The 72,089-nt window shown below is 44.2% G+C and overlaps 1 long non-coding RNA gene across 1 annotated transcript; it reads right to left on the reverse strand.

Annotated features, from left to right (window-relative positions):
- Positions 1 to 21,074: 21,074 nt before the first annotated feature.
- LOC309369654 lies at positions 21,075 to 24,864 on the reverse strand. The gene is made up of 3 exons (XR_014168228.1): positions 24,758 to 24,864; positions 23,383 to 23,523; positions 21,075 to 21,408 (listed from the first exon to the last, which is right to left on the reverse strand). It is a non-coding gene; the product is annotated as an uncharacterized lncRNA (long non-coding RNA).
- Positions 24,865 to 72,089: the final 47,225 nt, after the last annotated feature.

Raw genomic sequence — 72,089 nt, forward strand, 5'->3', positions numbered from 1 at the left:
TTTATCTAGTGCTAGGGCTGGCTTTCCCCCTCTCTTGGCAAATGCTTCCACCAGGTCAGATTGGCAAGTGTTTCTGGAACACACACACACACACCCCACCCCACACTTTTGGTATACCGGCTACGGCTGACCTGTGCACATTTATTTCAGAGAGGTTCCTACTGAACTCAACATGACTGAGCTATTTGGTTGTGTATCATCTGGAGCTATTCCAGTCCCCAGTTATATCTATGTGTATTACTACTACTACTACTATTACTATTACTATTACTATATCTCTTTGGGCTGGGATAGCTCAGTTGGTAGAGCATAAGACTGTGAATCTCAGGGTTGTGGATTCAAGCTCCATGTTGGACAAAGGATTCCTGCATTGCAGTGGGTTGGACTAGAGCAGTGTTTCCCAACCTTGTGCCTCCAGCTGTTTTTGAACTACAATTCCCATCATCCCTGACCACTGGTCTTGCTAGCTAGGGATGATGGGAGTTGTAGGCCAAAAACATCTGGAGGCACAAGGTTGGGAAACACTGGACTAGAGGACCCTGGTGGTCCCTTCCAACTCTTACAATTTTTTTATTCCATGAATCCATCTGTGCTGGGTTTCCATCGACATATAAAGTGGAAATGTTGGACACTGGATATACCCACATTTAAAAACTAGGTGGCACTGCAAGACTATATGTTATCCTCAATATGCTACCTCTCCTACATTTCTAGAAAATAATTTTAAATGTAAATGGAATGAAAATGCTTTTGAGTCCTAAAAACTGAGTAGTGTGTGTGTGTTTGTGTGTGTGTGCATGCGTATAACTACCTCTCAACTATACACTGCTGGACATGGGATACAATACATTTTCTAAGGAAGCACAGCATAGTTACATTTTGTATACACTCATGCACAATTTATCTGGCAAATCATATATAAAATGCTGTGGGGAACTATTCCCGGGAAGTTCTCTGATAAAAAGCCCATTGAAACCGGGGCTGCTTCAAACTTACATAGCACTTAGGTGGAAATAATCAGTTTGTAGAAAAAAGAATATGTACTGAAGTGCCGTGGACACATTCATTTTGCCACAAGTACAGATGCTTTAAGGTCGGGGAGGAAGAAAATGGTATAGATTCAAAATAATGCTGCACTTCAAGGATCCTCATTCAGTCAACACACCTTCTTTGTATATTTCTTATTTACTAAGAAATAAGAATGGTATCTGAAGAAGTGTGCAGGCACACAAAAGCTTATACCCAGAACAAACTTAGTTGGTCTCTAAAGGTGCTACTGGACAATTTTTTAATTTATTTCAACTGCATCAGACCAACATGGCTACCTACTTGAATCTAATTTCTTATTTACTGTTTTCCTTTCACCTCCTGTTTTTTTTGCTCATCATAAATCTGTTAAAACATCACCGCACCTTGATTTTTCTAATATAGTGCATGGTATAAACTAGCCTGTATTGAGTGCAAATGTATAGTTGTAGATCTGTCAGGGGTTCAGAAAGAGAGACACAGGAGGGGGAGCAAATGGAGAGTGAGGAGGAGGAGTACGAAGGGGGAGCAGGCAGTGACAGCGGCCAGAGTCACTCCACAAGTCTCTCTAGCGAATCGGAGGACTCACAGAAGGGAGCGCCCATGGCCAGAGCGAGGGGGGTTCCAGGGGGGAAGCCCCAGGAGGGAGGGGCCAGCGGGGAGTCCCTGAGCAGCAGTTGGAGATCAGGACCAGCTTCCCCACCAGAGCGCAGTGGGGAGGGGGAGTCCCAGGAGTTGGGACCAATGCTCTCACCACCAGCGGGAGGAGAGGAGTCAGGTTTGGCAACGCCCACATCAGGAAGCGGGGAAACGGTCAGAAGGAAGGTTACCGGCTGGGCGCGCGCGCCAAGTTCAAATGTAGAGGCGAGCGGCACAGCAGGGAGTCCTGACAAGGAGCCAGGTCCTAAAGCCCGCCGGAAGGAAGGGCGAGATTCAGGGGGGTCAGCGTCAGAGGAATCCAGGAAGGAAGTAACACCAGAGGGCAGAAGGACCCAGCGAAGGAAAGAGCAGCGCAGGAGGTGGAGCCGGGCTAGAATCTTAAACTGGTGTGGGGTCAGCAGTGAGTCAGAGGGGACTTAGCCGATCTAGCGTCAAGACGTGGGTCTGCGCGCCCAAAGCTTGGAAATGGAAACTAAACTTCAATAAAGACTTTTGTATATAACATCCAATGGGCGTCGGTCCTCTGTGAGCTGGGACCGAGAGGCAGTCCTGACAAGATCAATTAAGGTTATGGTTATTATAGTTGAATTTATATACCGCTTAATCCCAAAATAGTCTTCTAAGCAGTTTGCAATCTATAAAAGCCAGTTCCTCAAACATTAGACTGAACATCATCATTAAAATACACAATAAGGAAAACTTATTAAAACATTGAACTAAAAGCATCCAGAATGACACAAGAAAACAATCGCATTGAAACAGCATAGTAATTAAAACAGGAGTCAAGTTGAGAGATGAAGGGATTGCCTTGATTGAAGATTTGCATCTCATCAGGAAAGCATTCTGCAAGTCAGGTGCCACCAGGGAAAAAGCCCTGCTCTGCACCACCTATTTGTGGAGAAGGAAGATAAGAGATTAAAAAAGAAAATATTGGTATTTCTTACTCACTGTGCCACACAATTAAGGCGGAATTAGGAAATATCCACACTATTCTACCACTTCAAAAGTCATGGCTTCCCTAAAGAATACCAGGAAGTGTAGATGCTAAGCAGGTTTGTTTATGATACTGCCTGCTTGCCATTTTTGTGTGTGTGATATACATACATTTGACAGAGTTCAACTGCCTTGTGCACCAAAGTTTATACTCAGTGCAGTTTGACTGTAGGGGAAAGAGAAATAAATTGGTGTCATTTAAACTTTTTCAGCAGGATGGCTTATGATACAGATTAAAGTGCATTCAGTTTTTTAAATAAATAAAAAAATGATAAGGGATTGGAATGCCAATTCACTAGAGCACACTGAATTTCTCTCTAAATGTTAATACTAAGTAGTTATTGCTTTTTTGTAGCACTGTAAACATTTTCTTAGTGCAATCATTATTTTGCTATTAACATAGAAATATTTCATTGTACAGAGTCTTGCACATCTGTGATTTTGTATTTCTTATTAACAAGGTGTAAAATATAAAAGCCATAACTTGTGGAGTAAGTTTTTGTACATATAATATACTCTAAGGGGGGGGGGGAGAATACCCAGATTAGCATCAAAGCAGTGTGCTTTTATCATAATCTTTTGAAATAGTGGCTGGTGGGGTGGAAGAATCGAGGCATCTTTGCTCTCTCAGCCTCCAGACTGGTGTGTCATTGGAGTTACTGGAGGGAGAGCAGCAGAGGCAAGGTAGGGGGAGCAAGGCTCTGAGCAATGCAGCATGGTGGAGTCAATCTACTTCTCTTGCCATTGGGCATCTGAACACCTTGCCCCTCTGCCTCCTGTAGATGCCAGTCATACAGCCTGTGTGCAAGCTGGTTGAGCAGTGGTGCCTCACCTCCACCAGCCACTACTAAGTTCAAGAATATTATCGCAAGTCACATTTATATCATACATTTTAAAAGTACAGTGGTACCTTGGTTCTCAAATTTAATCCATTCCTGGATTCTGACTCCCGAAACCATTGGAAAATCAAGGTGCGGCTTCTAATTGGCTACTGGAGCTTCCTGCACTCAATCGGAAGCCGCGTGGGACGTTCGGCTTTCGAAAACTCGAAAACTGTTCGCAAACCAGAGCACTTACTTCCATGTTTGCGGCGTTTGGGAGCCGATTTGTTTGGGAGCCAAGCCATTCGGGAACCAAGGTACCACTGTACTAGGATACCATTTTTATAAAGGCATGTCTCCCCCTGCTCCAAAAACACCCCTGGGAATTGTGGTTTGTTAAGGGTGCTGAGATTTATTAGGGTACCCTTCACAGGGTACCCTGTGTTCCTATATCGCATTGCCTGCACTGCTTCCTTCAGCTCTGGGTTCCCTGCAGTGTAGCTTCCTTTGTTACCTGGGCGCTCCACCCACTTACCTGCCCATCCTACTATCTATTCTTCTAAGTTAATCCCAGCAAAACTGATAACTTCTCCTTCTCTCATAGCAGCTGGACTTCAAGCATCCTGGCAGCTCAGTTCCCTGAGCAATTGGAATGTTTGTGAATTGCTTCAGCCACTCATAGAGTTCATGACTGCCCCATACACATACAAGATAAATACGACATATAAAGGCTTTGCCTCGTGCTGGCAGTCACAGTCAGATGGAATTCCTACCCATGTTGCTGGGTGTGAATAGATCTTGGTTTGTATGTTTCAGCATTAATACAAAGGCTTAGCTTTTGTGTATTTTAAATGATTTCATAGGATTTATCCGTATATATAAAAAAAACACCCCTGGAAAGCAGTTATACATTTTAATGAGATGGGACTATCCTAGGCTTCAGTTATGGTCCTCTGAATAATACAGAGTCATAGAATTCCCATAGCAGTTCATGTAATACAGAAAATTATCAGGCTCCATTATGTAAGGAGAAAGTCATCCGTGCAATTTCACTCCCTTGGTCCCAATCATTAACTTGATATTGGATTAGAATTTGAAAATCTGTAAGATTTATTATTATTATTATTGCAATGTATGCTAATGTGAATTAGTCAATGGGGCTTAGAGACTGGGAATCAATGAAAGCAAATGGAGTATTCTTTAGTAGTTTACTATATATTTTCTATTGAAGAATCCAGATGAGGTCACCTTTGCAGCTGGAATACTGAGCTTGGGTGAAATATTGGTCTAATGATGGGCTACTGACTAGGGGGGAAAGGCAACTGTGTCTCAGAAGATGCTGTCAGGGACTGGACTGAGGAGGAATGGTGAACCTTTCTGAGAATAGGAGGACAGTATAGATTTAGATTAGTGGTTTGCAGAAGGCCATAGTTCAGAGGCTGCAGAGAGGAGAAGCTGGGAAATTTTGGAAGAGGAACAGCAGGAAGAAGAAGAAGCACTAGGGGAGAGACAGCTGACACTCAGGGTCTTTGGAAAGTAATCCTGACCCCCACTCTCCAGGTGTGCATTGAGAGTAGTAGAACAGAGAGTTCAGCAGCAGAAAGCTGCATTCCTCCGTCAGTTCCTGTGGATATTAATAAATTACATGGTAAGAACTTTTAATTGTTTCTTCTTCTTGCCTGCTAACATGGAAGGAATCTGACAGATGTGGACACAGAACCAACCCTACCAGACAGATGCAGCTGCCTTAGGAAGCTGACTTTGGGTGTCACACAGAGCAGCAAATTAGTTATTTATTTCTTCTTCTTTTTCTCCCTCCTCCTCCTCCTCCTCCTCCTCCTCCTCCTCCTCCTCCTCCTCCTCCTCCTGTAAGAGACTTGTTTTAAGTTCCAGAAATAATTCAATTAGTCCTGGGTATGGGCAGTATTCAGTTTGACTTAGGGAAGAAACCACTGGATGGTAGTCAACCAAGTTTTATACAGAGTAGACCCATTGAAAGGAATAGACCTAAATTAGTCATGTTCGTGAATTTCATTGGATCTATCTAGTCCAAATTAAACTTAGTAGCATACCACCCATTATTTACTGTTGTGCCTTAGGCAGCAAAACATCTGTGGCCAGGCAGGGCTGGCCTCACCATTAGGCAGAGTGAGGCAAGCAGACGCAGGTGGGTGAAGAGCAGTGGAGACAAGTCAGGAGACAGAGCTGTGTGTGCTGTGAGGCTTGCCCTGTTTTCTCAAAGCTTGCTTGCCTAAGGTGTGTGTGTGTGTGTGTGTGTGTGTAAAACACTGCTCCTTTGTCAGTGTTGAAGTAAATTCCAAATACCAGCCCAGTCTGCTATCTCTGTTTGGAACAAACTGCTCCTCTGCTGCAGTCCTGATAAAAATTGCCCCGCTACCCAAGCTGCTGTTTGCCCCAGAAGGCAAGTTGCTACTGGGGAAAACAACTTTGGATGGGGGATTTTTCATCATGATTCCATGAAAGGTTGAAACCCACTCCATCCCCCCTGTTGTCCCAATTCTCTCCCTTCTCCTCACATCCCTTAAAAACAAAACAAAATGCATGCACAAAGCATATTTAATGCAAAGTGCGTTTCAGCCCGGGCAAGTTCTATTCAGTTATAGTTTGGATTTCTCAGGGAAACTTACTATGAAAGCTCAAGGCACTTTATGAAAGTTGACTCTCAATATGCTTAAAAGGAAAAAAGAGAGAGAGAGAGCGCATTAAAAGCCAGGGTAAAACAGCTGAAACAAAAGCTGCAGCTAGCAAGATTATCATACACTTAAAATCTAGAAGAATAAAAATGATCCACCTGCCTCCAGCCGGTTTCAGGTGATTTCCGGGGAAGGGCTGTAGGCCACAGGTGGAAGGATTGTAGCTCAGCAGCCTGCTTTTCAGACAGATAGTGGCAGGCTGGATGTAGACACATAAAAAAGTGTTACAGGAAAACGCATTCTAAAGCACATAATGGAAAATCACATTGCTGAAGGATCAAACTCTATAGCTTCACCTGGTGTCGCATGTTTATAACACAGTTATAACAATATACCGTATTTTTCCGCGTATAAGACTATATTTTTTCCTAAATTTTTGAAGTTTAAAATAAGAGGTTGTCTTATAAACAGATAGTGCATAGTGCATTTTCTTAATTTTGAGTCCCAAAAAATAAGGGGTGTCTTATACACAGGGTATCAAAAGCTTTAGAGAGATTAGGGGGGAGATGAAGTGAGGCAGCACTCCTCTCTCTCTTTCTCTTGGTCATCCATCAGGAAGACCAAGGCCAAGTTTGTCCCAAAACCAGGCCTGGACCAAGACAGGAATGTGTCTAGATAATTGGTATCCCTCAAGAACCTATGCAGTTTCTCCAGCACCATCTTCCCAATTGCCTTTCCTCAGCATGGGACATTTGCTATCATAAATTACTGGGTCCAAGGTGGTCTTATTTAGGATTAGCTTTACCACTGTCTTTCTAAGGGCAGTGGGGACCACCCCCTTGTGTAAAGTAGAGCCAATCACACCCAAGTAGAGCCAATCACACCTAATCAGTCATAGGTTGCCACCCAGACTCGCTGGATCATCACCTTGTCATGGTGAGTGAGCTTGCATGTTCTTATGACCCTTGTGAGCAAAGCCGTTGGGAATCTTGTACTCCTAGCAGGGTCACCCAAGGCAGTAAGGTCAAAGGGAAGGAGCTAGACAAAGAATGATCCAAGAAGTCCTCAACAGCAGAACAGGTGGATGATAACAAGCGGTATGTTACAACAGCTGTGAAGGCGGCTGAAGGCTGCAGCAGATAGGAATCTACTGGTTTGTTGTGACTACTTCATGGCATCAGAACAGAGCCCTACTGCGAAGACTGTGTGTTGGTCAGCGTGCACTGATCTACACACATAAAACAAATTCACACACAGGCCTCTTCCAAAAACTCAACCTCGTGTTTGTGGAAGACTATCTTACTTGGCTACGAGTGATCGCCAAAGAAGAAGAAGGAGGAGGAGAAGAAGGAGAAGGAGAAGGAGAAGGAGAAGGAGAAGGAGAAGAGAAGGCACAAGGGACAAGGATTGAGAGAGTACATAGTCAAGGTGCACTACAGCCAGCATCTTGAAATAAACTGTCAGAAGGAGGTATCTCTCCCCCAGATGAACAGAATTTCTTTACTCTGTAGCCAGGATGGGAGGCTAGGAGATTCTTATTTTGGTAGTCTGCTAACTTGCGTGGGTTTATTTGCAAGATTGGGCTAGAGTCATTCTGATGGCTACAACTATTGTCCTTGGTCATTGGTTATGCTGTCTGAGGCTGATGGACATGGTATTGCAAAACACCTAGAGAGTCTCAGATTTGGGAATGTAAAAAAAATGAAAGGTTTCTGGGAAATGATTTATAATGAATTGAAAAAAATGTTGAAATATACCTTTGTTAAAAAACCAGAAACTTTTCTGTTAGGAATACTAAGAAATGACATAAAAAAGAAGGATGAGAAGTTGTTTTTATATGCAGTAACAGTGGCAAGAATTTTGGTGGCACAAAAATGGAAACAGGAAGAAATCCCGACGAAAGAAGAATGGAGAATGAAGTTGATGGAATACGCAGAATTAGACAAGCTAACGGGCAGAATTCGGAACCGGCGAGACCAGAGATTTACCGAGGACTGGAATAAATTTACAGAGTATATTAAGAATATTTGTGAAGGTCAATTAACGTTTGTAGGTTTTCAAGAAGCTCTGTGATAATAATGGAAAGAAATATTGTTTTATAATAATTGTTAAGATTAATTTGGTTAAAAACACACACACAAAACAATATAGATGCAAGAAATGTGAATAACTGTGAAAACATGAAAATTTCCAGATAGACTGAAGGAAGTCTGAAAGTGGAAAGTTTAGAATTGGATGTATAATTCAAATGGAATTTTTTATTATTATTATTGTTAAATTTGAAAATTTTATAAATATTTTTTTTAAAAATAGAGAGTCTCAGATTGGTAGAGGCTAGAAGTGTGATGAAATGTCAGGAAATGGAGTTCAGAGAAACCTAGATAGCTTACACACACACACACACACACACACACACACACACAAGTTCTACGAGTGCACTGTTAAGTGTGATGGTATGAACCATGATAATATTTCAAATTATTTTGAGAGGTTTGTGGGTTGCTCCCCCCCCTTCTCCTTTCCTATTCAATGTCCTGTTATTAAAATGGGAGAAAAACTAGACCATAAATGAAAGATCAGCCAGCCAGGCTTGTGACATCCTTAACTTGATACCGCATCAATGCACCTGCTATGATTTAGCTGTGTCTTGTTTACGATTCGTATTTCGTGTTCACGGCATCCAGCCTTGCAGGTCTGAGAGTAATATATAAGTTGCAGCTAAAGACAGCCTGTGTTCTGGATTCAATTTTCAGAGCATCTTTTCATGGCCTGGTTATAAGCCCCTGAAATATGGCACTGTAATAGAAATGCTGACAGTCTCTTTGCTGTAGCTGTGATAGTGGGTGTTATGAGCAAATAACATTATTACTTTTTTTTTTGCTTTTGCCCTTCCAGGGATGGTTTTATCTTATATTTGCAATGAAACTGTAATCCTTTTTTTTCTGGTGGCAGCAGCAGTAGGGTTTTACCTTCACAAGGTTTTGTTTCATCGGAGGATGAGGCAGAATGAAGCATCTTTCCCATCCTTTGTTTAGCTTAGAAAGAATGTTTCTCTGCTGTCTTTTCTGTTTTGTAGTTTAGCCAGCAACTGTGTGGTGCAAACTTTCAGCTGCCCCAATGTTGTCGGACCCCTTTTGCTGCTCCTTTTCTGACCATGCCTTCATAATTTCTGCCATGCTCATGGCTGTACCTAGAACAACTGCTTCTCCCACCTCCTTTGTTCATCAAACTGCTTTCCCACATTTTCTTTGCATTTTAAGATTCACATCTTAGCAAAGTGTTTGCAGAACCCAGGGCTGATCTACCTATTTTGCAAATCGCTCAAAAAATTGGGGCTTCAGTTACACAGAGGTAATGCTTTATCTATAGGAGCTACCTACATACACCACACTAAGCTATGCGACTCAGCTCTGACACTGTATTGTAAAGTGAAAAGCAGCACAAAGAGGGAGGAATCTAGAGCAGAGAGTTGGTCTTGGTGGTGGGAGACAGCCGTGCTTCACCCTTTCCCCTTCTGCTATTAACATACTCTAAATTTCTCACCACCTCTGCCACTGCCAGCATTTTCCTTTGTTCAAGGCTCTAAATGTGTGTTTGGTTTTGACTGGAACAGAATGGCTGTTCCCTCACCACAAAAGGAAGCGGCTGTGTTCCCAGCTGGGGATTTTTAAATTTTTTTTAAATCTGGCTAGTTTATATGTAGAGCACTGTCTGTACTACAAATAATTCTAGAGATAGAATAGGAAAGATGAAAAGTGTGTGTGTGTGTTTGCATGCATGCATGTGTGTGTGTGTTCATGTTCGCATATGCACATGCCCTCATTGGCAGGTAAGCAAAAATTGTTCCCAGAAAACAAGGACCCTCATCAGGAAGAAATCTGACACTTTCTGCATCAGCCAAAGTTGCCAGACAGCATTAATCCTATTGCAGTGGAATAGCCATGAGGTTTACCTGCAACAGACATGGTTCGTTTCTTTCTTAAATTTGTATCCTGCCTATTCACCAAATAGTGCTCAAGGTGACTAACAGCTGTAATGCCAGGACAATAAAATGTAACAAAATACAATAAAGCAGCAATACAATAAAAGCCAGGCACGTGAAACATGAATAAAACCAGCTTGTGGGCTGGAGGTTCACCACTCCTGTTTTAAGAGTTTGTCCCCAGGTGATCACATTGTTTAATATTTGTGGGATTAGACGGATCCCTTGAACCCTGACTATATCTCCTTCTCTGCCTCCTTTACACCATAACCTGGCATCTTCCCAGTGTTTGCTATTTCCCTCTTATATTTAGCCATCAGGGCTACCTTGTGTGTGTGTGTATTGTGGTAGAATTGCTCATGCTTACCTTTGCATGGTCTGAATTCTGATGAATAGTTATGAGTTATGTAATGTTTCCCATTCAAAGCCTTCAGTACAGGGCAAACATATTATCATCATCATTATTATAATTAAGAGAAATATATTAAACCATATTATGTGTTGCTAGTTCTCTGCATAAAATAAATCGGTGGCATATTAATCAAGACAAATTAACCCAAGATAAAAGGAGTATACTTTGAGCTAGGTGGGTCACTTGCAACTTCCTCAGTCCCTTATATCCTATGTCTCTGCTGATAAGATGAAATATTAGTGGGATAAAGGGGGAACGTTGAAAATACTGGTGCTATTGTGCAAGTGAGTGCATACTGTTATGATTTTGGGCTGTTACGCTGTATGCCGAGACCCTTCTGATCCCTTCTAAGTGTTGAAAGTTAATCAAAGTTTCTAATTCTTGGAATAGATAGACTGGCCTCCCGGTGAGGTGACAGCCTAGGTGATGGGCCATTAAGGAGAACAAAGGAAGGGGCTCTTTGGGAGATAGCAAATGTATGAGAGCCCTCCCTCATCGAGTGGATAGTTACAAAGACAGAGCAAGTGTTTAGTGTTGATAGTTGCAGCTATGTGGGCCAGAAGCAAGCTGGGAGAAGGCAGAGAGACAGATCAATGCTTGATGTTCGTTTTAATCCAAGGATGTAGCTCTGGGAGAAACAAGACCCTTTTGGGGTGTTGGTGCTGTGAGCTATCCATCATAGGCTCAGGTTGTATACATGTGTAAATAAGCCATATATCATAAAGACACCACAATCTTTGCTGTGCCTCATTTTCAAAGGAAACGTGAACCTCGGGTAAGCGTCTGGAATCTCTGGAATCATGCACCGCTCAGACTGAGTGGTGTGCAACAATACCATTTAATTGCTTAAAATAAAAGTGCAGTAGGTGTTTTGCCCTTACATAGCATTCTTCTGAGACCTTTGAAAGATAAGACCTATCTACATGTCTTTCATGGGGAAATCTGCCTATTTTGGCCTCTCTCCATTTCTTGGTTTTTCCAGTCTCCATTTCAGTTCTCCATATTTCCACATCAGTTTGCAATATTTTCCAGCAGCATTCTAGTGTCAATTCTCCTTAAAACAGTGGAAAACGGGGATACAAACACTTCGGGTTACAAACTGGCGACACAGCAGCAGCAGAAGGCCACATTGGCGAAAGCACGCCTCAGGTTAAGAACGGTTTCGGGTTAAGAATGGACCTCTAGAATGAATTAAGTTCATAACCCGAGATACCACTGTATACACATTTTTGCATGCAGCTGTCTCTAATATATACATTTTCTTTGGCAATAGTTGCATTTTTATGCACACTCTACCCCAGTACATGCATTTTTGTGTATGTTACTTGGTTTAAGAACAGCCCTGAAAAATTGGAAGAATTTCAAATTTTGAAGGATGCTTGCATTTCGGTCTGCATCCCCATGAAGTGCAAATTAGGTAGGTTTGCCTTTAAATGAAACGAATTCCTCCCTCATTCCTAAATGCAAAAGCTCTCCTTCTGGACTATTTACAGCTTGCTGTGTGTAGGTATTTTCTTAAAAATGCTAATTCTGTTGAAAAAGTGATTTTGCTGCTTATGCTGTGATAATCTTTAAGCTCTAAACTGATGATCAGATCCTTCCCTTTCTGCTAATTTCTGCACTACCCTGAAGGGTTAATGTAACAATAGCTTTAATGCAAGAAAAGGCAAGCGCTCCTGCGATTCCGCTCCCATGCAGCGAAATGTCACAGTCCATTGGCCTTCCCTATGAACACTGCACAAAATTACACCTATTTTCATTACTGTGTTTCAACTACAATATTGTTAAGTAAATATTTGCACAAAACTGTGACCGTTTTAAGGTTTCCTGAGGTGTGAGCTATCCCACCCGGTAAATAATTAAAGGATGCGCTTTCTCTCGTAGCACAAACCAGTGCTTGATATAGGTTTGATCATTTCACATCTCTTTGATAATCCATAACTGTCGCCTGCAATCATTTTCATCGTTCAGCCAAGCAAAGATAAAAGGTAGAACATGCTTCTTTCACCTACTCCCAAGGAAACTCCATTATCCTTGAAAGGCCATGTGACTGCATGAGAGCCAATCGGGGCAGAGAATAGCCTCCCACAAGGACAAGCTCTGTGTGAGCAGAAAATGAAGTTGTTACCAGACAGCAAACTGCAGCCCTCGGTTCTTATGAATATTTGAATGAGTAACTAAAAACAGCCCAGTGAACTCTAAGCAACTGTGACAGCTGAAACTGCCTGGGAAACTAGCAGTCTACAAGGACCATGATGAAAAGATCACCAGTCAGGCTCCTTGCAACACCGTTTCCTACCTCGCAATATTGTAAAACATTATTGTTCTCAAAATATTAGTTAGAGGAGAGAGGGGGCGGGAGGAAAGCCTGCTTGCCTCCTATAAATTTTCATAAGGAACCTTTCCAGAAATGTTCATTCCATTAAAATTCAATGGTTTCTAAGCATCGACTCAAGGCAGGAGAATCGTCACATTTTTTGAGACATTGAAATATTGATGTGGCTTTTGCTTATACTCCTAGAAAAATTGGCCCTGGTGAATCTTTCATGAATATCTCTCAGCTAGCTCCACTTGGAAAGAAAGACGATGAGAACACTTTCCCCTGAAGCAACAATGTTCTGAATAATTTGCACAAGCACTGAAATCCCCCCAAATAAGCCAAGTAACTGGGAATTCAGCTTTTATATTTATCATAATGATATGATGTACTGCATTCTTGTCGAAACACACCAGTCATCTTCCCCCTCCCAGTTTCCCTTCCTTTAAATGTCTATGATGTCATTTCTTACTGAATTTCTTCTCCCCTGCCTATTGCGTGCAATTTCCACTGCTGCAGGACCATATATATACACTGCAAACTTTGTCCATAAGCTGAAAATATATCAGCCTCCTTGCATATGTGCCTATAAGCATTTCCATCATCAGCCGCTTGTTTTCACATGGGACCCAGGGACTTTGAAGATGTGCCCAGGTGGCATCTCCACCCAGTTCTATTTGCATCCTATAGTGTGGAACTGAGAACACAGGAAGTCTTCTTTTCCCAGGCAATCTCCTTATGTTTTGTTATAGTTCAGAACTTAACTGGTTAAATTCCCTGGTGTGTGTCACCTGCTGACGTCAGCTTACAGCTGGGCGGAGACAGAAGCTTTAGAAGCTGGGCGGGACTATTCCCTGTTTGTTCAGTTCCCCCTGTGACTCTGAGGGGAGAAGAATGTTCCCTCTGTGTATCTGAGAGGGAGACATGTTTGCAGCAATGGCTGCCAGCAGTGACGGACTTTGATGCTGAAATGTTTTAATAAAGAGCTGTAAATAGACGAACCTGTCTATGTGTGCTTACAAGGAGCAAGACTGCTTTACACGCTGTGTTCTACTCTGCTAAAAGCCGTGACTGAGAAGAGACAGCAGGAGTTATTGCGCAGCTTGGGAGGAAGCGTGCCGGACCGCTGTAAGTGATTGATTGGGATCGTAAAGCTGTCTGAAGTCGCGGCTCTATCGATCAAGGGCCAGATCGATATATTCGCACAGGTTATGGGAGGTCAGACAACGCTCGTAAAGCAGTCGGTGTGAGCCTCAGGAATGCTTTGAAGTTAGCGTTCTGAGGCTGAGGGGCCGTCGGAGGCCAACGGGAGCTGACTGGATGCCGGAGAGCAAGAATGATTAATTGCCTGCTTCCGAGAGGCAGTGAGAGCTTCTGATACAGAGAGCTGGAGCTGAAAAGCAGCTAAGAGCTGGAAGCTGAGACGCAGCTCAAGACGTTTCTCCACGCAAAGGAAGGCCGGAGTCAGCTGGTACTGAGTAAGTACAGCTTGGGCCCCCTTGGGAGAACGGGAGAACGGGAGAAGATGGCTGAAAGCCAGGATATACCATTGGAGCCTCTAACTCTAAAGAGTTGGGCAACGTGGTCCAGAACAATAAGGGGATTGTTCTTGGTCGAAGGGCTTTGGGAAGCAAACCAGTGGGAGCCAAAAGAAATACCCCTTAGCCGGCCAGCAGCTGGAGCAGGTGAAGCAAGCTGTGGGGCTGTGTTGGCTGAAGATAGCCAGAGGCTGCAACAAGAGCTGAATATGCTCAAAGCATGCGTTGATGCGTCACTGAGGCCTCATTTGGAGGGCATAACGACAGCGTGGGCTGCCTGGAATTTGCTGAAGGGCTTGTGTGAGGCGTCAGCGAAAGGCCAGAGCCCTGGAAGAAGCCCAGGAGAGGCAGAAGGATGCCCAGAAAGCCCAATGGGGGCTGGGACAGTGTTGGGGAGCTGTTGTAGTGCTTCTACACGTCTGTGTGATGGACTGAGTCCTGGAGAAGCTGGACTGGCAGGCCCTGTTCCCGATGTCTTGGCCGCTAGGAGCGCTAGTGAGCAGATCGGGGGGGCGAAGAGTTCCAAAGGCGAGTTTAAAGAACTTTCCCTTTGTGCTGAAGCGGAGAGCAGCTTCAGGGGGGGCCAGGCTGGTGGGAGGCGCCGTTCCAGAAGGAGGAAGGCCAGGCCAGCTGGGAGGAGCCCCGGGCAGTGTTTTTCCACTGGAGTTCAACGTCTGCGTGGCAGTAGCCCCCACCGGAGCAGAGAGCCGAGGCAGGATGTTTGCAAGGACACTTCTCATGGGAACCAGGCGGGTTTCCATGGCAACAGGCCTGGGAAGACAGGCAGGCGTGGAGCTGAGCCAGGTGGTCGTGGTAAACAACAGGAAGAGTCTTATCAAGTTTCTGCGAGTATGGCAGTGTTCGAAGACGGCCGAGTGGAAAATTCCGAGATGGCCTTTGTTATTGACTCTGCAGCTAACCGCAACATGGTTCCAGAGACCCCTGCAGTCGAGAGGTGGAATTGCACGGCAGTTCCGAAAGGACAGACTATTAAGTTTGCAAATGGACAGAAAACTAGAGTTTCCAAGTGCACTAATGCCTATCTTTCTGTTTTACAGGAGACGGTGGATTTTTGTATTGTTCCGGAGGTTCATCACTGTTTGTTATCTGTGCCTTATTTGTTAAGTAAGGGGTTCAAAGTTTGTTTTGAAAATGATGTCTGCACAATCTCCAGAGGGGGGAGGTTACTGGCCAAAGTCCGGAAGGGACAGAATGATCTTTTCATTCTTAAAACGTCTCTTGGAGGTGAGGGGAAGGTTGAGAAAGCACAAGCGTTGCGTGCTACAGTTCCCAACCAGCGTGCTACAATTCCCGCTCATCATGTCATGTGTGCATGCGTATGGCATCAGAGAACGATTCACAATCCTTTAGAGGATTTGCAGGTGTTACCTGAGGTTGCCACAGGTTGTAAGATTAGAAATTGTCAAAGTGCCATTAATTGTGACACTTGCAAGCAGGCAAAGGTGAGAGGGTGCAGTTACCCAAAGGTGGAACGGGTTACCACTAAGCCTTTTGAGCTGGTTCACATAGATTTGTCCGGTCCTGTCAAGGAACCAAGTCTAGGGGGGGCCAGGTTTCTGCTAACTTTTCTTGATGATTATTCGCAGAATTCCTGGGCTCACGGTCTCAAATCCAGGGAGGATGCAGCACAGCTGATCAAGAGCTGGATTGAGGGGGTGGAACAGAGGTTTTCCACCAGGGTTCAAGCGATCATCAGTGACAGAAATGCTAAGTACACTGGTTCTGCTTTGCAGAAGTTCTTTCAAAAGAAAGGGATACGACACACAGTTATTTCACCCCAGCAAGGGGGGGTGGCAGAGCTGAGAAGTGGAGCTCTGGTAAAGGCTGCACAGGTGATGCTGAAAGAAGCCAGGTTGCCTCCTGAGTTTTGGCTGGAGGCTACGAGGGCTGTGTCATTCACCTGGAATCGTGTCTACAACTCACTGGTAGGTGACACACCGTTCTCTTTGTTAAATGGCCGAAAACCCCAGGTTCACTTTCTGCGCACGTTTGGGACTCCTGCGCTTGTCTCTGTGCCTAAGGCTTTGCAAGGGCCAGATGGAGCCAAAGTCCAGAAAATGATCTTCTGTGGGTATGAGCCAGAAGCCCGTGCATGGCGTTTTGCTTACCCGTCAGGTGATCAGAGTAAGGTGCTGATCAGTAAACACGCTGAGTTCTTAGAGGAGGAGGTGAAGTCAAAGACTCCTGTTAGGCGTGATGTTCTCTCAGATTGTCTCTCTGATCCAGAAGACAGTTCTGATGAGGCAGAGGAAGAAGAGGCTGAGGCTGCTGATGACGACCAGGTCACTGACCAGGGTCAGGAGCAGGATGTGGCATCTCCACAAGTTGTTAAGAGACAGCCCAAGAGTGCGCCTAGTTCTCCTGTGAGTGTGATGGAGAGGATTCGAAGACGCTTTAAGTCAGAAGGAGAATCCCATGATGCAGAGGACACACCTGCTGATCAAAGTGAGTCAGAGGGAACACCTGAGTTTGTGCCTAGGAGGTCCAGTCGCACAACTAAAGGTATCCCACCAGAGAGGTACCAGGCCACAGGTGCGTGGGTAAGTTTCGCACAGTGCGATTCTGAGAGTTGTGAGGTGGTTCCACAAATGCCAAACAGGTTTGCCAAGGGAAGGCGCAAGGCATTGGGGAAGGGATTGATCTCACAAGGTGTTACTGAAGATGTTGCACAGGTATCACGCAGGGACACAAGGGGGGGTGTTATAGTTCAGAACTTAACTGGTTAAATTCCCTGGTGTGTGTCACCTGCTGACGTCAGCTTACAGCTGGGCGGAGACAGAAGCTTTAGAAGCTGGGCGGGACTATTCCCTGTTTGTTCAGTTCCCCCTGTGACTCTGAGGGGAGAAGAATGTTCCCTCTGTGTATCTGAGAGGGAGACATGTTTGCAGCAATGGCTGCCAGCAGTGATGGACTTTGATGCTGAAATGTTTTAATAAAGAGCTGTAAATAGACGAACCTGTCTATGTGTGCTTACAAGGAGCAAGACTGCTTTACACGCTGTGTTCTACTCTGCTAAAAGCCGTGACTGAGAAGAGACAGCAGGAGTTATTGCGCAGCTTGGGAGGAAGCGTGCCGGACCGCTGTAAGTGATTGATTGGGATCGTAAAGCTGTCTGAAGTCGCGGCTCTATCGATCAAGGGCCAGATCGATATATTCGCACATGTTTCCCATGGGAAGCTAACTGTGTGATGGATATGTTTGCTGGTCCTCACTAGATCCAGCCAAAGGAACCCAGATGCACCCAGAAAGGGAAAACTGTTCAGCAGTTATGCACAGCTTTTGCTATTTCATGTTGTCAGCTGTTTGCTTACACCCTTAGGATTCCTGAGTGGTTAACAACAATCATAATGACCAATAATTTCACCAGCTGTAATGCTTCTTTGTGGCATCTAGCAGTTGTCAAGTGAAAATGGACAGGCTCGTCCTGCATTACATGTGAGAGCGCACCAAAGTGATAAGCAAGGGCTACAATCAGGCAGCTTCCATGGAAGCCACAGACTGCCACATCTTGCTAGATAAGTTTGGAAGTCGTCACTATTTCTCTAAGATTCAGCCCCAAACTGAGGCAGTGGAGCCACCACATATACAAGGTGTGACCGGAAAGTTCAGTGAATGGTCACAGAAATCGGACAGCAAGAAATATTCGAACATAAATACCTTGCAGGCCTTCAAAGTAGGCTCCCTCTGATACAATGCACTGTTGACAACGTTCATAGAACTGTTGGAAACCTCTGGAGAAGTCCTCTTTCTGTACTGCTTTCAGTTCCCTCATCACAGCAGCTTGGATGTGTGAAATGTTGGGAAATCTGTGCCCTTTCAGGGCAGTTTTCAGTTTTGGAAAAAGAAAGAAGGCCGGTGGGGCCAGATCGGGAGAATATGGAGGCTGGGACAACTCAGTAAGCTCAGTAACGATTTCATGCAGAATATGCAATTCTTCTGCCATCATTCGGACGGATAAATGATGATCCCACATCAATAACTCACAAACTCTGTCAACATTTGCCACTGTTTGGTTCGTCGACGGTCTGCCGGACCGAGGGTCATCTTTGATGGTTTGCTGCCCTTCACATAAATGCTTAAACCACTCATACACTGCCTTTCGAGTTACAGCTTCATCTTGTGAGCATTTCATGGGTTTCCAATGCCAATTGTATGTTCAAATACTTCTCACTGATTTCTGTGACCATTCACCACGCTTTCTGTTCACACCTTGTATTTTACATTTTAGCACACAGATCTTCTTTTTGAATGTCTTGACAACTCATATCATCATAGTCTAGATTTTTTTGCAAAGTGGAATGAGACCATGTTAAACTTTGGGTCAGCCAGTGTGCAAGCTGTCATGCAGGCACAGGGATGTGGGGCATTCGTGTAAAAAAACCCCAACAACAATGTGTTGCAGTTTCTGTCTCACAGCTGTTCATTGGAATCCACCCTGCATGATGTAGTGGGCTTGGGACCTCAGCCAAGTAGCTTTTGACAGCTGACTTTATGAGGCCCCATGACTCATGTCAGGGCCTGGGTAAAGAAACTCATCACCGTTGTCATCATTTAATAGTTGCCCAAGAACAAAAACAAAAAAAACCCTCTAGATGCTCTGCAACATGTAAAAAGCAACAAGGTTCCTGTACTTAAGCTAAACGTACAGAAAAGACATAATAAAAGGGAAACTAGAGAGAGGTATTTATTTCAAATATTTTCATACTCCTCAGAATTTCTAAGTTGTTTGTTTTACATACTATTTATTTTAAGAAGCTTTATTTTTGTATAACAATGCAGAATAATATAATGTCCCATTATGAATAAGGCCTTCTCTATGGCAGCACCTAAGCTCTAGTATTCCCTCCCTACAGCATATGTCTGGTACATTCGTTATGCAGTTTTCACTTATGCGGGAGACAAACCTCTTTACCCTGGCCTTTGGCAGTTGAGGTGTATGCTTTAGGAACCATCCTATTATCTTGACTGTTATTGGCAAGGCTTAAAGTCAAAGCATCAGAGAGTTAAAGCTAGAGACCAATATAAGAGATACATGTTTTATTGCAGGTAGGGCAGATGAAGGTGTCTGGTTTTGCTGCTACAGGTAAACTGTGGCATTTCCTCTCTCTGTACTCCTTGTCTGGTCACTGCTTTGTATACTACTACTACTACTACTACTACTACTACTACTACAGCATATTCATGTCATAAGTAAATGACAGCACAAACCAAACCTGCCTGGATGAAAGAGTTTGCATCTGGCAGATTTTCTGCTTTCCCAGCTAAACCTGGGCTCAGTGAGGACTACAGGGACGTGGGTGGTGCTGTGGTCTAACAGAGCCTCTTGGGCTTGTTGATCAGAAGGTTGGCAGTTCAAATCCCTGTGACAGGGTGAGCACCCGTTGCTCTGTCCCAGCTCCTGCCAACCTAGCAGTTCAAAAGCACGACAGTGCAAGTAGATAGATAGGTACCACTGCGGCAGGAAGGTAAACGGCGTTTCCATGCACTGCTCTGGTTTCTGTCATGGCGTTTTGTTGTGCCAGAAGCAGTTTAGTCATGCTGGCCACATGACCTGGAAAGCTGTCTGTGGACAAATGCCGGCTCCTTCGGCCTGAAGCAAGATGAGCGCTGCAACTTCATAGTTACCTTTGACTGGACTTAACCATCCAGGGGGCCTTTACATTTACCTTTTTTTTACACTAGCATAAGTGGGTTAAACTACAGAGCCTAGGACTTACCAATCAGAAGGTCGGTGGTTCGAATCCCCATGACAGGGTGAGCTCCCGTTGTTCGGTCCCTGTTCCTGCCAACCTAGCAGTTAGAAAGCACATCAAAAGTGCAAGTAGATAAATAGGTACCGCTCCAGCAGGAAGGTAAACGGCATTTCTATGCGCTGCTCTGGTTCACCAGAAGTGGCTTAGTCATGCTGGCCACATGACCCGGAAGCTGTACGCCGGCTCCCTCGGCCAATAAAGCGAGATGAGTGCCGCAACCCCAGAATCGGCCACGACTGGACCTAATGGTCAGGGGTCCCTTTACCTTTACCTTTTTAAGTCCCTCATCTCATGGCATAAGTCCCTTGCCCCAGCTCATCCTGGGCTCTGCTGGGCCTCTGCTAGTGGAACTTTAGCTCAGTGTTTCCCAACCTTGGGCCTCCAGATGTTTTTGGCCTACAACTCCCATCATCCCTAGCTAGCAAGACCAGTGGTCAGGGATGATGGGAATTGTAGTTCAAAAACAGCTGGAGGCCCAAGGTTGGGAAACACTGCTTTATCTGATGTAATTGATGCTGACATTAAGTCACAAAGTAGGATGTTCTGAGGCACAGTGGAGCAAGGAAAGACTCAGTCTTTCCAAACTCAGTCATGTAACCTAGAGCCAAATCCTCAACATCAGACCCACACTCACCTGCTGCCTTAGCTGGCAACAGCCCCTCCCAGAGGCTCCTGAACAGAATTTGAAATACAGCAGCTTCTTATAGTTAGGATTGCTCTCTTAATGACTAAAATCAAACAAAAGGTGAAGAAAAGCTTGGATGATAAAGAGCTAGATGCACACCGAAGGACTGAGTATGGAAGCAATTATTTTTAATCTGCTTTTAATATACAGAAAACAAGCCTAAACATTGCATCAACAAAGTAGGCTTGACAACAATCTATCCAGACATCTGTTTGTTTGTTAATTAACATATTTATAATCTGCACTTTCATAGACATATATATCAAGATGGCATACAACATATAAGAATAAAACCACCAAAAAGCATTCACAAAATCATAATTTAAAGCACCCATAGACCACTAATAAATACTGATTAGTCAAAAACAGAAAATTCATATTGCAAAGGCCCTTCTAAACTATAGTTTTCCAAAGATGTCTGAAAGAAGGAAGGGATGTTTCCTGCTGAACTTCTGCTGGTCTGGAGTTCCACAGGCTCGGTCCATAGTAATAGCCAACTAAACCTCAGAGGCACAAGGAACCACCAGAAGTACCCCATCAGATCATCTGTGATTGAGGTGGAGCAAAAGGAATTAAATGCTGCAACAGAACTTAGCTGAATACCACTTATCATTCGTTATTGGGACAAGGCTAAAGAAAGATATATGTCTTCTGCCATCACTTGGAGTTTAGACCAACTGCATATATTGCATACAATGCAGCACTAAGTTAAAGTCACTTAGCAGTAGACTTGTTCCACTGGTGAAATATTTTGCTCTAGCACAAGGTTGTTGCACAAGAGAATACACAAGCAGGTTGCTGGTAATTTTGTTGCACAATAGATTCTACAATCTGTTGTGCAACTTGTTTCTGCTAGTGCAACTGTTACACTGAATTCTTTTATTGTGCAAGAGTCTTGTTCTAGTGGACAGAGAACATTGGATACAGTCTTCTCCCTTTTCTGTTTCCATTGAAAACCTAAGTTTTATGGTTGGCCTTCAAATTTTCCCAAAGAATTTAAGATAAATCAAGAAGGAGACTATCAGGAAGCCTGTTTAGGAATCACTGTTAATAGTTATGCCAGCTCATTCTTTCACCTGTATTTGCTGATGTTTTATTATACTTTCTTTTGACTGGGCTTGAGGGATGTTTACCAGCTTGCAATTAAATTAAATTGTTTAGTTCTGCTCATTTTAAAGAAATTGGCTGTTGAAGGGGATGTTATTTCAAAGTCATCTCTCTGACTCAAAAGTTCACGAAACTTTCCACTTGCACTGTTAGGGAGTCTTGCAGGTGGAATATTTCATTTGTCAGAACCTGTCAGAATACGCTGAGCATGACCAAGGGTGATTTACCCATGGAAGGGAAAACAAAAGTTAACAAAAGATATCATATCTGTTATACAGATTAACAGATCTCTGCTAGCTAGCTTCCGTGGTCCTGCTGGAACTATTTCAACTTTCTGTTATGCTTTTCTATTGGAAGAATGATGGACTAGGCATTAACACAATTAACCAAAGCTGAAACCAATATTTGAGGAAATGCACCCCTATTCATCTGGATTTGTTGGTGTCACTGGCCCAAATCAAGACAAGAGATTACCCCCCACTCCCTGATTTTTCCTGGGCAGACTGTTCTCAAAGTGTGAGAAGAGACCCAGATATTATTTAGGAATCATGCAACCTTCTCTCCAATTTCTGTCCCTTGGTTAGAGTAGGGTGCACAAGGCCTCTTCAGGTGATCACATCAAGAATTACATAAACATATGTTGATGTAGAGATGAGTGGACTAGCTCTACACCCTTCTGTACTAATGGAGGTTCCCTGAATCATATGAAGTCTTTAGTCTTGCAAATTTCAGTGGCGCCAATGTAAGACCCCATTCCATGGGAGGGGCAGAAATTGCCTGTAAGGGTGGCATAGAAATATTGTTTTGAATCCCATGTTACGCCAGCAGGGTTCCTCTGGTGCAATGGGGCTTCTGTCTCCTCTCCTTCCTCTGTGTGACCCCATATCTGGTCCGGAGGGTGCACCAAGCCTCCGGAACTTATTTTGACTGTGTGCAATAGGCTGAAAGGAATGGGAGAGGAAGCAGAAGTTCTGTTGCCTGCATGAAACTCCCTTGTGCCAGCGGAACTGTAGCATTAGCTTTAACCCACAGGAAATTAATACATACATAGAACAATATTTGGGCTTTGCAACCCTCAAATATTATTAATGCTGTTTCAGTAAATCCTTCCCAAGGCGTATGTTCGAAGTTACATACAGCACTTGTTTTAATCTCAGAAACCTGATTCTCTGTGCATCCCCATTGTCAACTTTCCATTATTGCTATTCAGCTTCACACTGGGAGGCTGCAAGGGATAATGATTAAGACTTCATGATACCACATATTGCAGCAGCAGCAACAGGAAACCATCTCTAAAAATAGCCTTTAGTGCTCGCATTCCCTTCCCCCCCATAACATGTGCTCTGAGTTGCACTTAATAAATGCACCAGACCAGAAGAATCGGCTGTAATCCACAGATTTCCAATTCTGTACCTGACAAGCCGTTTGCTTCCATAGTTGACTTCAATTTATCTGTGGGCAGGGGGAAAGTTCACTTTATTGAAACTATTCATGATTTTCTCCCCTAGTAGACTGAGGAGTGTCTGTTTGGGCTCACAGTTGCAACCTCTTCACCTACAAAGAAATAGAATAATGGTTTGTATCCAGCTCTGCCGAAGAGAAAATGCTTTTGCACTTTCCGCTGATTCTGGAAGTTATTTCCTTGGAGATTCAGTTGACATAAAAACATGGTTTGAAAACTGGCTCAATACGACATTTCCCCTCACATGAGAAAATACTAAGCTTCCTAGGAAATAACATCAAGCTCACTTTTTTGAGGGGCGGGGGATTTGTTCTGATATACTTTCAGTCTGATCTTTCAACCGCTGCTCCAATAAGAAAAAAAAAATGTTTAGCATTAGAGGCAAAGGGGTACTGTGCCGTTTATTTGTTGAAAATGGCAAAGCAGTCTCAGTGCTGTGAGGTTACATCAGATGTTGTGCCAATATGTGGGAAACCTCTATTGTGTCTGCACAAAAAAGAAAAAGAAATCACCCAGTAAGGATATAAGAAGTGTGTGCTGGATCAGATCAATGGCCCATCTAGTCCAGCATCCTGTTCTCACAGTTGCCAATCAGATGCCCCACAAGAAGGACCCAAACAGCAGAACTTCCTCCTCTCTTGTGTTTTCCAGCAACTGGAATTCAGAAGCATTACTGCCTCTGACCATGGAGACAGAGCATAGCCTTCATGGCTAGTAGCCATTGCTAGATTTCTGCTCCATGAATTTCTCTAATCCACTTTTAAAGCCATCCAAATTGGTGGCTATCACTGCCTCCTGTGGGAGATCGTGTCCTCCCTAAAAGATGGCACGTGTTGTGGTGAGACCTGGAGACTGACCTCCTGTGTTGTGGGTGGGTTGGATTGGTTTGCCACAACACCTGATTGGTAGGTCCCTCGATGTGGGGTTCAATCTGAACAATGGGGCACAGTCCAAACAGATTGCGGGACCTATTTATACCCATGCGACCCAGAGCTTCCTCTTTCGGCACATGCATTTGGAACACCCGCCCACCTCTCCCTATATTTAGGGATTTGTGCAATTGACCTTACTATGCCTTCATGTGTCATCTGTCATTAGGACAGGGGCACAGCAGGAATTTTCCCCACTTGGCTGATTGGCTGTTGCCATTTGGATTTCGCCTGCCACATAGCAAATTGTCACAACTTGTAAGGTTGCGGATAGGCTCTGGTTCAGGTGATAGGGATGGGAGAATGCTCTCGCCATCCCTATGTGAACGGTATACCATTAAAGGAATCCAGGGACTCAATGGTTTGGTCAACCCCTGAGAGGGGGTTGCGCCCATACCTGAGTCCAGGGGGGCATCTGGGTGGTGAACAGAGTCTGTTTCCAGCTTTTCACCTTCCCAGGTGTTCACCCTTGGCTGACCTATGCTGGTGCCCTGGGTCAGCGCTGCCTGCAAGATTGCAGGGAGCTCGTCGAACCAGAGCCTATGCAACCAGTCACCTACTGTAATCAATAAAGTTGTGGCCTAAATTCTGCCAAAAACCAAAAGTAAAATTTGAGTCATGTGTGAATTTATTTAGGGGGGAGATCTCTGGTTCTGAACACGCAACCAGTTCCATAGTTCAACTATGCGTTTAATGCTTTCTTTTATCTGTCCTGGATCTTCAGTTTCATTGGATGCCCATGAGTTCTACTGTTATGAGAGAGGGGGGGAAACATTTCTCCATCCACTTTCTCCATGCCCTGTATAATTTTATAAATTTCATAGATCATAGAATTATAGAGCTGGAAGGGACCACGAGGATCATCTTGTTCAACTCCCTGCAATGCAGGAATCTTTCACCAAATGTGGGGCTCAAACCCATGATTAAGAGTCTCATGCTCTACCATATGAGCTAATTTCTATCATGTCGTCTCTTACCTGTCTTTTCTCTGGAGCAAAAAGTCCCAAACAGAGCTACATTTCCTTGATGATTTTGATTGCTTTTTTGCAACTCTATGATACCCTTGTTGAAGAAGAAGAAGAAGAAGAAGAAGAGTAGTAGTAGTAGTAGTAGTAGTAGTAGTTTGGATTTGATATCCCACTTTATCAGTACCCGAAGGAGTCTCAAAGCGGCTAACATTCTCCTTTCCCTTCCTCCCCCACAACAAACACTCTGTGAGGTGAGTGGGGCTGAGAAACCTCAGAGAAGTGTGACTAGCCCAAGGTCACCCAGCAGCTGCATGTGGAGGAGCGGAGATCCGGTTCCCCAGATTACGAGTCCACCGCTCTTAACCACTACACCACACTGGCTCTCCAGTGTTGTTGAGGTGAGGTAACCATTACATCAACACTTGTATCTCACAGAGTACAATGAACATGCAAGTATTCAAATCATAAATGCCATGTACAAGTCCACTAAGATGGGGAGACCAATGTGGTACCTTCAAGATGCTATTGGGCTCCATCTCCCATATTTTCCAGGCAGCACAACCAATGATCAGGGAAGACAGAACTTGCAATTCAGGTGCAGGGAACCTTTGGCCCTCCATATGTTGTTGAACTACAACTCCCATCAGCTCCAGCTAGCAAGGGCAATGGCCAAGGATGATGGGAGTTGTAGTTCAGCAACATATGGAGGACCAAAGGTTCCTGACACTTGTTGTAATGCTACAAACATCTGGACTATTGGTTATGCTTGCTGGTGCAATGGGAGTTGTAGCCCACAAAACCCAGAGAGCACCATGTTGGCTTTCCCTACTCTACATTATACATCTTTCATAAAGCTTTGCTCTTTTCAATACACTCGTGTCATTAAAATGTCCATAGCTGCTGTTTCAATGGGTTTCACTAAGACTGAACATTTTCAGGAGGAGGAAATAAATGCAACAAATATGAAAAGTAAATGACAAATTGATTTATAGGAAGCCTTGATGAACTTATTAAGCATGCCACAAAAAATTATTACAGATTATTAATGTCTAGTTTTTCTTCTAAAAAAACTTTATGCCATATGACTAATATCTGCTTAGAATACCAAAATAGTGTGACTGATTTTTTTTTTAAGACTTGTATCTCATGAAATATATCTGCTTAATTTCCCCCCACTTCCCAGTTTCTTTGTTTGGGATTACTGCATTAGTATTTATCACACAGAGAGCAAATTCCATTCCATGCAAAGCTTTCCTCTGTAACAGAAGAAAATAAAGTAACATGTGGCAAAAAATAAAGTAAAAAAGGAATGATGAAAATCAAAATAGGTTTATCTCTAGGGGTTGTTACTTGGGAATCAAGCAAGGAAAAAACAGGCTATTTGTTTTGATTTATATTGTTGTGAATTTGCTGTCTGATTACTGTGAATGGGTGTATCATTATGGTTTTGCCTAAAGTGATTCTGGGTGGAAGGCAGAGATCTGATACAAAATAAACTCCATGTTCTTTAATAGCCATGGCCTCAACAGGCAATTTGTCTGCAGGGCTGTGGGGTGGGGTCTGAGACTAGTGCTTGGCAGATCATGCAAGAAAAACAGCTGGAAAAGACTAGAAGTTGCTCCCATACTGTCCACTTAGTCTGTTAGTGACATCCTTCATTCCCTCAGTTTTTGCAGAGAATCCAGATGAGGTCATTGCCAACCCATTATATTTCACTGTTGTCTATGTGTGTTTTCATTTGTGATTTGTTGCAATTTCCCCCAATTTGAAACACAATTGCAGTGCCAGCCAGCCCACTACAGAATGACAAAATATAAGTGAGGCTTTCAGGGCTATTGTGTCTTCATAAGTTTTCTCTTTGTGACTTTTGCCCCTGTTGTTGCTTCCTGTTCAGTGGGGACACAACATTACTGAATTGCCCCTTAATTAATTAGTTCCTGTTCCCCCAAATATTACCGTATTTTTTTTGGGGGGGGTTAATTACTGTTTCCTCTTTAATGTCTACTCTTTATTTTATTTCTAATTCAAATAAAACTATTTTGCACTAAGCAGAAAATAATAGAATAGGAAATTATCTTCCTCCTCCACTGGCCCAATCTAGACTACAAGGAACTGATGGATTTAGGGGCAATTCATATTAACATTGTGGGCATGCTCAGCAGAAAGCAAGAAGAGACAAAAACCCAGTAAAAATTATGGAAATATATTTTTTCACTGAGATGGGTAGTGCTGAGCAACATGTAACATTATAAGAAGTGCCTTGTGGAAATATCATTCTAATTTCATTTCCAGCTGGCTGTAGAAGACCAATGTTTCAACCACACAAAAGGAACTTTTTGTGGAAGCAGCTAGAAGGAGGAACAGCGAAAGATGAATCAGCTTATGGCACAGGTTCACTTTTAGGGGTCATGTCAACCTCTGCTTATGCTCGCTGGTGAGATTTTCACCTTTCTTTTATTACATTAACATACTGCATTTCCTCCCCCTTCCCCGCCAAGGAGCTCAAGTTGGCATACATGGTTCTCCTCATTTTTACCCTCACAACAGCCCTGTGAGGTAGGTTAGGATGAGAGATAGTGGCTGGTCACATTGAGCTCATACCCTGGTCTCCCAGGTCAGAGTCCAATGCTCCAACCAATGGCCCCTTCCTCAATTTGGCATATGGCAGGGAGAAGGTCATTGGGCAGGAGTCAAATAACAGTTTACAGGGGGTTGTCTAAAAGCCTCAGCTCTGGGTTACAGGCAGGACTTACTAGAGTGCTACGCATCATGAGGGACCAGGTACCTGGATCTTTGCCTTATGACAAACCAACATCTGATAGGGCTGTGATCAATAAAAAGTTGTGGCCTTGTTAAGTGTATTCCTTCAGTTAGTATGCTCAGTGGTCCTGGACTGCTTGCTCACTTGCACAAGGGGCACAAATAAAATATTTACAAAGACACCATAAGTCTCTCCTGTTCTCTTACCCACAGCAAACAAAGCCAATCAACACTGCAAAACTCCTCACAATATTTCTACCTAAACCTAATATTCAGAGAAGTAGAAGATTGTTTTTGTATCAAAGTCTGCTAACTTAAATTAGACATACAATAAGAGAAACTGGGAGGTAAAGAACAACAGTGGCAAATCATCTCTTCCCTAAAAGAGGGCACGTGCTGCAGTGAGACCTGGAGACTGACCTCCTGTGTTGTGGGTGGGTAAGATTGGACAGCCACAACACCCAATTGGTAGATCCCTCGATGCTGGGTTCAATCTGGCTAATGGGGCACAGTGCAAATGGACCGAGGGACCTTTATATGCATGGGACCCAGAGCTTCCTCTTTTGGCTCATGCATTCGGAACACCCGGCCACCTCTCCCTACTTTTAGGGCAATTTTGCAATTGATCTTGCTATGCCGTCATGTGTCGTCTGTCATTGGGACAGGGGCACGGCAGAAATTTTCCCCACTTGGCTGATTGGCTGTTGCCATTTGGGTTTTCACCTGCCGCGTAGCAAATCATCACAACTTGTAAGGTTGAAGATAGGCATTGCTTCATGTGACAGGGATGGGAGAATGGTCTCACCATCCCTATGTGAAGGGTTTTCTGTTAAAGGAATCCAGGGACTTAACAGGTTTGGTCAACCCCTGAGAGGGGGTTGTGACCGTACCTGAGTCCAGGGGGCATCTGGGTGGTGAACTTAGTCTGTTCCTGGCTGTTTGGCTACCCAGGTGTTCACCCTTGGCTGACCTATGCTGGTGCCCTGGGTCAGCGCTGCCTGCAAGGGTGTAGGGAGCTAGTGGAACCAGAGCCTATGCAACCACTCACCTTCTGTAAAGTAGTGGCCTAAATTCTGTCAAAAACCAAAACTAAAATTTGAGTCAAGTGTGTCTTTATTTAGGGGGAGGTCTCTGGGTCTGAACACGCAATAACAGCCCAGGAATAACCACCTCCTTAGCAGATTTTCTGCTAAGTAAAGCAGGGAGCCATTTAGCTCACATCAGACTGGCAACTTCTTTCTGGCACAGATCATTCCTAGCCCTGCATCCTGATCATTTTTAATGGAAGGTACTAGGTTTCACATGCAGCTCCTATGCTACAGCTTGTTAAAAGCGAGCAAGCCCTTTTTGAAAATAATAGTGTTCCATTATAAATACAGCGATACATTTAACTTCAGCATGTGATGTTGTGATCAAAGCTTTCTTAACCTGTGTTATCTGAAATATCCCAAATTTTCAGGCCTGGGTTATATCCTATGTGGAGTGGCATGGTTGCCATTGCCCTGTGCTTGTTTCCATTGCACTCCTGCTGCCCATACAAATAAAAAAGAGCAACAAAATGTTTTGTATGCTATGGCACCATCCTGTTGCATATCGACTGCACATTGCCCAGTCCTCACCATTACTTATTTGTTGCTGTTAACTGGATAGTCTCTTGGTTGTTTTGTGCAGTGAGGACATGCTTTTGCAAAGCAGGCTTCCATTTTGTTTAATTTTTATTCTTCCCCATCAGAGGTGACAAAAATAATAACTGTGCATATGTGTGTGCACGCACACGCACCTGCAAACCAGGTAAGTCAACAGCTCTAATCAGTCCACACCTGAAAGCTTCACAAAGAAACTGCAAAGAAACACTTTTAGGAATAAAGCAGGGAAAACATCAGAGTATACAGTGCTCTGGGAGGAATGGTGTCAGCTTCTCCGGAATAAATGAGAGTACAAATGGCATTCCTAGTGGAGAGTGTTTCTAATGTTGAAGCCGCCATGATTAAGACGGATTGTGTGGTTATGTACCACAGTAGTACTGATAAGCCCCTGATACAGTAAGCAGGGAGGAATGAGGGGATGCTGGCAAATGCATGTAAATGAGGCTTAATAGTATCACCAGGCTCAGAACTGGAAAAACTTCATCTGAAGCACAGTAAACAGCATTTCAGAGCCGGGTTTCAAGATGTTCTGGGAAGTATTTACAGGATTACTATATAGGAGCAATAAGTTTCTGGAAGTATTTGGAGGAGAGCCATAAGAATAATAAAAGATCCAGAAAGCATCTCATATATGTAAATTCTGCATGGAAATATTTGGAGAGAAAAACATCAAGAGAGAATGTACTGCTCCTTATAAATATTTAAAGGGTGTTGAAAAGAGAGAAGAGAACCATTGTTCAAAATATCTCCTGGGGACAGGCAAATAACAGTGGGTTTTAAATATGTGAAGGTCAGTTTAGGAAAATTGCATAACTATAGTACTATTGTAATAGTGGAAGGAGACGGCTGAACTTTCTTCCTTGGAAGTTTTCAATAGAGCAATGTGAACAGGTATCTTGAGGATGCTTTTGATCAGGGTTAAGCAACATGATTTCCTCCTGATGCTGTTGAGCTACTGCTTTCATCATCCCCAGCAATCAGGCATGATCAGAAGTTGTAGCTGAACTAGGATCTCGTAGACCAGTGCCAGAGGAACCCCCACTTCCTGGGTGCTGAAGATTCTTTCTACCACTAAGCCACTGACAGGCTGAGATACGGCAATCTTACTGCTCTTGTTACTTAACTCTGCTATTTCAAATAATGCTCTTCTCCACCCCACCCCACCCTTTTTTTTCTGCAGGGAGAGTATCCAGTGGGAAACTGTTCAGAATTGTTTCATACATTCCAATAAGCATTAAAACCTGCTCGTGCAAATGGCAAGCTCACATGAGCAAAGTTATCATGGATTTCTTTTGATGGTTTTGACTCTGTGGCGAATCAACAAAAGATAACCAGGATAATTAGATTGCTACAGTATGTTGTATTTAGAACTGCCTAGAAACGTACTTCGTAAGTTGAATTGACTCAAAATGCAGCTGCCAGCCATATGTTAACTGGAGCCCACAGGCCTGATCGGGTATTATGCCACCTTTATTGGCTACGTAAAAGTTTCATTTATTTGTTCATTTTTTAAAAGAAAAGAAAAACACCTTGCAATTCTAGACATAGTTACTAGTCAATAAGCTCAATTGAACCCATTAGGACTTACTTTTGAGTTAAAATACATAGGATCAAGCTGTAATACAGGATCATGCTGTTAACTTGATTGCACTATTGTGAGGTTGATTTATATTCTGACAGTCATTTTGGGGCATTCCCTTCCCCCCCCAATGGAAAATGTAGGATACAAATACTTTGAAATAAATGAACTGCAGAAAGTAGCATTGGGAGATTTTTGTTTGCTAGAACATGCTTGAAACCTCTTATAATAAGGATCTGTTTTAAGTGTATTTTAAGCACAAAATCTGTTTATTTTATTTTATAATAGTAATAGTAATTAAAGAAAGAAACACCAATGTAATGAAAATGACTAGAATGCAATCATAGAACGTCTTTTGGGATTAGAAAATAAAGCCACAAGTTGCTTTTTTCTCACTACAGAAGTCAAGCTGCACTACGTCACACAAATACCGTATTTTTCGCTCTATAAGATGCACCAAACCATAAGACACACCTAGTTTTTGGAGGAGGAAAACAAGAAAAAAAATATTCTGAATCCCAGAAGCCAGAACAGCAAGATGGATCACTGCGCAGCGAAAGCAGCGATCCCTCTTGCTGTTCTGGCTTCTGGGATAGCTGCGCAGCCTGCATTCGCTTCATAAGACGCACACACATTTCCCCTTACTTTTTAGGAAGGAAAAAGTGAGACTTATAGAGCAAAGAATACGGTACTTCCTCTGACTTTGCACAGCCTACCTGAGTGGACCATTTGCATGAGAAGACTTGAACAGTGCAGTCATGGGCACTGTTGTGTTCAATGGAAGCTGCTCCCAAATAAATGTGTTTAGGATTGCAGCCCCACGCTCATTAGGATGCAGGTACTAGCAGCCAATTACAATCCCTTCATGCACACATTCTGCTAAGTTTGCAAAGATAATAGATTGTTTCTGTTGCCACATTGATTAATTCAGGGTTTTCCTCACACCTACACAAATACTGGATCTAGTGACTAACAGCCTGATTGTCATCTTAATTTTATTAACTCTCTCCTATCTAGCAGAATATCACCTTTGACAGATTTGTTTAGCAGAGTATTACCTTTGCCCTGCTTTCCTTTTAGACCAGCTATTTAATTCTTTTTTAGCAAGGCCACAAATGGCAGGCTGACGTGCCAGCCAGTATGCCACAAATTGATCCATAACTCTGCATCTGGCCTCTGCTAGTTCCACATCTTCATTCCACAGATTCCTAACCTTTGTGAAGACGAACAAGATCGATTCCTTGATACTTTCATGCACAGCTGGAGATGGTAGCATTTCTTACTGCTTGTCTGTAGGCTGCAGAATAAGTTAGTTGGCTGTAGAGACATTGGGCTTTTATTTATCATTTATTTCAAATATTTATATCCTGCTTTTTCAATTCATGAGATACTCAAAGCACCTTACCACGAAATGTTGAAAAAAATAATCAGGTCAGATAACTAAAAAGCAATTCATAGAAATGGCACAGCAGATTCAAGGAGCTAGATCAGGTGGTTATTCTTCAAAGCACTCTTGTGCAAAGAATATAATGACAGCAAAGCCTAATAATTTTCATTTGTTAAATGACCCGCTATATGACACTGACGTTTGTGATGGATTTTAATGTTCCTTGCTTGTCGTTTGCAGACTTGGATCAATAAAAAGGTTTCTAGCCTTTTGATAGCAGCAGATGTAATCTTGAACAACCATAAACAATGCCTGGTCAAAGAAGTGGTGACATCAGGGGGTGGGGAATACTTGGAAGACAAAGAGAAAATAAAGCAGGTTCTACCGTATTTTTCACTCTATAAGACGCACCCGGCCATAAGATGCACCTAGTTTTAGAGGAGGAGAACAAGAAAAAAAATTCTCTCCCTCTCTGCGCAGCGCCCCTTCAGCGAAGTGGCAGGAGAAACAGAGCCCCTTCCATTTCTCCTCCTGCTTGGCTGAAGGGGCGCTGTGCAGAGAGGGAAAGCTGTTCATTGCCTCCCCCGCGAAGCGAAGCCAGGACAGCAAGAGGGGTCTGTGTGCACCGATCCCTCTTGCTCTCCTGGCTTCAGCAAAAGCAACATGAAGCCTCCGGAGAGTTGCTTTCGCTGAAGCCATGGAGCCTGAATTCGCTCCATAAGACGCACACACATCTCCCCTTACATTTTAGGAGGGGAAAAGTGCGTCTTATAGAGCGAAAAATACAGTATATCAGTATTCTCTAAGCTGGTGCGCTCCAAATGTGTTAGACTCCAACTCTTATCTTCCTTACCTAACGTGGGCAATGACCAGGGAAGATGAGAGCTGAAGTTCAACAATATCTGGAGAGCAACAGTTATCTACCTCTTGTATAAACTGTAAAGATTGACAGATGATATTCTAGCTATATCTACTGATGAGTGTATGCTAGTTGCAAGATATTATTTGTATCCAGCTCTGGGAAGTGGCCCATTTCAGAGCCACTCCGAGTCTTTCCAATATGACTCATTATTTGGGACTAAATTATATCTGTTAAGAATGAACACCCCATTCACTATAATAGAGTCTAAAATTGCTGTATTCCCACCCCCACCCCCTTTTGCTGAAGTGGATAATATTTGCATGCATCAATTAAGCTTGTCAGTTTGTAGGCAGATACATCATGGGGCATACAGGGCATCTTCAAACCTTTGCCTTGTTTTTCTACAAAATAAAAAGTCTGTTATAGTTTATACCATAATTGGATGCAATTTGCAGGGGATGAAGCCTGCCAAATTTCAGAATAATAGTTGAAAAGCTCATCCACCTCTCCAACCCCTCTCTGCATATTCCCTTTGTCAGTTTGGTCTCACTTTTCTATAGAAGACTAAGGAGCAACCTTGATCTTACTTGAGATTCTTTGTTAATGGCGCAATCCAACTCAGGCATGCCAAAAACTGTCCCCAAAGCACCCCTATCCCCCTTGAAACCTGGGAGATACACAGAGCTGATGCACACCCCTACCGAATACCCCTTGGTTTCCTTCAAAACCATTTGGTTGGGTTTTTTTAAAGTTTTTTAAAGTGTTGGGATACTGCCAGGGAGACAAAGGCCATCACTGCCTCCACGTCGTCTCCGGACGATCTGTTGATGTCCCGTAGTCACACAGTATCAGCAGTTAGCGGCACCAAGCCTCAGAAATAGAATGCCACATTCCTGGGCTGGTGCACACTCTTTCAGCAGAATTCACACAGCAAAAGTTGCACTCAGGAGAGTATCATTTAGAATGTTTATTCAGCGTTGATCAGAACAAAGAAAAACATGACCGACTGCTAGCGTGTTCTGGCGCAGAGAGAGAAAACGAAAGCAATAGCAAACATAAAACATCCTGAGAAACAGGACATGCGCAGACTCTGTGACTCACAAGCCTGCTCTCTCTTAAGGTGGAACGGAAATATCCTAACATCCTCCCCCTTTCCGTGTAACCTGTAGTACCTGTGGTTCACCCAATTGCAACTTCTGTACGTAAACCTTAAGTTGTTCTCTGTTAACAACCTTAGACAACAGATCAGCAGGAATTTCATTTCCTGCCATGTAGGACACCTGAATCAGTCCTTTCTGAATACACTCTCTTGCACGATGTAGCTTAATCTGCAAGTACTTGGTTCTTTGCTTGCAACTCTCTGAGTTCAGCAAAGCCAAACAGGATCTATTGTCTTGGTATACCTGTATAGGACATTTCACAGAAACCCCAATGTCCTTAAACAGTTGCATCAACCATTCACAATCCATGAGTGAAAATGATAGAGCATTGAGTTCTGCTTCACAGGAACTTAGGCTCACTGTCGTCTGCTTTTTGCACAACCAGTCAAACAGACAGTGGTTGTACATGTAGCACACTCCAGAGGTGCTTGTACCATCCGTGGTGTCACTTCCAAAACTTGCATCTGCAAAGATTTCAAGACCTCCAGTCTTCTGACTGGTGAACCTCAGCCTGTAGTGCATAGTCCCTTTCAAATAGCGGGCTATGCGCTTCAAAGCTTTCCAATCCTGAACAGTAGGATTGTTAGCATGTCTGCTAAGCAGGTTAGTGCTTACAGCAATGTCAGGTCTTGAGCATCTAGCAATGAAATTCAACTTGCCTAGAATGCATCTGTATAGCGTAGTGTCAGAAAACGCTTCAGCAGTACTATCTACCTGGTAACCTGTCACCATCGGTGTGTCTGCTGGGTTTGCATCAACCAAATTCAACCTGGTTAATACATCAGCAATTTTCTGTGTTTGGTGTACCAGAAAATTACCTGCTTGGTCCCTCTCCACCTGCAGAGAAAGATAGTTGGATACCTCACCAAGATCCTTCATGTCAAAGTGCTCCTTCAGTTGAGCTAGGGTGCTTTGGTAAAAAGCCTGATTCTTCCAAAACATCAGAAGATCATCAACAAAATATAAACAATACAGTTTGTTTTGCCCCTCCTCCTTGACAAACACACATGGATCAGCTTTGCCCTGGTGAAAACCTAGAGAAAGCAATGTCTCAGTGAGTTTTGTGTTCCAACACCTGGCACTCTGCTTGAGACCATATAAGGATTTCCGCAGTTTACAGACCATTCCCTTCTGTATCTGCATTCCATCAGGTGGAAGCATATACAGCTCCTCCCCCAGAATCCCGTACAAAAAAGCTGTATTAATGTCATGGTGAGAAACATGCAGTTTCTCCTCTGCAGCTATCTTGAGCATTAGCCGAATGCTCTCATATTTGACGGTGGGCGAGTAGGTCTCGTGGTAATCCTGTCCTGGTACCTGTGAAAAACCTCTGGCAACCAATCTGGCTTTGTGTCTGACAACCTTGCCATTCTGGTCTGTCTTGGCCTTGAAGACCCATTTGCTGCCAACCAGTCTCATTCCTGGGACTACCGGTACCAATTCCCAAGTTTGGTTCCTGTTCAAGGAATCAACTTCAGCCTTCATGGCATTTAGCCAAGGCTCAGCATCTTTAGAGGTTAACTCCTGAACCTCTTTGAAGCTAGAAGGTTCCCACACCTTCTCTGAGCTACTAAGAACAGCAGTTGCCATCTTAGCAAACTCATCAGCAAACCTCTTTGGAGGTCTGCCTTTGGTGGCCCTCTCAGATCTGCGAACCAGACGCAAGTCTTCTGGACTCATCTCCTCCTTCTTAGGAGAAAAGTGACCAATGGTGAACAGTGGTTCTTCCAGTTCATTGTCAAATGCATCAGATGGTCTGACTGAGGCCTTTGCGCTCTTGTAGTCTGCTGTGTCATCACTGTCACTGACAGCAGCAGCAGCGCCACCAACTGAACTGGAATCCGAACTCTGATCATCATCATCATCATCATCCTCAGCTTTCTCAACATCATCTGTCTTTTTCCCATCACCTTCATCCTCCTCTGGGTAACTCTGGAAAATTCCCACATTTTCCCCCCACTTAGGATTGTACTCAACACTCTTGGTGAACTTAATGGATTTAGAGTTAGTCATCCACACCCTGTATGCACCTTTCTCGTACCCCATGAACAAACCATGTGCCCCACGCTTCCCAAGCTTGTTATTTTGTGGGGAGTGTACCCACATGTCAGAACCGAAGATTCTCATGTGCTTGACGTTCGGTTTCTTACCAAACATCTTCTCGTACGGAGTGCAACCTATGGGTGATGACAGTCTGCGATTAACGGTATAAACCACTGTCGACAGAGCTTCCCCCCAAAACTTCTCAGGGAGGTTGGCATCGTGCAACAAGGTTTTTAGGCCTTGAAGCAAGGTTTGATTTGCTCGCTCCGCAAGTCCATTCATCCATGGCGATCTAGGCGTTGACAAATCATGCTGGATTCCCTTCTCAGTCAGAAAAGCTTCAAACTGCTGAGAAGTGAACTCCCCGCCCCGATCGGTAAAAAGACAACCGATACTTTCACCACGAACATACTGCAACCAAGCACAGAATGCCTTGAACTTAGGTGTCAGGGAACTGCCATCTAAAGCGCCGGGGGCGCAAAGGCTCACTGAGGTTGAGAGAGGAGTAGCAGCGGAAGAGGGAACCAGTAGAGGGCGAGCAAGAACTCCAAGGGAAAGTGAGTCGGAGGGATGGCTCAGAGACGCTTCCAGCGAAAACAGTGGGGAGGTCTCAGGACCTCCTATAGGGACACCCACACCTCGCCGGAAACTGTCACGCCGAGAGGCCAGACGACGTGTTTCCGTTAAAGAGCTTTTATGTTGGAAACGATTCCGAAAGCAGCCACTTTCGGATTCTACTAGTGATTGACGCAGCCATGCTGGAGGGGCTCCGTCACAGGCAGAGGTTTGAAAACCTGATCAAACTCTGAGGGACTTGCATTTTACGCACAAGCAGCTCATCGTCCCATCACAGCAATCCGAAAGTCACCGAAAGCCAGCTTGTGCAGGGAGAAGCATCATGAGCAACCCAGCCGGAACCGGAGGAGCAGGAGCAGCTGGAGGGGGTCCAAGCCTGGAAGAAAGGTACAGGGCGTTGGAGATCCAGTTGGCGCTGCAAACGGCGAGGCTTGAGGAGAGGAGGGCTCAGGATGCAGAAAAGGGAAAGGAGAAAACCACCCCGCTCGCCAGAAAGGTGCCAGGATTGGTGCAGAAATTCGGGGGGGATCCCAGGAACTATCATGCCTTTAGAACAGAGATGCAATACGCTCTAAACTTGCAGTTTGATGACTTCCCCGACGAGGAATCGCGAGTGGCTTTTGTGATTGGCCATCTCGAATCCGGGGCGAAGGATTGGGTTAGACCCCTGATGGCAGCGAATAATGAGATCCTAAAGGACACGAGGAAGTTTTTTCGTGCCATGGACCTGATGTTTTCCAGCGATATTGAGCAGGGGGTGGTGCGAAGGCAGTTAATGGCTTGCCAGCAAGGAAGCAGATCTGTCCGTGAGTACTGGACTGAGTTTACTATGCTGATTCATAAATTGGGGTGGGACCTATCGGCGGAGCCCATCCAAATGCTTTTCGAAAAGGGGCTTTCTTCAACCGTCAAAGATGAGCTTTCCCGGGGGCCCAGGGCGGAGTCTATGGATCAGTTAACCAAATCTGCGCTGTGCATAGGAGCGCGCCAGGAGGCGAGGGCTTTGGAAAAGCGGGAAGGGAAAGGAGACCGTTGGAGGGAGTTCCGCATTCCAGACATTCCAGAGCCACCTTTCCCGCCGGCAGAGCCGATGGAAGTTGGAACAGCGCGGGCGCGCGCAGTTTCAAATCCCAGTGAAGGGCGGAAGAAGGAGGGAAGGAGCGCCAAGAGATGTTATCTCTGCCAACAGCCAGGGCACTTTGCCAGAGTCTGCCCACAAAGAAAGGAATGGCAAGGGATGGCAGGAGCTGTTGGGGGAAAGGAAGAGGAAGGCAAGGAGCAAGTAAAAGCCAACGCCTGGCTGCCACCGTCGGGGCACAGCAGCCAGGCCAAAGAGCAGTGAAAGTGCCCATGCCGGAACCTCCCAGACCCGCTTTAGTGATAGAGGTGTTACTAGAACTGCCAAACGGACACCCACTAAAGATCAAGGCGCTTTTGGATTCAGGCAGCTCCTGTAATTTCATGAGTAAGGAGTTTGCAGCTGAGCACCAGATACAGACCATCCCTTTAAGTAACCCCTTGCAGGTGACTACGATTGACGGCAGAGAGCTGTTGGGGGGAGAAGTTAGCCAACAGACTGTCCCGATGATAATGAGGGTGGCAAGGCACACCGAACAGATAGCGTTTAATGTGGCCATCTTGGGAGGAGCGCCCATCATTTTGGGGATGAGCTGGCTGGCGCTACACGATCCGCTAGTGGGCTGGCATCAGAGGGTGGTCTCCTTTGGGTCAGCGCATTGCCTAGAACACTGCAAGGAGGAGAAGGTTTCGGGAGGAGACAGAGTCACCCTAGCCGGGATGGAAGTAATGGACAAAGGGAAGGTGCCCCCGCAATACGCAGATCTGAGCAACGTATTCAGCGAAAGGGAAGCAGACAAACTGCCACCGCATAGACCCTTTGACTGTCAAATCAACCTACTCCCTGGGGCCCAACTCCCAGTAGGCAAGCTGTACGCCATGTCAGACAGGGAGATGCAGGAGCTGAGGGAGTTCATTGACAAAAACCTGAAGCGAGGTTTCATCAGAGAGTCCCGAGCGGTGGGGGGCAGCCCAGTGTTTTTTGTGGACAAAAAGAACACAGACAAACCGAGACTGGTGTGTGACTTTAGGGCCCTCAATGCAGTGTCGGAGCCCCTGGCTTTCCCTATGCCCCGAATTGATGACATTTTGACCAGAGTAAGGAAGGGAAAGATTTTTACAAAGCTGGACCTGCCGGGGGCGTACAATCTGATACGCATAAGGAAGGGAGATGAATGGAAGACCACCATGTTTACCCCTTTGGGAGCCTTTGAATACCTCGTTATGCCCTTCGGTCTACAAGGGGGCTCCGCGTGTTTTCAAGCTTTTATAAACCACGTTCTGGGACCTTTGCTCTACAAGAATTGTGTGGCCTTTTTAGACGACGTGTTGGCGTATTCGGAAGATGAGGAACAGCATGTGAGGGACGTTCGAGAAGTGTTGGGCAGGCTGCAAGCCAACCAGCTGTGGGTGAAACTGGAGAAGTGCCAGTTTCATACCAAGGAGGTGGAATTCCTGGGGTACCGCTTGTCAGACAAGGGATTGGCCATGGATCCAGGCAAGGTCCAAGCGGTACTGGAATGGAAGACACCGAAGACCAAGAAGGACGTGCAAAGATTCTTGGGGTTTGGGAACTTTTATCGGAAGTTCATCAAGAACTTTGCCCACTTGACGGCGCCCATCACCGACTGCCTCAGCAGCAAGAAGAAATTTGTTTGGACGGTAGAGGCGGATCGAGCCTTTGAAGAACTGAAAAGGGCTTTCGCCTCGGAAGAACAACTTCTGCATGTGGATTTACGAAAACCCATGAGAGTGGAAACCGATGCATCCGACCGGGCGGTAGGGGCGGTCCTTCTTCAACCGGGGAGGAGTGCGTCGGAGTGGAGACCGTGTGCCTTCTTCTCGCGGAAGCTGAATAAATCCGAGAGGAATTACACGGTGTATGACAGGGAACTACTTGCCATTCACGAAGCATTCCGGAGGTGGAGACATTTATTAATTGGGGCACAACACAAGGTGCAAGTGTGCACCGACCACAAGAATTTAGAGTATTGGAGAACAGCTCGAGTGCTCAACCAACGACAAGTGAGATGGGCACAGGAATTCTCCAAATTCAACTTTGAAATTTGTTATGTGCCAGGCCCAGAAAACGTCAGGGCGGACGCGCTCTCACGCAAACCAGAGTATTGGGAAGGGGAGGGGGTGATCGAAGAGAGACATGTCATCCCTGAGGACCGCTGGGTGTGTGGGGCGGCGCTGGTGGGGCAACGAGAACTGGTAGAGGAAACGGAAAATGATGAATATGCCCAGGATAAGCTCAGAGGTCTCAGGGGGGAGGGCGAGAGCCCCGGAGGTTTTGAGGAAAGAAATGGGGCATTGTATTACAAAGGGGCACTGTATATACCCGAAGGTGAATTGAGGGGGAGAGTACTCAAGCAGTTGCATGATAGCCCCACGGCGGGACATTTTGGACAACACAAGACCATGTGGTTGGTTACCAGGGAATTTTGGTGGCCTAAGGTGAGGGAAGGTGTAAGGGAGTATGTAAGAGGGTGTGACCGATGTCAGCGAGCCAAAGGGGAAAGAAGGGCGCCGGCAGGGTTATTAGAACCATTACCCACACCAGAACGGCCTTGGGAAGCGATATCAATAGATTTTATGACGGATCTGCCAAAGTCCAAGGGGAAAACAGCCATCATGGTAGTAGTAGACCTGTTAACTAAGATGTGCCACTTTGTAGCATGCTCACATGCAGTCACAGCGGAAGAAACAGCGAAGTTGTTTGTAGAACACATCTTTAGGTTGCACGGGGCTCCCTTGAGGGTGATCTCAGATCGCGGCAAACAATTTACTTCCAGGTTCTGGAGGAAGCTCATGAGCTTGCTGCACGTGGAAGTCAATTTTTCAACTGCCCGGCACCCTGAAACCAACGGGCAGGCGGAAAGAGCAAATGGCATTCTTCAACAATATCTGAGGTGTTATGTCAATGACAGAGAGAACGATTGGGTCGAAAAGTTGGCGTTGGCAGAATTTGCCTACAATAATGCGGAGAATGTGTCCACAGGGATGAGTCCCTTTTTGGCTAATTACGGGTGTCACCCCAGGGCATTTCCAGGGGAAGGAGGGGAGAGATGGAGCGTCCCAGCGGCTGAACATTTTGTAGAAGAGATGGAAGCGATCCATCATCAGCTCCAGCTCAACTTAGAAAGGGCTAAGGCACAATATAAGAAGCAGGCAGACAAGAACAGAAGGGAAGGTGAAACCATAAGGGTGGGGGATCAAGTGTGGTTGTCAACCCAAGGGTTGCCGTTCAAAGGGGGTTGTAAGAAATTGAGGCCCAGAAGATTGGGACCCTTTGAGGTCATTCAGCAGGTCAACCCGGTAGCTTTCAAACTCCGATTACCCAACCACATGAAATTGCACCCAGTGTTCCACAGGTCGTTACTGTCACCATACAGGGGGGGACGTGAAGGGGAGTACGTCAGGGGACCAGCCTTGGAAGAGAGGGAACGCCGCAACCATGTAGCGGAAATCCTCGATTCCAGGTGGAAGGGAAATCAGGTGGAGTATTTGGTGGCGTGGGAAGGGGAACCGGAGTCAGAAAACACCTGGGTGAATGCAGAGGAAGTCAATGACGAGGTTTTAACAGAAACGTTCCACCAAAGGTTCCCGAGGAAACCTCAGCCGATAGCAAGGTTTAGGAGGGAGTATTTCGGCACCACCGATGAGGAAGAGGAAATGGAAGGGTTCGCGGAGTCGGAGTTGGAAGAGGGAGTGGACTCCGATGACGAAGATTACCGAGAGAGTAGGAACAGCAACAAGTGGAGGGAAGTGTTCGCGACGTCGGAAGACGAAGGAGGTTCTTTCAGGGGTTTTACCTCCTCACCGCCAGTAGGGGAGGAGACGGGAGGGGGTGAAGGGGGCCCTGGAGGGGAGGTGGATGTCAGGGAACTGCCATCTAAAGCGCCGGGGGCGCAAAGGCTCACTGAGGTTGAGAGAGGAGTAGCAGCGGAAGAGGGAACCAGTAGAGGGCGAGCAAGAACTCCAAGGGAAAGTGAGTCGGAGGGATGGCTCAGAGACGCTTCCAGCGAAAACAGTGGGGAGGTCTCAGGACCTCCTATAGGGACACCCACACCTCGCCGGAAACTGTCACGCCGAGAGGCCAGACGACGTGTTTCCGTTAAAGAGCTTTTATGTTGGAAACGATTCCGAAAGCAGCCACTTTCGGATTCTACTAGTGATTGACGCAGCCATGCTGGAGGGGCTCCGTCACAGGCAGAGGTTTGAAAACCTGATCAAACTCTGAGGGACTTGCATTTTACGCACAAGCAGCTCATCGTCCCATCACATTAGGGAATGCTTGCGATTTCTGCTCAAGCATAAACACATGAATGTACCTAGAAAAAGAATCAATTAGAACCATGAAGTACCTTGCTCCTCCCAAAGAGGGCGTAAGTGGCCCTACCAGGTCTGCATGCACTAGCTGGTAGGGTTTGGAAGCCTGCCTGCTAGACTCCTTGCCTTTTGGAGCAACCTTCACCTTGTTCTCTGCACAAGATATACATTTCATGTGGTACTTACAAGGTTTGATGCTCAAACCTTCAACCAACCCTGGCATCTTGGCTAGCGCTTGCCAAGACATGTGACAAAATCTTCGATGTGCTTCATGAATACAACCTGCATGAAGAACCTTGTTAGTTTGGGCAACACAACAAGAATCAGCATTAGACACAACAGCATTGTCATCATAAATTATACAGAATAAACCATCCATAAATTTTGCATGCAAAATGTCCTCTTTGCCTTTCCTGATGACACAGACGCTCCTTTTGAAGGAAATCTCAAAACCACGCCCAGTCAGCTGTGGGACGCTCAGCAGATTGTCCTTAGCTCCAGGTACATAAAGCACCTTACTAATGGTTGTATGCAAACTTGCAAGTTTAACAGTCCCTTCTCCTGCAATTTGCAACGTCCTTCCATCAGCCAGGTGGATCTCTCCTTCTTGAGGTGTAAAGGAGATAAACAGGTGCCTATCCTTTGTTAAATGGCGTGTGCACCCTGAGTCCACAACAAACTTGGCTTTAGCCCTTGGAGTAGTCTTTGCAGCAAGCAAAACCTTGTTTTCCACCAGCGTGGGCTTTTGCAGCTTGCCCCCCTGCTCCTGGCCATGAGGCTTGCCTTTAGCCTTTGGTGAAGCTGTGCCAGCTAACAAAGCTTTGTTTTCCACTGGCGTGGGCTCTTCACTCCCCCTCTGCTTCGGGCCATCTGCAGGCATCTGTCTTTGTTTACCTCTGGCCTTCCGGCCTCTGCAAAGACGATGACCTTGGCTCCCACGAGAAACAGAGCTCTCAGCTGCCGACTCCTTGGCTCCCCCTGGAGGCTGGAATTCTGCCTGGGCTGACATCACAGTCTGCTCCCCCTGCAGCTTGCAATCGGTGCCCTCAGCATCCCTGCATTCATTCGCATTCTGGGAAACAGCCAGGACTTCCGATGCATTCACACTCTGGGCTGGGATGATTGGCAGATGGGCAGCTTTCAAAGCATTCCACATCTTACGTGCAGTCACATTGCCAGCAAGCGTTTTTATTTCCTCCAGAGAGACGGACAGGACGATTATGTCAATGGCCCTTGAATTCTGGGCCTCCCATTTCTCTGTCAGAGGAACTGGGGGGGCTTGAGACACGGTTTGCCACACCCCGTACTGACGCAGCAAACTCTCACACCATTTTGCCCAGGTCTGATAATTTCCCCCATTTAATTTAGGGCATTCAGCAGCTTCAGACACCTGGAAAATCTCCATTCCAGGTCTTTACGTGAGCCCGAGTCTCTTTCTTTACTTCAAAGACTCCTTATCTTGGCTCCCATTAATCACGAAGCCTTCTGGCTCGGCTCCCAGGCCAATTAATTTTGCCGGACATCAAAAGCTCTTTTCCGCGGCATTCAGAAAAGCCTCTCCGTTTTCGCTTTTCACATACCTCAGCAGCAGTCTGTTGCATTCTTACTCTCCTGTAAGTGCCGTGAATCTGGGCCCGAAACCTGTTGTTGGGATACTGCCAGGGAGACAAAGGCCATCACTGCCTCCACGTCGTCTCCGGACGATCTGTTGATGTCCCGTAGTCACACAGTATCAGCAGTTAGCGGCACCAAGCCTCAGAAATAGAATGCCACATTCCTGGGCTGGTGCACACTCTTTCAGCAGAATTCACACAGCAAAAGTTGCACTCAGGAGAGTATCATTTAGAATGTTTATTCAGCGTTGATCAGAACAAAGAAAAACATGACCGACTGCTAGCGTGTTCTGGCGCAGAGAGAGAAAACGAAAGCTATAGCAAACATAAAACATCCTGAGAAACAGGACATGCGCAGACTCTGTGACTCACAAGCCTGCTCTCTCTTAAGGTGGAACGGAAATATCCTAACAGTCTTCCGTCCTTTAAGAGTTCATTTTGTAATACACCTGAGGAAAACTAGAATAAAAGCTAACCAGCTGACAATGGCTACTAGCCATTATGGTCATGTTCTATTTCCGCTGTCAGAGATGGCATTAATAATAATAATAATAATAATAATAATAATAATAATAATAATAAATTTTATTTATATCCCACCCTCTCTGGACAAGACCAGGCTCAGGGTGGCTAACATCAAATATATAATACATTAAAACACAAGATCCAACAATCTGTTGAAATACAGCTTAAAATCATATTAAAATCAGAATAAAATCACATGGCAACCCACGAATTATAGCTATAACTATGGAGTTGGGAACATTAAGTGCTCACCAGGCCCAGCTATTTTTGCTGGTTTCATATGAGCCGGCTGGAGGGGCCCCTTACATGCAAGGTCTTGTAAAAACCTTTGTATGCCTCTGACTTTTAGTTGATGGGAAAGACAGGTAGGCAGAGGGCTGTTGTGCTCATATCCAGCTTGCAGGCTTCCCACAGGGATCTATTTGACCACTGTGAGACCAGGATGCCATTGGCCTGATCCAGGAAGCTTGTCTTGTGTTCTTACGATGCACACACATCTCCCGCCAGTTCCTCCCACAGTCTCCTCAAGCAAGAAAGTAAAACAAAGCAACCTCTAGAATCATAGAATCATAGAGTTGGAAGAGACCACAAGGGCCATCAAGTCCAACCCCCTGCCAAGCAGGAAACACCATCAGAGCACTCCTGACATATGGTTGTCAAGCCTCTGCTTAAAGACCTCCAAAGAAGGAGCCTCCACCACACTCCTTGGCAGCAAATTCCACTGTCGAACAGCTCTTACTGTCAGGAAGTTTTTCCTAATGTTTAGGTGGAATCTTCTTTCTTGTAGTTTGGATCCATTGGTCCGTGTCCGCTTCTCTGGAGCAGCAGAAAACAACCTTTCTCCCTCCTCTATGTGACATCCTTTTATATATTTGAACATGGCTATCATATCACCCCTTAACCTCCTCTTCTCCAGGCTAAACATGCCCAGCTCCCTTAGCCGTTCCTCATAAGGCATCGTTTCCAGGCCTTTGACCATTTTGGTTGCCCTCCTCTGGACACATTCCAGTTTGTCAGTGTCCTTCTTGAACTGTGGTGCCCAGAACTGGACACAGTACTCCAGGTGAGGTCTAATATTTAAGAAGGGCAAAGGTGGCAACTGATGATGAGGTAGACTCTGCTGAGATGTCTTTCTAACCAAGTTAGAAACAATGTTCTTAAGTGTGCTGAAAGAAAGAACGATGTGTAGTTCCATCTGCCTCACAAATTGAATTGAGCAGAGAGAAATAACAGTGCCATGCTCCCAAGTCATGAGTAGGCAAACTAAGGCCCTGGGGCCGGATCCAGCCCAATCACCTTCTAAATCCGGCCTGGGGACGGTCAGGGAATCAACGTATTTTTACATGAGTAGAATGTGTCCTTTTATTTAAAATGCATCTCTGGGTTATTTGGGGGGGCATAGGAATTTGTCCATTCCCCCCCCAAAAAAAAATATAGTCCAGCCCCGCACAAGGTCTGAGGGACAGTGGACAGGCCCCCTGCTGAAAAAGTTTGCTGACCCCTGCGAACCAAGTCATCATTTTCTGCTGGGAAATATGCACTTATAGTTTTCTCTAGCTCTCCCAGTTCTATTAAGGAAGCAGAGAAAACTGCAAATCTCGTGTTCCCTGGCAGGAAGCGATGGCATCTGAGCAAGCTCTAGAGCATAATGTTTGGTTAAGGAGAAGCCAGTGTGCTTTCTCTGTACCAAGCGTTTTCCATTGCTTGTTGTTTCCTCACATATTCTTAAAGCAGGGTTTTTGTTTGTGCTTGGCACAGGGTTTTCAGGAAAGGTCAACTGCAGAAGGGGTGAAAACCATTTGTAGCTACTATTTATCTGCATTAAAAGTTCGCTGGTTTTTAAAAATGTAATTCATGCACAAGGTGAAAGACAGGTGATTAGTCTACTGAACTGCTTTAATTGGTGAACTACCTTAGCCCATAATGCAAAACTAACAAGACTTAAATTGGAAATGTAAGTGTACACCATTGTAAGTACTATATACGGTGCATAATTAAAACAGTAAAGGGTGTAGTGACATTCCCATTTATTTTACAGATCTGTGAAGGCTAGTATTGTACTATTTTTCTCAAATAAATATTTCAGAGTTAATTTTGCAGTTTTCTTTTAAAACAGCTACCTTTCTTTTTCTATATTTTATAGTTTGACCACCTTTCTCTTTGTGCATCAGGCGAAGAGCCACGGTGTTATCATCTGTGCATTTTAATAATAAAAACCCATCAAGCAAACATAAGTAATGACTGAAGTTGCGACCCAATATTCCGCATGAAGTTTCAATATAAGTTGCTTCATTTCTAACATTCAGTTTAAAAATAAAAAAATCCTATGTGTGGCCATGGTGCAATATCTTTTTCTATTCTCACTCATGCATTTGACTGCTGAGCCAGTACCGACCGCATTTCTTGGAATTCTTAATCTACTGTATTTTAGTATACACTGATCTGCTTCTTGCTATGACTACAAATCAGAATCTCTATTTTTATCTGAACAGATTGTGATGGAGATACATAAATATGCTTTGTTGGATACTCTCATCTTGAGTGCTACGATTTGTTATGCCATTGTACACTGGGTTACAGGTTGATCCCAGTAACACCTCAAATATTTCTCAGTGGTGGTTGGTGGATTCTGATTCTAGTAGGGCAACTAGGCAGCACCTAACAGGCAGAACCAGAGGAGAGTAGTTACAAGGTGCCACACAGAACTGTTCATAAACAACCAGACCTAACCCAAGCCCAAATTTGTCTACCTAGGTTCCACCATATGCATCAGCGTCTCCATTGATGCCAAGCTGGACAAATGCATTGGCAAGGCAGCTAGGGCAATGGCTTGCCTCTCTAAAAAGGATATGGCACAATGCAATGCTAATGTCCAATACCAATATGAAAGTCTACCAGGCTTGCAAACTGAGCACACTGCTTTATGGAAGTGAGCCATGGGCGATATCCTGAACCACCTGGAGTACCTGGCAGCAAGGTGTACATGATTCCATAGCAGATGCTCGTGCTTAGTCTGGCAGGCCAACTGGTCCAAAGTCCAGTCAGAACAGGTTCCCGCCTCCGCCTGATTCAGGGGTCAGGGCATCCGGAGGTCAGGTCCACACTGTCAGGGGCTGGACTAAGGAGGAATGGTGGGGACTGCCCTCCCTTCTCATGAACCTTCCCGGCAACATGAGGACAGTATAGATTTAGATCAGTGGTTTGCAGAAGGGCATAGTTCAGAGGCTGCAGAGCGCAGAAGCTGGGAAATATTGAAAGAGGAACAGCAGGAAGAAGAAGCACCGGGGAGAGACAGAGGACAGACTCAGTGTCCTAGGAAAGCATTCCAGACCCCCCTTCACTCAGGACTAGACAGGCATTGAGCATAGTAGAACAGAGAGCTCAGCAGCAGAAGGCTCAGATTAGCCAATGTAGGACTGACGTGGAATAGGGGAGATGAAGGGGAGGTGGAACATTACTAGGAGCAATGCTATTTCTATAGAGAGACCACATTCCTTTGTCTCTCGCTCTGATTATTGAATAAACTAATTGGTAAGAACTCTTCCTTTTTGTATCTGCTTCTTTGCTGCCACCAGGGGAGGGATCTGATTCCCTGAAGCCTGAAGTCTGACACACATTAGCACAGACCAGAAGAGCTCCCTTGAACATCCAGGCTGTGGCCCAACAAGGGCAGAAGTTGACCAGACACAGCACCTCAGCCCTGCTTCCCTTTTATATCTTGCATGCTGATTGCAGCATCTGAGCTTGATGAGGCATGGGACCCTCACCTGTTCCAAGACTACTCCAGCTGAGGAATCACACACCTCCTCCCAGAGCTAGCAAGCCCCACCTGGCCAGCTAGAGAGCTGGGCTGTGAGCCCTTGCCTGCCTCAGCTTCCTACAACACCACTTTTATATTTATATTTATTTATTTACGGCTATTAGCCCATAAAATATGTACAAACATAAAAGCACAGAAGCATAAAAACCAATACATCGAACAAAAGAAGAGGAACACCACGATGCAAGAGTGGGACATTGAGCAGTGACAAATAACAGCATGGGGCCCGGAAAGATCCGAGGGACGGTTCACAGAGAAAGGAGAACTGGAGACGAGATCCGTCATGCACTCTCATCATAACTGTCCGATTAGTTTTTGTTGTTGTTGTTTTTTGGTGGTTTTTGTGTGTGAGATAACCGCATTCAGGAACCTCGCCACCTGCAGAGTTACAGAAGGATCTGTATCCTGCAAGAGCAGTGCGGCATGTGACTCAACAGGCCTGCCAACCAAGCGCAGTAAAGCAGGACCCAGGAATTTAGTCCTGGCTATGCTATGTAAGGGACAGTTGAACATTATGTGTGGAAGAGATTCAACTGTTTTCCCGTCACACTCGCATAGCGGAGACACCAAACCCTTGGAAAATCTGTGGTTCAGCAGGTTCGATGGAAAAACATTGAACCTTGCACGAATAAATGCAAGTCGGTGTGGTACTGATGAAAGAGATGACATGTATGATGGAAGGCCAAGTGGTGGGGTTATTCCGTGATACCTGGGAGAGCAGACACCCCCACCCCTGGAGAGGTTGTGTTGATTGTCAATGTCTGCTAATCTTTGCTCGATGAGGCTTTTGGCTGAGCGTAGGTTCATCTTTAAGGAGTCCGCTGGGGAAATTCCGATGCTCAGAAGTTTGGCATGGATTTTTCCTACCCACGGATTAACAAAGTTATCCCGCCAGAGGCACTGAAAGAGGTAATGGTCGGGAAGCCTATGCCAGCTGGACCACTCCTGCTGCTCCCTATACCTCATAGCCCACCGTGTTTGTGGAGACGGGCCCCTCTGGCTCTGGTTCCTGTGCACTGACCCCATTTCCTCGCCATCCTCTATCGCCCCAGTTGCAACAAAACATATATCTTCAGTTTTGGTCTCTACAGCCACAGCAGGCACTGCAACCTTCCAACTGTTTGCTTTTCCTTTCAAATGTGCACTCCTACATTCTCTCCCGAAACAGACAAGATGCTGATAACAATGGGAAATATGTGTATTTACACCACAGAAAATGATGCCTTTCTCAAACCATTTCATTAGGAACCTTAGCCTACTCTTACGTGAGACAGCAGTGGCATTTAGGAGTGGAGTTGTGTACAAAAAGTACACAGACAAGCTGGTTCTGTATGATTTGCTGGTTTATACAAACATTTTAGAAACATTTTCAGCCTGCCCATTGTCTTCTTACCCAGAGAACTCAATTTTTATATATATACAAGCTTCACAAACCCCAAGCTGTGTCCTTTGCAAATGCAGGACACAGTAGTGATGTTGTTAGCTCTGATGCCATAGCTAAAAGCAAGCAAACAGAAAACTGGTCATATGTCAGCCAAATACGTTCAGCCGGAGGATGTGCTCCTGTTTTAAGTATTGATTCAGTACACTTTTACAACAGGCACACACAGTGGGGAAACAGCGGGTAAGATTGGAGAGTATGAAAAAGGCAGAGTGATATAAGACATTGTGTGCAAGTATGTGTTGGGGGAATCAGCTACAGGAAGCGGCTTTTTTAAAAAACACCAATTTGTTTCCTTCATATCTGTCAAGAACAGCACAGGAAGAACCAGGGAGAAGATAGATTTTCAACTATTTTCCAGGCTTTTTTTTGGGGGGGGGGGGAAATACATACCTGCAGGCCTTATTCAGATCAGAATGATGTTTTGTAAAGATTCACAGGAAGCTGGAAACTACAGCAAGAGGACAAAAGACCACAGGATCCATGGTGTTCCTTGACTAGATGAAAAGACACTTCAAAGTCTATTTGTTTTTAAGCAATGTCTCTCCTTTCATCTTCGTTAATTGTTTTGGAAGATGAACAGTAGGTGCACAATAATATCTCTGTGGAAAGAGAAACCTTTTCAAATGTAGGTGTTTATATTAGTCTAAATTCATATAAAACCAAGCATAATTATGAGTGTTTAGCAGCATGCCTTTAAAATTACTGTCTATAACAAAGGCATATGAAAGTTACCTTTAAAAGAGTAGAAGAAGAATGTTGGCAATTGCTGCAACATCTCATTTTCAGAGTATTTGTTTTGTCCCGGCCTATTATAAGACAATACATATCTGTTTAAGCAATGAAAAACATATTAAGAAGTATAATAGTTCATTTGGCATCAATTTCATCTTGTTCTTTTGTTTCTCTGTACTGATAAGGGAAAAAGAAAAGGCACTTATTCACAAATAAGTCTTCTGCCTTTATTGCTGCAGTTATCATTTTTTAATTTCATATAATTAAGAATATTTGGATTCCAAGTCCTTTTGTGCAAACTGGGCCTATTGATTAAAATGTCTTGCAGCTTCAAAACATTAAGGACTAGAGGCTCTTTCTTCCCATGAACTGCATTGTGTAAGGGCTCCAGAATGATCACTCTAGGGCCTGAATCAGAGAAAATGAAACACTGTATGCATACTGAAGCATGTTAGACATATATACAAGCTCTAGCCCATGCACCTCTAGCAACAAACAACAACGGAAAGGTCTAATATTGATGCGTGGTTGTCATGACCTGGCACCCAGGTGGGTGTTGTGGCCCAGGAAGTATGTCAGAACCCATAGCAAACACACGTATGCTCACACCTTCTGTCAGAGAACACATTTCTGATACACAACTGACCTCAGCCTGCTTAGTGCGGAGTCTGCATAAGCACGCTATCACAGTCACAACCAAAATGCATCTGTGCCATTGTCCTGTATTGGAAATATATTGGAAATAGAGCCCTCTCTCCTGCCTGCTTATTTTGCAAGGAATTCAGTGATGCCTTGGCCTTGAAGTCCTGACAGCTCATTAGTTTGAAGTTGCTTTCTGATTTAAACGGTTCTTCTCTTTGCTTCTCTCTCTTCACCTTATCAGGTTAGTAAAGGATGCCAAGAGTCTGCTGGCCTTCCGCAGAAGACTAGGGGCTGGCATCAAAGCCAGGAGAGCAACAAATTCTCCTGACCCAGATGAGGCTTCATGTAACAGAGAACAGAAAGGCAACATTTTGTGTGAACTTTGCTTAAAGATACCTGTTGCCATAGTAATTAGGGGCAGGCTGTTTTGACCAAGGAAATCAGTTTTGGGGGTTCACAAGCTGTCCATGCATGCTGTTATCCAATCATATTGCTGAAAAGGTGACCATGCATGTAAATGTAATAAAAGTAATAAATAATAAATAATAAATGTAATAAAAGTGTCTTGAATTTTGTATTCAGGGTTCCAGGTTTTTGGAAATATCCACTGAGACCTCTAAATTTATGTTGCAGCAATAAATATAAACTCTTTCCTTGTGCTGAGTCTTCTTTGGGCTGAAGGGTCAGCCTGAAGGCAGCCTGGCCAGTTTTGGGGGTCGGCACGTGTGTGACATCATGTATGCATGATGCATCCCCCCCAATGTTGGGGGCAATTCGACACATCTGATCTACACTGACTGGCAGCAGTTTCAAAGCTTCTAGGCAAGGGACTGTCCTAGCCTTAACTAGAAATGCTGGATCTGACGCTTTCTGCAGATGCTTCAGTTAGATAAGGAAGTGGTAGGCCATGAGGCTACATTAGATCCCATTCAGACTTCTAACATTCCTACAAATCTCCAACGTTGTGTTTCTCGACAAAGTTGTAGCCCTAGTTTTCCCAATGCATCTTTCTCCAATGCACTCTTTGTTCCAGGCGGGGGTGTAATAATTCACTCCCTACTAGCTGTCTCTTGACCATCTAAACCTCATTTGTCAGAAACATTTTTATGCTTCCTTTCCCAGCTAAAACACTGCATTCATGTTGCCTCTTGAGGAAAGGTTGGAGATTTTGTTATGGCTCTTCAGGTTTCAGGTCCTTTGCCCAAGCCTCTCAAAGTGATACTTCGACTTACTGCAAAGTACTTACTGTTACATTCACTGTCTACAAGGCATATTTACCTTTGATTTCAATGGGGCAGTTAAGCACCTGCTGAAAACTGGGAGATTTCAAACTGTTTCTATTGTACCCTGAGTGAGTAGATGCTAGCAGGATGACAGATATCAGCAGTGCAGCAAAAATGTCCAAAAGAAAAGCGATTTAAAAGGACACAGAAGGGGGTGGGGAGGAAAAGCAGTAGCCTATGAAGACCCCAACGCAATTAATTAGAAAGGATACATCTATTGGAACAAAATGATTAGTATGATATTATTTTATAGATTTCTGTCCTGCCTTTAAGGATCCCCAGCCTGACAAGGTGGCATAAAACAATAAAATAGCAAAGAGTGTTAACATTAAAGTATCAACATTAAAATAAGAGCAGCAGATACATATATGATGAAACAGAGCACCATAAATTATCCAAATTCAGACTGGAATGTAAACAGCTATATGCATCTCCCTGTGGAAGGTATTCCAAAGATATATTCTGTGCATAGATCCAGGAAAATGTTGCACATTTCTAAATATCAGCAAAAAGTATTTTTCAAGTAAGCCTTTATTATTGGACTTCTGCTTTGAAACAATACTTTATTTATAAATATTTCAGACAGCAGTGGAGCAATGTCATATTTCTGGCTTTATGCACAACTAGGTGCCATATATATATATATATATATATATATATATATATATATATATATATGCTTTCGTAGATTTTCACGGGTACAGGAATGCAGGTTTTGGTGTCCTCGGGTGTCTTCCCGTGTAAAAGTTGGGGTGTCTAGGCGACGTTTCGACGAGGTCTCACTCGTCATCTTTAGGCTGGTGCTTTCGGCTTCTTGTTACTGGAACAGAGCCAGTTGAAGATGACGAGTGAGACCTCGTCGAAACGTCGCCTAGACACCCCAACTTTTACACGGGAAGACACCCGAGGACACCAAAATATATATATATATATATATATATATGATATTTCCTGACAGAAAGGTGGAATGACCAGTCTAGGAAAAGAGGTTGGCGCTCACCGTGAACTTCTCCCTTGTTCTTTGAGAATGGCAATGGAGCCCACCTGAGAGGTGCCGGAGCTGAGCTCCTGTGAGCTCTGGCTGAAAAAAAAATTCCTAGGCGTAACCCAAATTAAAAACAAACAAACACCTCATTAAACATTAGCCCTACTTCCCAAATTGATTAGGGGCTGGATCTGGGTCAGAGGATAGGGACAGCCCAGGTCAGAGTACCATCTTCTGTTGTTTAAGTTGAGAGCCAGTACTCTTCTGACATTCTGAGTTTTCATATGTCTTCTCTGGTGTCAAATAAGGGTTCCTTTTCAACTGAAGGTTTCACCGCAATCTCAGCATTTGTGAGGTTTCTCTCCCAAGTGGAACAAAGAAAACAAACAACCCTCTTATAGTCAGTTGTCATTCAAAGTGCTGACCATTAAAGCCCTAAACAGCCTCAGCCTAGTATACCTGAAGGAGCGTCTCCATCCCCATTGTCCTGCCCGGACACTGAGGTCCAGCTCTGAGGGCCTTCTGGTGGTTCCCTCACTGCGAGAAGTGAGGTTACAGGGAACCAGGCATAGGGCCTTTTCGGTAGTGGTGCCCGCCCTGTGGAACGCCCTCCCATCAGATGTCAAGGAAATAAACAACAGAAAAACACAGAAAAACACTGGCTCCCTTGGCCTAAAAGCAGAGATTAGCGCTGCACCCCATAGTCGGATTTGACTGGACTTAACCATCCAGGGATCCTTAGAGTTTACTTCTTAGCCTTTTCTTCTCCTGAAGATGTGCCACAAAGTAACTGGTATGGATTTTTCCATGAGGGTTCACTTCCAAATCCTTTAAACAACTGGGCAACAAACAAATCCAACAAGTAAAAATTATCCAGCTATCTAGCTTCAGTGCTGTGAGTGTCTGCTTCCAGGCAGCAGTTAAAGGTTCAGGAGTCCCGCCAGGAACAATGTTAGCCATCTTAGTTACTGCCTGTGGAAGATATTACTTCTGGGAAGAAACATCTGGACCAACAGGCTTTTTGATGTACAATATCGTAGAAATAACCAGAGGAACATCTGTAGCAACATTTGTTTGTTTTCTTCAGAGGTAATAAATAGTTTCATAAAACATAGCAACAGTCAAGTTACTTACTAAGCCACCTGCCCAAGGTAACACAAATAAATCTGGTTAAGTAATTATCCCCTAAAGGCTGTAAGTATCATTGTATCCTTCAGATCCTTAACCTTTAGACAGGCCCACATAGCCAAGCAGTGATTTATTGTCTTTCTGTGGTCTTGACCTTCTGAGTCTGTGCACAGTCTTGCAAGGAACTCACAACTATGCAAATATATCAGTGCTGTGGCTGGAGCATTTAATGTACATTGTTTCATGCCATTAAAAGAAAACAATTGAAACTTGTGTTTGTATGGGAAATCTTAAAAGATGGGAAGCTTTCAAGTTTGAGATATTAATCATTTGGGGAGTGAGGGCAACATTTTTTCCTGAGTAATGCGTTGTTGGTTTAGGAGATGTGGGGAAATTTCTATTTTTGCTTTTTGTGACTTTCTCCTATCAAGTTTCTATAATAGAGGAATTCTCCAAATTTGGTCATACTCCAAATCCCCTTATCCATTGATTGGTCATGCTAGCTGGGGCTGATGAGAACTGTAATCCCACATCTAGGCAGCTACAAGTTTGCCAGCCCTGGTTTAGTGGTTTTGCCACTTTCTTAAACTCATTTTGTATTGAGATTTTCACCCCCTGTATGCAAAAGTAACTTTCCAGCTGAAACAAGGCAAGGTAAGACTTATCCTTAATCTTCACAAACTAACATCCAATCAAATCCAGAATTTTAAATTTACACCATCCATCAATTTAAGTAACACATGTGATGTGTTCTGTATTTTAATTTTTTTATCAGATAAACATATCACAAGATCAAGTTTGAGAAAAAAAAATTTTAAGTGGTGTTTTAAACTTCCATTTTCCAGGGTAACTTGTAAAATTAAATAAACCATAATAGGTTAATGGAATACAAATAACTCAGTGAATATTTACCTCAGTGTTGGTAAAAGCTAATGCGTACTTGTATTTGTATAATTTTGGCAACTCAGAGTGTTTGGATAGGTGTATCTTTGAGACGCAAAAATATTTTCTAAAGTACTGTAGAAAAGAAACTTGGCTGAATTTTTCTATAGTTATTTGCTTTCATTTTGGGGCTTTTACTTTATGTGGATTTTGAGGCAATACTTTTCAACAACTTTCTTCAGCCCTCTAGATTTTATAGATATAAAGAAAAGCCTGGTTTCAGTAATATGGATCCTTTTATTATTTTTAGAAATGTGGGAGGGGAGGACCAGTTATGTGAGACTGTTAGCCTCAAAGCACTTATTTGGGAGTAACCCACTTCATCCCAGTGGAACTACTCTTGAGTAAGCGGCTTGAGGCTCATGGCCTAAACCTTGTAATTTCCCAACCCAGAGGGACTAACAAAAAGCAAGTCATTTTCAAATTCAGGAAAACTAGGCTTCGCACTTGGGTAAAAAACCAACTGGGTAATGTTAAATTTGTTGGCTCTTTTAGCACTGTGCCTCAAGTCTCTTGGGACTAATAAATTCCTGCGAGGTCTCAGCTCTTTAAATCCCCCAAGGAAAAAGAGGAATGAAGAATGTGGGCTCACTCTAAAAGGCTCCCTTGTTTTCTTGCAGGGTAGAAAACTTTGCAAGATGTATCCTGCACATTTTACTTGAGTGGACTTGAAATGGCTCGCTGTCTTTGCAGGGGGTTAATGATAACCAGCAGGCCACACATAAAAAACACAGGATATAGATAATCACGTAAGTAGTCTTGTATTGTAAAGGCAAAATTAGACCCTGTCTGTTTGACACACTACCTAGCAATCTCTCTTTATGTGGTTCCTCCTCCCCACCCCCCGCCCTAATTTATCAGAGAATCTAGTTTTAAAATTTCAGTCCACATTTGGCATTGCTATTGTACAGCTTCTGTTGCAATAGCAGCTGGCTGCCTCAGCCAACACTGACGTTTCTTTGTGCTAGCAAAGGTACAGTTCAAAGGGTGGTTGCTTTCTGATGTACACATGGAGGTTCGGAAGGAAGACAAGCTGCATGGTGAGACATCTATGGGTCAATGCACACAAAGCTACTGCCACATGGAGGCTATTTTTAAAATCCTTACATGTGACAGCTGCAAGGAGCAGAAATATAGAAGTCAGGTCATTGGAATATCTAGCTCAGTACTGTTTACATCAGTCTTTCCAAACCTTGAGTCCCCCCAAAGTTATTGAACTACAATTCACAACATCCACGGCTGTTGAAAATGCTGACTGGGGATGATAGGAGTCGCAGTTCGACATCTGAGGACCCAAAGTTAAGGAAGCCTGGTCTGCATAGACTAGCAGAATCTCTTCAGAGTATCTCCTAGCCCTTCTTGGCTGAATCTGGTAACAGTTTTGCTTACCACTTGCCCTGACATGCTAGCTCTGGGATGGAAGAGCATGTGGTCTATCAAGACGAGGGACCATGGCTCATTATAAATGGAAGAACTCATACTTGGCATTGCAGAAGGCCCCACATTCAGTGCCTGGTGTTACCAGTTAAAAGGGTCTCAGGTAGCAAGCAAATGGAAGGGCCTCTGCTTTCCCAGCCTTGTACCCTTCAGATGTTTGGGACTACAAATCCCATCAGTCCCAGTAAGAATGGGCATCAGACTGGGGAAGCCTGCTCTAGAAAGCACTGGCCAGTTGGAGTAGACACTATTAAGCTAAATGGATAAACAGTCTGACTTAGTATGACACAACTTCAAATGATATTCAACCAACTTTTACTCAGAACAGATGCACCAAAATCAATGAACATGACTAAGTTAGGTCCATTAGTTTCAATAGGTCTTTTCTGAGTTAAATTTCATTGTGTAGTGCAAAGTGGTACAGTCCAATAAGGGCTATTACTGCACAATATTGCTGAATTTACAGTTCATCTCTGAAACTGTAGTGCCAGAGTTAAGAGAAGTAGAACACAATTGTGTTGGAAATAATCCCTTCTGTATTATAACCATAAAAGCCCATCTGTGTAAAGACATCAATTATCCAATTTTTGTTTTCCACTTCTGAATGCTGTTGGTGACTTTGCTGATCTACTTTGCTGGCGGCATACTGTCATTTCTTTGCCTAGAAGACAACAGATTCATTCCTCTGCTCTCTGTCTTTAGAAACAAGATTACTCAAAGGAGTCTGGAGATTTGGAAGATCCTTTAGAAGAAAAATGCTGTATAAATGTATGAGGTGATTACATTGAAATAGAATGAAGCCCTCTTTGAAAGGTTAGTCAATGTGTCTCATTCACTGTGCTTGCCAGATTGCCTGGTGCATAAGACATTCCTGTCCTGGCACAGTCCTACAGTCATAATGACTTTTATTCAGCATTAATGTGGCTGCCATGAGCACCTCTATAGGACTTTTATTGCCAATTCAGCATTAAAGTGCCATTAGAGCAAAGTGTTACTGTAAGAATGAATACCTGCCAAACATTTCTCAGAAGAGCCCTGTGCTTTTAAGATAAGTGAGATATTCACTGTGTTCACTTTCATGTAAATGTCAGAGATGAGACATTTTATTGATTAGACGAAACAATGGTGAGCATATGTGTAGAAGTAGCCAGTCAAAGTTTCTATTACGACAAGATGATTTTATTCCAAAATTGAGGGGAAACTGGAATGTTATGTTGCGATTCCTTCATTTCCAAATGCGTTAAACAAATCTGGTTGGGAGTCATCTTCAAAGGAATAAGCTTTAGATATTCTTGTGGTATCTGCCTTTTTATGCTCTTTTTAGCAGCCACATTTATCCTCTAGAAATTTAAACTTTCTTTGCATTGAATCATAGGAATGGCCATAGGATCAACATCTTCTAACTCTCTGAACTGTCTATGGGCACTTCCTGCCTGTTGCTATTTGGGGGTGGAATTCTGTCAACCTACTGACAAATCCAGGTTGCCCAACTAAAGTTGATTGCGGGGCAGTCTTGCACACCAAGCCCACTTCCCCAAAAGCTTGAACTTTTTGTGACAGTGAAAGTGATGGGACAAGAGTTGTTTTGATACAGCAGCATCTAGCCTACGCACACACAAAAATCAGAATGATTGCTCATTAAATAGCCAACATTGCCCAATCTTCCTGCAAAAAACTCAGCATGGCTGCTCAATAATCAGGTTGTCTGGAAGTGCCCTCATTCCTTGTGAGCAAAAGATGCACTCAACAAACAATTTGTAATTTACATTATTTTTAAGCATCATCGGACCAAGATTGTTTTCCTATCCAAATCAAGTTACATAAGAAATGACTATTATGTTGCAAAGTGCTTTTCCATTTGTATTAAGAAAACGTACATCATAGACGGTCAGCTGAGAATGATCAAAATTTGGGCTGGTGGGTTCCGAAAGGAATGGGCAGCCCGTTTGCCTGTTACCTCTGGCATCTTGCCAACTCAGCAATCATAGAGTGTCTTACAAACAACTGCCTCATGTTTGTAAAGGTCCTGGGGGTAATTTTCCACCTTGTTTTCGACCAAATAAGATTATTAAATGGTGTTCTTTTCCATGACACAGTGACAGTCCCAAGAAAGATTCATAGAAGGATTGTGTTCATGGCCATTATAAATCATTGCTGATGGCAGAGATAAGCTGAAGGCTTGAAGTAAATAAAAAGTAAATTTGGATATGAGAGAGCTGCAGGCTGTAAAGGCATGTATAAAAGCTAAAACCAACAAACCAAGAAAAGAATGTTGGGATGGGGGGAAGGGAGGCTGACAGGGAAAAGTGTCACTCATGCAAACGTCTTAATAAAATATTATGGAAAGCTGATGAAGTGGGGGAGTATAAAGTTTTAAATCACATACCGTATTTTTCGCCCTATAGGACGCACTTTTTCCCCTCAAAAAATGAAGGGGAAATGTGTGTACGCCCTATGGGGCAAATGCAGGCTTTCGCTGAAGCCTGGAGAGCGAGAGGGGTCGGTGCGCACAGACCCCTCTCGCTCTCCAGGCTTCGCGGACCTCTCCGCAAGCGGGGGGAGCACTCCCGCCGCTTGCGGAGAGGTGCCTGCATGCGGAAGCCTGGGCGCGCTGAGCTCAGCGCATCCAAGCTTCGCGCACCTCTCCGCAAGCGGGGGAGCGCTCCCGCCGCTTGCGGAGAGGTGCCTGCATGCGGAAGCCTGGGCGCACTGAGCTCAGCGCGTCCAAGCTTCCTGCACCTCTCCGCAAGCGGGGGGAGCGCTCCCGCTGCTTGCGGAGAGGTGCCTGCATGCGGAAGCCTGGGCGCGCTGAGCTCAGCGCATCCAAGCTTCGCGCACCTCTCCGCAAGCGGGGGGAGCGCTCCCGCTGCTTGCGGAGAGGTGCCTGCATGCGGAAGCCTGGGCGCACTGAGCTCAGCACGTCCAGGCTTCGCGGACCTCTCTGCAAGCGGCGGGAGCCAGCCCTGGGCTCCCACGGCTTGCAGAGAGCTGCCTGTTTGGGGGCTGGGGTCAGGGGAAGCTCCGACGGGCCTCCCCCACCCCAGCCCCGTGCCTGGGGGGGAAATAATTTATTTCCCTTTATTTCCCCCCCAAAAAACTAGGTGCGCCTTATGGGACGGTGCGTCCTATAGGGCGAAAAATACGGTATGTTAATAATGGAAGAGATAAGTTATGACCTTTATGCTGCACACAAAATGGACACATTCTGGTAGTTTGGGGCCTTTTAAAATTTTAGTCTTGACTTTGTTCTTTACACAATGTGGGTGTTGCATCCCAGAGTTTTCCCCGAACTACGAAAATACACACAAACCCCTGTGCATAATGTAAAAACTTACATTATGACTCAGTCTGCCTTTATATTAAAGTGGTGATTCATTACCTGAGTGCGCTAATTTTTAGATTATTTGTAGCTGATAAAAATAGATTTACAGCACAATCGTAACCATTCTTGCTCAGGTAAGTGGAATTAGGATTGCAGCTCGAATTTTCAAGGAAAGGGCCAGCATGAATGTGAAAATTACTTTCAGTGCACATCTATTCGAAAGTAAAGGCATGTTCACATTAGTGGCTTGAAACAATGTGGGGTTGTTTCCCCCCATCCCTGCACTGAGTTTCCAGGTCACTTTCTGCTGCTGTTCACACCAGTGGGGCAGCGGTGAGGATGATGATGATGATAATAATAATAATAATAATAATAATAATAATAATAATAATAGTAATAATAATAATAATAATAATAATAATAATAATAATAATAATAATAATTTGTACCCTGCCCATCTGGCTGGGTGAATTCCAATAAAGACTAAAATGTCTTCACCCGATGATTTCCTTCCCCAAGCAGAACTCCAATTCAGTGAAAGTTTCATCTGCTCATGCGAGAAAGCTGCCTGAATTGTTTACACCCAGCGTAACTACGGCTTCCATTTGTAAATCACATGGAAGCTGGGTTGTGATAAATCACATAAGAAAGGAGTATTTCTTTAAAAGTTATAGGATTCAGATGCCTTGTGAACTGGGTTTAAAAACCCAACAGTGGGTGCATTAAATTGTAGTGTGAATGCACCCTTAGTTTCGTTCAGTTCAGTGGGCTTAATCCCAGGGATTGGATTGCAGCTTCAGGGGATGATCCAGCCCAAATTAAACATGTTCAAGACACTCAGTGTTCCCAGCTCTCTGTCATTGAAATCAATGGGATCTATGAAAGGCTCACAATTTTATTTTTAACATTCCACCTTGTTGTATACTTTTATGTATATAGTGTACGCCCACATAATTTATGGCCTATCAAGCTGAGCGCACTTCCCCTCCATATGTTTGTGCCCTGGCAGGTGCTTGGCTTGCCTGTTTATACCATCCAAAGCTGACGCAAAAGCTGAAAGCTGATTAAGCCCCAGTGGTCTTCCATGCAGTGTTCTTCTGTGTCCAGGGCAGCTGTATTCCAGCTGCATCTGGTATGCAGGCTGTGACCCTACCTGCCTGCAGACTGTCTTGCCAGACCAGAGTGGTGCATGCTCTAGTTATCTTCCGCTTGGACTACTGCAATGCGCTCTATGTGGGGTTACCTTTGAAGGTGACCCAGAAACTACAACTAATCCAGAATGCAGCAGCTAGACTGGTGACTGGGAGTGGCCGCCAAGACCATATTACACCAGTTCTGAAAGACCTACATTGGCTTCCAGTACATTTCCAACTACAATTCAAAGTGCTGGTGCTGACCTTTAAGGCCTTAAAGGGCCTCGGCTCAGTATACCGTATTTTTCGCCCCATAGGACTCACTTTTCCCCCTCCAAAAATGAAGGGGTAGTCTGTGTGCGTCCTATGGGACGAATGCAGGCTTTTGCTGAAGAGTGTAGAGCAAGAGGGGTGAGTGCGCACCGACCCCTCTCGCTCTCCACACTTCAGGAAGCGATCAGCAATCCTGGGGAGCCTGCAGGAGTTCCTGCAGAGCTCCCTAGGCTGCGGATAGCAGCCTGCTGCCCGGAGCGCACTGAAGCAGAGCGCCCCGCGCTTCGGGCAGACATCCGCAGCCTGATGCATGGAGCGCTGGGCGTGCTGAAGCAGAGAGCCCCGCGCTTCGGGCAGACATCCACAGCCTAGGGAGCCCTGCGGGAGTTCCCACAGGGCTCCCTAGGCTGCGGATAGCAGCCAGCTTGCCCGGAGCGTGGGGCGCGCTGAAGCAGAGCGCCCTGCGCTTCGGGCAGATATCCGCTGCTGGGGGAAAAATAATTCCCCCCCCTTTATTTCCCCCCAAAAAAACTAGGTGCGTCCTATGGGCCGGTGCGTCCTATAGGGCGAAAAATATGGTACCTGATGAAGCATCTCCCATCGTTCAGCTCAGACACTGAGGTCCAGCTCCAAGGGCCTTCTGGCGGTTCCCTCACTGAGAAATGTGAGGTTACAGGGAACCAGACAGAGGGCCTTCTTGGTGGTGGCACCCACCCTGTGGAATGCCCTCCCATCAGATGTCAAGGAAATAAGCAACTATCTGGCTTTTAGAAGACATCTGAAAGCAACCCTGTTTAGGGAAGTTTTTAATGTTTTTGTTTTATCGTGTTTTTAATATTCTGTTGGGAGCCACCCAGAGTGGCTGGGGAGGCCCGGCCAGATCAACGGGATATAAGTAATTAATAATAATAATAATAGTTGTTGCTGCTACTGCTGTGTCTGACTTGATGAGTCACAAATCACGCAGGCCTGATACAAATCTTTTTCAGAAGTTGTAGTGTGGAGAAAGGAGCGGGTATAGCTCAGGAGTGAAGACTGGCACTGCAATGCAGCAGTGCCCACCCACCCCATTGCACTAATGTTTGAAATGGGCTATAGCATGTTTCATTATCTGTTATATAGTCAATATCCAACGTCAAACAAAAATGTGAATTCTGAGATTTACGTGGGAAGTGGGATTGACTGTTAAACTGTTCTAGGAATTGTAACTCTGGGAAGGGAACGGGGGTCTCCTAAGAACTCTCAGTACCCTTCACACACCGAACTTCCCAGAATTCCTTGTTTAACACGGTCTTTATTCTTCTTCTTTGGCGATCACTTGTAGCCAAGTAAGATTGTCTTCCATGAATATGGTCTTAACACTGAGTCTGTAAGTAACTGTGGAGGCCAGTTCTGGATCCACATGTCCTTCCACAGTGGGGACATAGGTTTCCGCGCGGGAGTCAATCACTGTGAGTATTTGCTAAATGTGCCTTCCTCTTTCTCCCTTTCACCTTGAGTTCATGCTTCTTCAGAGTTCATGTTGCCTTTGGTAGAAGCTATTCTTCAGTTGGAGTGCTCGCAGGCCAGTGTTATCCAATTGTCAGTGTAGGACTGCCATCATTGCAAGAGAGTTGCGACATTTTAATATTGACATTTAATGTGTTGTATTGTAGCTGCATTGTAACTTTATATATATATATATATATATATGCTTTCGTAGATTTTCACGGGTACAGGAATGCAGGTTTTGGTGTCCTCGGGTGTCTTCCCGTGTAAAAGTTGGGGTGTCTAGGCGACGTTTCGACGAGGTCTCACTCGTCATCTTCAGGCTGGTGCTTTCGGCTTCTTGTTACTGGAACAGAGCAGGATCTCAGTGTTTGAGTTCCTATAATACTGTTGAGGGGGTGACGAGTGAGACCTCGTCGAAACGTCGCCTAGACACCCCAACTTTTACACGGGAAGACACCCGAGGACACCAAAACCTGCATTCCTGTACCCGTGAAAATCTACGAAAGCATATATATATATATATATATATATATATATGAGAGAGAATGTAGCCTTAGCATACTGATGTGAATTGTGCCAGTCTATTATAAATCTTTGCATTTCCTTATGGTGCTCTTGCATCAATAAAAACACCTTTTGGTAATCTTGCAGCATCTTCAACCACATTCTTCCGCCTCATATTTTGCCAGGAACTGCAGTAATGTAATCAATGTTATAATTAAACTTCTTTCCCTTTAAGTATATATTTATGTACTATGAAGCTGACAACCAGCTGCTTAGGAGCGTGGGGTTTAATAGTTTTCTCTCATCATTTACAATGCTTCTGGAATGTTGATGTGATTGATTACATCCACAATAAGGAATTGTGGGTCCTCCCCACCCCCTACAAAAAGTATCCTGTATCAAGAGAATTTATTATATTCCCGAGAGAGGTCAAACCACAGAATGTTAATGTTAATTAATTTGGGGGGATTAAAAGCCAAATAACAAATGATTGAATCATTTTTATTAGCAGCTTCCTTAATGAATCCACTGTCCTTTCAACCCCAGGAGTTTAATCTTTAAACACATGCATCATGTAAAAACACACACACAAAAAAACATAGTTTAAAATCTTGCAGTGAATTGTTCCTACCCTATCTGATAGATCTATTATAGCTATAGACTCAAGGTCCTCTTGAATCTTAGGAAACATAATAATTTGTCCACATCAAAATGTAACCAAATCCTCTTATCCTCTCCAACTTCCACTGCAATGGTAAAGAAAAAGCTTTCAGATGCAACAAAATAACCATTTTATTTATTGATTTTGAGCAGATGCAAGATGATGATTATTTTCCCACTTGCTGTACTAGAAAAATGTCATGTCCAAAATGATCTGTCAATAATCCCAGCTATAAATCACCCTGAATAATTAAAGCAGCCACTGTCTGTTGGGAAAGTATTTTATAGACTGCCCTGTCTAATGAAAGTTCACAACGCTCAGTAGTTTAATACGAATGCCACCTGAGATTTAAATGAAGGTTTTCATATCAGTGGGTACAACCCATCAGTCCTTGTAATGATTAGGCCTATCTGTGCAGTCTGGTTTTGAAATTCAATTATGGTTCAGAATTAACATATCAGAACATCCTAGAAAATTAAATGGATGAAAGATACTTGCCCACTTTTTTAAATAGTATGGAGAACTTTAAAGACTACTTCTGATCATCAAGTTTATTCTGCATTTTGTGTTATTCCTGAACCATAAAAATCTTTCTAAGTCTATGTTTTCCCCCTGTATATATATAGAAAGGATGGTGAATTGGATGGAGATTGTGTTGTTTTATATGTCAAAGTATGCACAGAGTCTGGTAACCTAGAAAATGTATGAGGAGCAAACTTCTCCACAGACTCGCTAGCACTAGTGCTGTGCAACCAGTCTATCTAGCCAAATTGGAAATCATTTGGGCTGAATTTGGACCACTGCAAAGTGGGTTGAGGCACCTACAAATTGGTATGGAGCAGCTGGGGCCACCCCAAACTGAGCTGTATTCATGTCAATCTGGAACTTTAGAAGTATCTAAAGCCAGACAGACTGTCTCCAAAGTGTTGCAATATTATACTGTACCATATAAGGAATATAAAGGTAAAGGTAAAGGTACCCCTGCCCGTACGGGCTAGTCTTGCCAGACTCTGGGGTTGTGCGCCCATCTCACTCAAGAGGCCAGGGGCCAGCACTGTCCGTAGACACTTCCGGGTCACGTGGCCAGCGTGACATCGCTGCTCTGGCAAGCCAGAGCTGCACACGGAAACGCCGTTTACCTTCCCGCTAGAAAGCGGTCCCTATTTATCTACTTGCACCCGAGGGTGCTTTCGAACTGCTAGGTTGGCAGGCGCTGGGACCGAGCAACGGGAGCGCACCCCGCCGCGGGGATTCGAACCGCCGACCTTTCGATCGGCAAGCCCTAGGCGCTGAGGCTTTTACCCACAGCGCCACCCGCGTCCCTATATAAGGAATATACCAGGTAACTATTTACCTAGGTGATTATAATTCTCTCATTGCTGCCTAGTACCTACCTAGACTTATGTGACAAATCATGTGACTTTTTAAAAAAGCTTTCTTTTGGGGAAAGAAGAGAGAGCACAAATTTTGAAGGTAGCTAGCACAAAAACCCCTGGAGTTGCTTATCTGAGCCATGGGTTGCCAAATGGAACTTCAAAATTATACCTCTAAAATCTAGCTGACTTCATGGCGTAAACATCTGGTTGGCCACCATGATTTGGGCTCAGATGAGCTTCTGCTTTGATTTACCATCTCAATCCTCCAGCCAGGTTAGCACCAGTTGCCTGACCTGACCTTCCAGAAATAAGTCGTGTGAAAGATCATGTTCTGTAATCATATGAACAAAGTAGATCCTATACAGTAACTGTGACCATAAAGCTTGAGGGGAAAATGAAGTTTGCAAATAATATCACAGAAAGTTTTGTTTGCAATCTATGTATATTTATATATTTATTTAGATTAAAATGGCTTGAGTTTGCATAAAGACTGGGTTGACAAAATCTAGAAATACACACTTATGGCAAAATCAATGCATTATTTAAGAAGGGAAGAAGGAAAACAAAGTTACCATAAATTTAGGGGAAACCGTTTTATGGAGAACTGTCAGAATAAAGAAATATATCTAAATGCTCAGCATTGCTTCTCTTTACTCAGTTTTACTGGTTTCATTGTATTGAACACAACAGCAAGAAGATATTGAAATATTGATTGTTCAGTTCAAGGGATAAGCTCATTAATTCTTTGTCAGTTTCTTTCTTTGATGAACATCTTTCTTATTTTAAGAGTTTATAATTTCCTCTCTCTGTGTGTATGCATCTGTGTATGTAAGCTGCCCAGAGTGGCTGGGGAATCCCAACCAGAGGGGCGGGGTCTAAATAAATAAATAAATAAATAAATAATAACAGTCATACCTTGGGTTACAGCCGCTTCAGGTTGCGTTTTTTTGGGTTACGGACCGCCGAAACCCGGAAGTACCCGGAAGTACCAGGTTTCGGCGGTTGTGCATATACAGAAGCACTAAATTGCACTTTGTGCATGCACAGAAGTGCCAAATCGCAACCCGTGCAGACCCAGGTTGCAAACGCTGCGGGTTGTGAACATGCATCCCGCACAGATCACATTCGCAACCTGAGCATCCACTGTATTATTATTATTATTATTATTATTATTATTATTATTATTATTATTATATTACAAAGTGGGCTTGTGGAGAAGCCATTTTATACGGTCAATTGCTATGGCAAACCAGCATTTCTACCTACTGCAACCTAATGTTCTAAAGCTACTTTTTACACAAAGCCAACTGGAGGATCCAGCAAAGTGCTACCTCTGCTTGTTCTTCCAGTACTTTGCTTGCTAGATGCTTGTCTCAACATTTATGGGAGATGGTGCATCAGAACTGCTTGGCTGTGCTTTCGCAGCACCTGCATGAAAATCCAAACCCCAAAAAGGGACAATAGTGATACATGGCTGCAGACTGTTTAGCGGAATCCCGTCTGGAAAAGAATGTGTTTCTGAGAATAACTCACATTTCCTGCTTTAAATAGTCACTCTTGGATCGTCCTGTGATTTACTGGGCTGACTTCATGAATCAGACAAAAATTATTAGCCTATAAATTGTTCCCAAGACTAATTTGCTTACCAAGAGGAAACGGCAAGGCCTTAGGGCATCTACAAGAGAGCTCATTCCTAAAGCAATCAAGCCATAACTTCATAGTCTGACTTGGCAGGTGCAGCTGCACTGCCGCATTTATAAGTGTAAAGTTTAATTAATGTCTTCTTCTTCTTCCCCCTGCCCCCATCCCTATCCTAGAGGCTGATTTTGTCATTATATAACCCTATGTAGGATCTACAGGCAGCACTTTATGAGGAAAATACAAAGCAGATGGGAAAGACTTGAATTTTCTGGTGACTTTTGGCATATGTAATTCTAGGTCTCAGGAACAGTAAGGATGAAGACAGAGATATCCAGTCATGGATAGGAAAACAGGTCTTCCAACAGACAGAGAATCTAAATAGCAACAACAGTGGTGCAGTTAAGTAATTTTAAGTTCTAGACTTCATAGTCTTATGGGAAGCAAAGTGTATTACTTCACTTACAGTGGTACCTTGGTTCTCCAACTTAATCCATTCCAGAACTCTGTTCCAAAATCAAAGCGTTCCAAAACCAAGGTGCGCTTTCCCATAGAAAGTAATGCAAAATGGATTAATCCGTTCCAGACTTTTAAAAACAACCCCTAAAACAGTCATTTAACATGAATTTTACTATCTAACGAGACCATTGATCCATAAAATGAAAGCAATAAACAATGTACTGCAGTCACACAATCAATCAATCAGTAGCTGAACTGGGTTCTACACGGTCACAAAAACAAAACAAAAAAGCCACAAAACAAAAAATGCAAAATAAATAGCAAAAACAGACAGACCTCAGCATAACACTCAGAACGGAAGTGTGGCACTCAAAACGGAGCATGTTCGGCTTCCGAAAAAAGTTCGCAAACCGGAACACTTATGTCCTAGGTTTGCAGTGTTTGGGTTCCAAGTTGTTTCAGTACCAAGGCGTTTGAGAACCCAGGTAGACAATAGATGACAAGGGATCCCGCCTGTTAATTTTGCTGTGTGTGGCCTTGGACTTCTTCCCTAAAGTCCTGCCTTGAAGGTACCACTCCAGGAAAGGAGTGGAATAGACGCAGAGCTGTGTGAACTCATGGCGGTCTAATGAACAGTTTAAATGGCTTTTGACACCACCTTGCATCTCAAGGAAAAAAATGTATGTGATCCTATACTTCCTGGTCTTCTGCAGCCTGGTCAAGTGTGTGAGAGAATGGAAGCCATCCAGTATTTCTATACCTGGAACTTGCATACCTTCCAAGTGAGGGAAATGCAAAGTGGCGTTTGGGATGTGCTATTGCTGCCAAGCAGGAATCACAAGGAAAAAATGGTACACTCGGTCCTAGCATAATTAAGTAGTGTCCAAAGCTCCTCTAACAGATGAGGTGAGAAGGGAGCTCCATGGCCCTGGTACAATGACAGAACTGGCAATAAAGACTTCAGGTGGAGAATGAATGCTGCACTGGGGCACACCAAACCATAATGCCCAGCAGGATGGGCAAAGAGAAGCTGGAGAGCCTGATTTCTAGGATGTAAATGGAAACAGGGGGAATAGAAGAAAGAAGGGTTATATGTGAATTTCCTATTTTTGCTTACAGTGCCAGAATGTCTACATAGGTTATCTTGAGATGATAGATGAAGAGGAAAGTTTTATTCCTTCAGGATATTGCTCAGTCCATTCTGTTGACTTTCTCGTGTTTAATTCAGCCAAGTTGTTAGTAAGAGCAGCTTTGCAGAGTTTTGCTACCTGTGCAACTGTCAGGACACAGCAGGGTCAGAGACCCAGCTAGTCAAGTTTCAGGTTCATAAGGGGGACGGAGTGGCCAGAGGCAGCTAGCATGATCTGAGGCTGGCAGGGCAAATTCTAGGAACAGAAATCAAATGATAAAGGGCAAGAGGCACCTACAAGACAAACCAGAGGCCAAGTTCCCAAGGAGCACCTGTGAGTCCAAAGGGCTCATACTGTCTAATACAGACAAGTCACGTTCCAAAAGATACAGGCTTCAGGAGTCTGCCAAGCAGATATTTTAGGTAATATGTTGCTGATAAGGGAGCCAATTTTGAGTAGGCAGCAGACCCTTTGGCTGGAACATGTGGCTTTCCAGATGTTGTTGGGCTACAATTCCCATCATTCTTGATATCCTGGTTGGGATTAATGAGATGACATCCCTATTGGCTCCCCAAATCATCTAATCCAGCTGAGCTGCAAACCTGCTGTTGTCAAAGTGGTGGAGCAGTGAGAGTCAAGTCTGCCATTTTGGCCATTCTCTGGAGGCACCTGGGTCTTGCTACCGTATTACCTGGTAAAAGTTCACTGGTGTAGGAGAAGCCTACAACCAATCCTAACATTTTGTGTTCATACTTTATACTGTATGGATATACAGCACAATTCAAAGTGTTGGTGCTGACCTTTAAAGCCCTAAACGGCCCCGGACCAGTATACCTGAAGGAGTGTCTCCACCCCCATCGTTCTGCCAGGACACTGAGGTCCAGCACCGATGGCCTTCTGGCGGTTCCCTCACTGCGAGAAGCCAAGTTACAGGGAACCAGGCAGAGGGCCTTCTTGGTGGTGGCGCCCGCCCTGTGGAACGCCCTCCCACCAGATGTCAAAGAGAAGAACAACTACTAGACTTTTAGAAAACATCTGTTTAGGGAAGCTTTTAATGTTTAACAGACTGTATTTTAATACTTTGTTGGAAGCTGCCCAGAGTGGCTGGGGAAACCCAGCCGGATGGGCGGGGTATAAATAATAAATTGTTGTTGTTGTTGTTGTTGTTGTTGTTGTTGTTGTTGTTGTAAACCATTTAACACTTGAAAACTGATAAGAAGGATATATGCCACTTTGAGCTCCTTGGAGGAAAAGTGGAATATACCATATAATACTAAAATAAAATGTGAAGAAGTTCTGAATTTGAGCAGAGACTGGGGGAAGTGTGAAAGGGCTGGAACTGATTGCATGTTCCCTAATGGAATTCAGGAAAGTAAAGTTTGGGAGGTCTCATACATTATTGGCCAAGATAATGGCTGTTTTCGTTTAAGCACATTCTGTGAGCTATCAAGGGATCTACAAAAGCTGGTTGAGCCCACAAGATAATTCTGAGTTTGATGGGAAGTTGCCTATTGGTAAGGCATTCTCTGAACTTGTTTCATAAAGCTTTTGAAGCACAGTATATAATGTGAAGATGAGGTGGATATCAAATAATGAGAGTGAAAATGAAGGAAGATTAGATTAGGGCATATAATGGAGACCCAAAGGAATAAGCAGGTGTTTCATCCTCACTGAAACTAGAAAAAGAAAATTGCCTTAAGCAGCATGAGAGGAGAGGAAGAAATATTGCTACAGAACTGGGAGGCTATTACGGGACAGACCAGAAAAACAGCAACTAGTCCTGGTTGTTTGTGATGGAGTTGGGCTGATCAGAGAAGCAGCAGAGCGGTTATCTATATCTTTTAAAATATAGATTGCAGGTTTGTGTGGGTCCTAAGCATGGGCCCGCCCCCTTTTACAGGGTCAATACCCTCACTGAAAGCAGCCCTGGCTTCTTGCTTCCATCCTTCCACTCCTCTGGCTTATTAAACATTGCTTTTAGCAGATGGGTGGGATCTCCTCACAAGCTGCAGCAGCAAAGAAGAGGGGATGACAAAGGCACTGGAAAGGCAGAGCTGGTGCAATCACAGTCTAGGATGTGCTGCTGTACCTGTCTGAAATAAATGCATATATTTCAGAGACTTATTTTGCAGGGTTGTTGTTGTTTTTGCAGGGGGGTCATTGTAAAAAAACAACTTTTATTTCACCTAAGCAAATGCAATTCACCCCCTTATTGTTATAAACAGCCTCCTTTAATCCTTGTTTTCAGCAGGTAACTAATTTCTCCTCTCTCTCTCTTTCCATTAACCACTTCTAATTACCGTAAGTCATTCTAGCACAGTCTTGTTTGGGACTTCATTGTTTACATGCCTCTTTAATAGGCTGGTTTCTGTTAAGTAAGTTGTGGCTGATTAATGCCTCCCGACGAAGTGCGGCATTGTGCAGCTTTTCTGCTTGTCGCTGGGATGCTCTGGATGTGTCGCCACTGACTTGTTTCCCTTTTCTCCCTCCAGCGAAATGGCAATCTGCCACTTTAGGCAGGGAGCAGAAAAGAAAACATTCAGCTGGAGTCACAAATCCATTTGTCTGGAGTTGCTTTCTGTGACATGACACTTGGTGTAGGTCTAAATTCCCAATTATTGAGAGATCATACACGGGAAAGAGGCTGCTGAACAGACCCTTATTTTATTCCACAGCCAACATCTCAGCGTTTGCAAATCACAATCACAGAGGGGGTGGCATTTTAGCATCTCTATCATTTGAGGAGTGTCACAGAATGGGGTTTTCTTATCATTTTACAGAAACATGCAGTTCTGAGT

This window comes from Podarcis melisellensis (genome assembly GCF_964234715.1).
Source record: "Podarcis melisellensis genome assembly, chromosome: 5".
In the NCBI taxonomy this organism is placed as follows: domain Eukaryota; kingdom Metazoa; phylum Chordata; class Lepidosauria; order Squamata; family Lacertidae; genus Podarcis; species Podarcis melisellensis.